The following is a 72,089-nucleotide window of genomic DNA, read 5'->3' as shown; positions in this document are numbered from 1 at the left end:
GCTTATACTCTTGATTAAAAGCCAATAAACCACACCAAATTTGTTTTCCCTGATCAAATGATGATGAGGTAAAAGGGACTTTAATTAAACATTAATAAAGCATTTGACTCAGGTCCTGAAAAAACCCTACTGTTACTACAATAGGCTCCAGTTCAACCATAGGGATTGGATTTGAAACAGGAATTAATTCAGGGAATTTCTATGGCCTGTGTTATACAAGAGGTCAGACTAGATGATCACAATGCTCCCTTCTGGCCATAAAATGCCTGAATCTATGAAAAATAAGAAAGTGGGGGAGGGAGAGAGAGAGAGAGAGGGGGGGGGGGCACGGATATAAAGATGAGGGATGCAGATGAAAGAGAGAAGAGATGGGGTTTAGTTCAGATGCAGCCTATAGCAGAAGAGACATAAGCTGTGTCCTCTCATGGAACTTTATTTTTGTTCTGGTTTTCCCCCTTATATCAAATTAAAGTAATTCCAACAGAAAGTATATGATTTAAAAGAAGAGAGAAAGAGAGAGCACACACTTCCATTCTATTTTTCAAAGAGTAGGTTCTTAAAGCCAGTGCCCTAGCCAAATTCTCACTCAGATAATTGCATTGTCTGTCTGCTGTTACAAATGTACTCTTCTAGTCCCAGATGGCGTGAATTGTTAAATGGCTGTTTACACCAAATGCAGCAGCAGTTCAGCAGTGGGTAAAGTGATCTGTCTATTTAGTTTGTCTATCATTTTGTAAAATGCTGTGGGCCCCTCTGGGATGAAAGGTTTCAGAGTAGCAGCTGTGTTCGTCTGTATTCGCAAAAAGAAAAGGAGCACTTCATCCGATGAAGTGAGCTCTAGCTCACGAAAGCTTATGCTCAAATAAACTGGTTAGTCTCTAAGGTGCCACAAGTACTCCTTTTCTTTTTCTGGGATGAAAGTCATTAAATAAATGTAAGGCTGTTATTATTAGGGTACCATTTCTTTCTCAATGTTCTCCCTAATTTTCCATGGATTCCTTTTGCTTCATTAAAATGTCCTATTCACCTTCTTAGCAATGTTCTGACTTCAATTTCTAACCCTGTTTATCTCTTCTTATCATCATTCTACTTATATTCATAGGTTATATCTTCCTGATCTTAAACTATTATTTTATCAAAACTAAATTCTGTCCTACGATGTTCTACAATAATTAATGAATTGTAGGTTAGAACAGATGCATTCTCATTCTGTAAGCCAAATGGTCCCACCACACCCATCTCCAGCAACCCACCTCGCCCCAGTGACCAGTCAGCTGGGCAATGTTTTAAATGTAATGAGCTGGGGTATGTGAAGGCCAACTGCCCCAAGAACCCCAACAGACTACAGTTCATTACATAAGAGTCACACCAAAGGTCCTCAGGCCCAGATGCCTCCCAGGTACCCTCAGAGTGAAAAGAAACTGTAAGTGTGGGCGGGAAGAAGGTTATCGCATGGAGGGACACTGGAGCACAAGAGTCAGCTATCCACCAATCCTTACTGGACCCCAACTTAATCAACCCAGAGATCCAAGTGACAATTCAACACTTCAAGTCAAACTCTTTTGACTTGCCTACAGTCAAGTTGCCTATCCAGTACAAGGGCTGGTCAGGAATGTGACTTTTTCAGTCTATGATGATTATCTCATTCCCATGCTGCTGGGGAAGACTTGGCCTACCATGTGAAACTAGCCAAGCGGGTGGGAATGGTCACCCGCAGCCAGGCTAAGCAAGCTGTCGCACTTAGCTCTGTTCCTGAGCCTTCAACAAGGGCCCAGTCTGTGTTACCAGAGACCCAGACTGAGGTGGTGGAACCGGACCCCATGCCAACATCTGCGACAGCATTAGTGGATCCAGTCACAGAGACCCAGCCAGTCCCAAAACCGGAACTGGTGGAGCAACCAGTACCAGAACCATTGCCAGCACTGAGTCCAGCACTTGCAACCTTGTCTACAGCTCCAACACCAGGGGCACCACCGAGCCTGCACTGGCAGCAGCAGCAGAAAACCCTACACAAGAGGCTCAGCCAGAGCCTGAAATACCACATAGTGCACCAGCAGAGGGCAGTTCACAGTCAACGGAAACAGCCCCATCACCTGCATCGCTTCCAGAGGGACCAAGCCCAGGTCCACAATCCAGTGAAGAACTGATGTCTCCAGCATCAAGGGAACAGTTCCAGGCTGAACAGGAAGCAGATGAAAGCCTCCAGAGAGCTTGGACGGCAGCATGGAGCAACCCACCACCTCCCAGCTCTTCTAATCGAGGAATTGTATTTGTTGTAGAAAGACGGCACCAGGAAGACTGGCATTTGGTAGTTCCAACTAAGTACTGGGTAAAGCTCTTGAGCTTAGCCCACGATCATCCTAGTGGCCATGCTGGGGTGAACAGGACCAAAGACCATTTGGGGATGTCCTTCCACTGGGAGGGAATGGGCAAGGATGTTTCTACCTATGTCCAGTCTTGTGAGGTGTGCCAAAGAGTGGGAAAACCCCAAGACTAGTTCAAACCCCTCTCCGACCACTCCCCATCATTGAGGTTCCATTTCAGCGAGTAGCTGTGGATATTCTGGGTCCTTTTCTGAAAAAGACACCCAGAGGAAAGCAGTACATACTGACTTTCACGGATTTTGCCACCTGATAGCCAGAAGCAGTAGCTCTAAGCAACACCAGAGCTAAAAGTATGTGTCAGGCATTAACAGACATTTTTGCCAGGGTAAGTTGGCCCTCCGACATCCTTACAGATTTGGGAACTAATTTCTTGGCAGGAACCATGAAAAGCCTTTGGGAAGCTCATGGGGTAAATCACTTGGTTGCCACCCCTTACCACCATCAAACAAATGGCCTAGTGGAGAAGTTTAATGGGACTTTGAGGGCCATGATACGTAAATTCGTAAATGAGCACTCCAATGATTGGAACCTAGTGTTGCAGCAGCTGCTCTTTGCCTACAGAGCTGTACTACATCCCAGTTTAGGGTTTTCACCATTTGAACTTGTGTACAGCCGTGAGGTTAAGGGGCCATTACAGTTGGTGAAGCACCAATGGGAGTGGTTTACACCTTCTCCAGAACTAACATTCTGGACTTTGTAAACAACCTACAAAACACCATCTGAACCTCTTTAGTCCTTGCTAGAGAAAACCTAAAAGATGCTCAGGAAGAGCAAAAGGCCCGATATGATAAACATGCCAGAGAGTGTTCCTTTAAAGTGGGGGACCAGGTCATGGTCTTAAAGGCGCTTCAGGCCCATAAAATGGAAGCGTCATGGGAAGGGCCATTTACGGTCCAGGAGCGCCTGGGAGCTGTTAACTATCTCATAGCATCCCCCACCTCATACCTAAAGCCTAAGGTGTACCATGTTAATTCTCTAAAGCCCTTTTATTCCAGAGAATTAAGGGTTTGTCAGTTTACAGTCCAGGGAGGAGATGACGCTGAGTGGCCTGAAGGTATCTACTATGAAGGAAAAAGTGACGGTGAAGTGGAAGAGGTGAACCTCTCAATTACCCTTGGACGTATGCAGCGACAGCAGATCAAGAAGCTGTGCACTAGCTTCGTGCAGATGTTCTCAGCCACCCTAGGACAGACTGAACGGGCATACCACTCCATTAACACAGGTAATGCTCACCCAATTAGAGCCCAACCATACCGAGTGTCTCCTCAAACCAAAACTGCTATAGGACGGGAGATCCAGGACATGCTACAGATGGGTGTAATCCACCCCTCTAACAGTGCATGGGCATCTCCAGTGGTTCTAGTTCCCAAACTAGATGGGGAAATATGCTTTTGCGTGGACTACTGTAAGTTAAATGCTGTAACTCGCCCAGACAACTATCCAATGCCACACACCGATGAGCTACTGGAGAAACTGGGATGTGCCCAATTCATCTTTACCTTAGACTTAACCAAGGGGTACTGGCAAGTACCGCTGGATGAATCTGCCAAAGAAAGGTCAGCCTTCATCACCCATGTAGGACTGTATGAATTTAATGTGCTCCCTTTCGGGCTGTGAAATGCACTCGCCACTTTCCAAAAACTTGTAGATAGTCTCCTAGCAGGATTGGGAGAATCTGCAGTCGCCTACCTTGACGATGTGGCCATCTTTTCTGATTCATGGGCAGAACACCTGGAGTATCTGCAAAAAGTCTTTGCGTGCATAAGGGAGGCAAGGCTAACTGTTAAGGCTAAGAAGTGTCAAATAGGCCTAAACAGAGTGACTTACGTTGGATACCAGGTGGGTCAAGGAACTATCAACCCCCTACAGGCCAAAGCGAATGCTATCCAAAAGTGGCCTGTCCCAAAGTCAAAGAAACAGGTCCAATCCTTCTTAGGCTTGACCGGATATTACAGGCGATTTATACCGCACTACAGCCAAATTGCCGCCCCACTGACAGACCTAACCAAAAAGAAACAGCCAAATGCAGTTCAGTGGACTGAAGAGTGTCAGAAGGCCTTTAACCAGCTTGAAGCAACGCTCATGTCTGACCCTGTGCTAAGGGCCCCAGACTTTGACAAACCTTTCCTAGTAACCACAGATGGGTTTGAGCGTGGTGTGGGAGCAGTTTTAATGCAGGAGGGACCAGATCAAGAATTCCATCCTGTCGTGTTTCTCAGCAAGAAACTGTCTGAGAGGGAAAGTCACTAGTCAATCAGCAAAAAGGAATGTTACGCCATTGTATATGCTCTGGAAAAGCTACACCCATACGTTTGCGGACGGCGTTTCCACCTGCAAACAGACCATGCTGTGCTGAAGTGGCTTCATACCATCAAGGACAATAACAAAAAATTCTTCGGTGGAGTTTAGCTCTCCAAGATTTTGATTTCATACAACACATTTCAGGAGCTTCTAACAAAGTGGCGGATGCACTCTCCCGTGAAAGTTTCCCAGAATCAACTGGTTCAAATTATCCTTGAAATGTGGAAAATATTGTTGGTTTTTATATAATCAGTAGTATATCTAGAGGTGCATGTGTCTTCTTAACCCTGTTTTCTCCTAGAGCTCCAGGAAGAAATCACAGCCAGTGTGGTACAGACTGTCCAGAACCCTCTGTGATTTGGGTGGTGGTGGTGGGGGTCATAACCATACAGCTAAGGGGAGCCTAGAATTCCTCCTTACCTGTAAGGGGTTAAGAAGCTCAAATAACCTGGTTGGCACCTGACTAAAAGGACCAATTAGGAAAGAAGATACTTTCAAATCTTGGGGTGGGGGGGAAGGCTTTGTTTTGGTATGTTCTCCTGGGAAGCAGAGAAGCATCAGGTCAGAAAACTCCTTCTCCTATAAACCATCCTAAAAGTCTCTCATATTACAAATTGAAAGTAAAAGCCAGGCAAGGCGTGTTAGATTATCTTTTGTTCTGCTTGTGAATTTTTTCTTTGCTGGAGGGAGGTTTATTCCTGTTTTTTAGAACTTTGAAACTAAGCCTAGAGGAAGTTCTGCTGTGTTTTTGAATCTTTTGTTACCCTGTAAAGTTATTTTCCATCCTGATTTTACAGAAGTGATTTTTACCTTTTTTTTTTTAATAAAATCATTCTTTTAAATAAAATCTGTACCCTAGAGTTCAGAGTGGGGAGGAAACCCTGACAGCCCCAAAGTTCTTTAATGGGCCTTCATAAAGCATGACCTAAATACTTCCATCATAATCTTCTTACAATATTTGATGCTTTAGGTAGGTTTGCTCTACTTATAATTTCCAATGTTGCAAGAAACTCTTTTTCAGTGGACTCTGAAAATCTGTAGGCATTTACTTTGGAACGAAGAGCTAGCCACTATTACAATCTTCCCTCTTCAATCTATATATTGTGACAGGGTCAGGCCAGATGGCTACAGGAGAGTGATCCTATTCCTAAAGGATCCCCCCACAGCCTAAGAGGGGGATCCACAGGACCTGGAGACCAAATAAATCAGGGGGACAACTAATGAAATAACAGGGACAGGAGTGTGGTCAAAGGGTCAAACGAAGGGAACCAGACGGGGAAACCAAGCAGAGAACCCTGGACAGCGCCCACTGCTCCTCAAAAGGTGTCAAGGGAGTCAGTGGACACCGCCCAGAGGAACTCTGCCCGGATACGTGAATGGACCGAGGATCGGAAATAGGCCCCACAGTCACAGGAGACTCCATCGCCCAACCTCCTCACTTTGGTTTTATAGATGGCTATTTTAGCTAGGGCCAGGAGGACGTTCACCAGGAGATCCCTTGACTTTGTGGGGCCACGGATAGGGAGTACATAGATAAGAAGGTGAGGGGAAAAGTGCAACCAAAATCATAACAGGAGAGTGATAGAAGCTAGATATATTAGCTCCAGATTAAGCAGGTCCCTTTTCCCTGAGTAAAATAATGTGCTGTTCCAGAACAATCAGGAAGTTGCTGGAACCAATTAAGGCAGGCTAATTAGGACACCTAGAGCCAATTAAGAAGCTACCAGAGTCAATTAGGACAGGCAGGCTAATCAGGGCACCTGGATTTAAAAAGGACCTCATGAGGTGTGTGTGAGGAGCTGGGAGCAAGAGGCACAAGAAGTGGAGAATGAGTAGGCATACTGCTGGGGGACTGCAAAGTACAAGCGTTACCAGACATCAGGAGGAAGGTCCTGTGGTGAGGATAAAGAAGGTGTTGGGAGGAGGCCACGGGGAAGTAGCCCAGGGAGTTGTAGCTGTCACGCAGCTGTTACAAGAGACACTGTAGATAGTTGCAGTCCACAGGGCCCTGGGCTGGAACCCGGAGTAGAGGGCGGGCCCGGGTTCCCCCCATCCCCCTCAACTCCCTATCTGAGACAAGAGAAGGTGACCTGGACTGTGGGTCCCACCAGAGGGGAAGGTCCCTGACCTATCCCCTGACTCACTAGGTGGGTCAGCAGAGACTGAGGGTATTGTTCTCCTCCCTTTCCCCATGCTGGCCAGTGATGAGGTTAGCTGAGTGAACGGCAGGTTTGAGCCACTAGCAAAAGTGACCAAACTGAGGGCTGCCATGAATCTCTGAGGCGAGCAAATCCGCCAATAAGCATAGGACACACCAAGGCAGAGGAGGAACTTTGTCACAATATCTAAATTGTTTTTAATGAATGCTTCATTCACCTACATCATACATGTCTGTATTTATTTAATGAGAGTTTATGTTCTAGGAAGCATAGGCTAGAATCCTTAGACAGGATGTCTGAACCTAGAAATTATTTGTTTGCACATTTGGGGCTTTTTCTAACCTTCCCTACTTGACACTCTGGGTATCCTAAGGGACGTGGCTGTGATGTGTGATCGCAATTAGGGATTAGATGCAGTATGGGTAGCTCCATCACCAGACTTGGAGCTTCCATTTCAGAGTGGCCCACCAGAAACACCTGGTTGTACAACATCCTTTCTTCTTTCCTTCCACCGGCCCTGATCAGGGTTGAAGACCATTCTCAAAGAGGAGTTATCAACGGTTCACTGTCAAACTGCGAGGATGTATCCAGGGGGTCCCGCCGGGGTCTGTCCTGGGTACAGTACTATTCAGTATTTTCATTAACAACTTGTATGAGAGGAGGGTATGCACATAACATTTGCAAATGACACCAAGCTGGGGGTGGGGTGTTGCAAACACTTCTAAGGACAGGATTAGAATTCAAAATGATCTTGATAGATTGGAGAATTGGTCTGAAATCAACAAGATGAAATTCAATAAAGAAAAGTGCAAAGTTCTATGCTTAGGAAGGAAAAGTCAAATGCACTAATACAAAGTGGGAAATAACTGGCGAGACAGTAGTACTGCTGAAAAGGATCTGGAGCTATAGGAAATCACAAACTGAATGAGTCTGCAGGGTGATGCTGTTGCAAAAAGGGTAAATATCATTCTAGGTTGTATTAACAGGACCGCTTAAATTGAGGTAAGTTACGTCACTCAGAGGTGTGAAAATATCACCCCCCGAGCGATGTAAATTACATCGACTTAAAGTGGTGTCCCCTGCTGACATAGCCCCTGCTTCTCATTGAGGGGGAGAGATTACGTCGAGGGGAGAGCGCTATCTCGTCGACGTAATGCGGCTTCACCTGATGCGATAAAACAGCACCATTGCATCGATGCAGCGGCACCGATTTAGCACAGTAATGTAGACAAGTGCTAAGAAAGATGTAACAAACTGGAGAAAATCCAGAGGAGAGCTACAAAATTGATAAGAGGTTTAGAAAAAATGTCCTGAAAGGCTGAAAGAATTGGACACGTTTAGGCTATGGAAGAAAAGGCTGAGGGGGGGGACATGATAACAGTCTTCAAATATGTTAAAGGTTGTTATAAAGAAGGTGTTCTCCATGCCCACAGAAGGTAGAACAAGAAGTAACCCACTTAGTGGTGACGAGGGAGATTTCAATTGAATATTAGGTAAAACTTTCTAACTATAAGGATAGTTAAGCACCGGAACATGTTACCTTGAGAGATTGTTGAATCCCTGTCCTTGTAGGTTTAAGAAACTCCTGTCAGGGATGGTCTCGGCATATTTAATCCTGCTTCAGTCTTGGGGGATGGACTAGATGACCTCTTGAAGTCCCTTCAGCCCTACAAAAGAATTTTAAACAGGAATATAAGAAGTACTGCTGTGCCCAAGCCTTAGACACCTGGTCCAAACCTCACCAAAGTCACCTTTCACTTCAACCAGCTTTGGATCAGGCCCAAACTGAATAAAGACTATCAATTAATCTCAGTATACTGTGTATGCAAAACATGCTTCAAGAAGTAGGAATATCTGTACCTTTCCAAAGCCCCATCGCTAGACATACATATTCAAAAATATTGCTTTCTATCTTCCATAATTACTAATAGTGCAGTTTGTCAAACACACTCATAAAAATGCATTTCTCATAATTGTTTAAGTAGAAATGCTTGATGAAAGAAGTACTGTCTAGTGGTTAGAGCAAAGATCAAAGTGTTAGCACTTCAGTTTTTCTACTTATTTGTCATATGACCTTGAATATTTCACTTAACCTCTCTCTGCCACAATTGATACAGTTGTAAAATGTGGATAAGAATACTTACTCACCTAACAAAGGGGAAGTGAGAATTAATCAATGCTTTAAATGATTTCAGAGCTTTGGAAATTTAAAGAAATTACTCATTTCTTAGAAGTTTCCCCAAACTTTATTTAGATATTAATATTTTCTCCAACCTTTACCTTTACTAAGAATGTCAATGCAGATTCATAATATAAAGTGTGGCACATAAATAACTGCTATTCACAACTTTAATAAGAAGCAAAAATGATTGTATCAAGACTAATTATTCCTCTGAAGTAATCTGTTCTGAAAATGAAAGAGGCAGACTTTTTTGATTTTCTGCAAACTCTTTCCAAAAACTAAAACTATGTTTAAACTAGATTTCATTTACAATAGTAAAAAGCCCTTTCTTACCAGATGAAAAATGTATGTGTTAATGAAAAAAGATATTGTTCCTTCTGTTGAATTATCTCTGCCAGTGGCACTGATGAAATTTAATGAAAGTAATTACATGTAAAGGCATATGAGAGCTGAGTAAAATTAAGCAAGACAGTGTGATGAGGAACAATAATATATAGATGCCTGTCAAGAGCCAGTGTTATGGACATTTCAGCAGCATCTTCTAAATGTCCTTAACACAGATTGCACAATAGATCCATGCACTTCATGAACAAAACACCAGAAATGTCCTGAACTGGTGGTGTATGTTCACTGGGTTTACATCATCTGGGTTTTCTTGTGAAGTTAAGGACTGAATGAACGTAGATTCCCATTTCCTTGATGAGCCAAAGCATCTGAGTTTCCCCTGATTTTATCCTGATACCCTGAAAAATCTTAAATCCCCTGCTCCCCATAAATGCCACCTAACTATCCCCTTCACTTCCTTCCCACACTTTCACCTCAATGCTATTAGCATGACATTTTGATAATAATTTTCTTTCAAGAGTGCTTCACACACTTTCATTAATTAGTTATGCCTCACAATGCCCCTCTGAGGGAGGTAAGCATTATTTATTCTATTTTACAGATGGTGAAAGTGAAGTACAGAGCGATTAAGGCCCGGCTACAAAAAACGACTTAAGCATCGCAAAGCCTAACTTTTAGGGTGCCTAGAAAATCACTGGAACAACAACGGGATCCACAAACCCTGACTTAGGCATTTAGGCTCCCTATACAATGAATGGGAAGATATGAACCTAAGAATGGGATCCACAAAAGCCAGTATGCTAGGCACAGAGCCACCTAAACTAGCCAACAGGGGATGCTGGTAAGAGGGATGGGTTCTGAATCCCACCCCCTCACATAGTTAGTTGCCTAAGTACAGGCAGCAGGTACTCTCAAAGTCAGTATACTCAGCCTCCAGGGGACAGCTTGCACTGTGTCACTCTACATCAGTTTCAGCATCACATGGATGGAGTCCAGGGTGAGTCGCAGGTTGTCTTACTCAGCTAGAATTGCTATGACTCTGAGGTTGGCAGAGTTCACCAAGTGAGATTCTTTGACCTGTGTTATGCAGAAGGTTAGATGGGATGATCATAATAATCTCTTCTTAAAAATCTATGAATCTTCAATGCCATCCCATAATCCCCCAGAACCTCCTCCAAAGGTGGCCTTTCCTAGCATCTACCAAGCCTTCATTGCCAAGCAATGGTCCTGGCTGGCAGCCACCAACCCATCTGTATTGCCCTTGCACAATCATGCAATCCCCAGCTGCATGTTCTTTCCACTTCAAGCAACTTCTTTGGGTCTAGATCCCACAGTTTAATAATGGCTGCTGAGAGAGCAACTCCCACACTGTGGTGTTTTGGGACCTATGGCAGATTATCTCATATAATCACTGGGCTGCTGCCCAGAAGACCTTTAATTTTTGGCAACTGGTTGCCAAGATTCATCTTTGATTGATGGATGAGCCTTTTTATAATGTAAATATTGGTAATACAATCGCTGCGCATAAACCAAGAGATACAGCAGTTTATGTACTTCACTTAATGTATATTAGTCTTCAAAAAGATTTTTGGAAGTAAAATTGGTGAAAGACAATCTCTATAATTCCCCCACCCCATTTTTTTAAACCCAGGAAGGGTACTTCCATTGAAAAGATATTAGCATACATATTTCTTGGAACCAAAGTGCCAGATTATATTCCAAATATTTCCAAATAGAGAAGACCTTGGTTCAATGTATTAATGGAGTACTATTAGGGGAGAAAATATTGCCATATTTATTCAAATTCTACAAATACATTAAGTACGTTTGCTTCCCTAGCATTGATACTTCTTAGATGTTAATCATGTAAGGATATCCAGGTGTGCCAACATTTCTTGTAGTCTGTGGCTACATCTGCACTACACTAATGGCGGTGTATAGTGGGCATGTATACACAGAAGGGAAAAGCAGGCTGCATCCACATCAGGGTGTGTAGCTACATGTCAGTGAAAGGCTCCAGCAGCAGGGAGCTGCTGAAGTCTCCTCACCTCTGCGTAAGACTCTAGCAATAAGGAGGCAGTGGGGAAAGGCTCAGCCTTTCCCTGCCACCGGAGCCTTTCCCCACTGCAATGGGGAAGGGCTCCAACAGCAGGGAGGCAGTGGGACACTACACTGCTAAAAATAGCAGTATAGGCAGGGAGGGAGGGCTTGGGCATGTAGAGAGCCATGTAGAGTATGTACATACCCACACCCTTCAGGCATGTCTTTACTTGCCTAAGCCATGCCTCAAGGCCTACATTGCTATTTATACCCTTGCTAAGGGAGGGGCTATGTCTTTATGTACACTATATGCCACTGAAAGAAGTGTGCAGTGTGGATGTGCCTTACATATACATGTCAAATCAACGAGTTATAATTAGAGAGGTACTAACATTTGAAAATATCCAACTTAGCACACAGTATCATAGTAAAGAACATGAAGACAATACTGCTTGGTTTGTGTTCTGGATTTTATCTCCAAGTGCTAGATTCTCTGTTTATACACTTGGGTTTTCCACCAGTGTAGCGCCATTTACTTCAATGGAGTTAATCCTGATTTACACCACTATGACAGGAAAATCACACCCTAGAAGAATATTACTTTCTGTATAAAACAAATGCTGGGCCTAATTCTGGAATTGCACTGGCAGAAACCCATTGTAACAGTGGAGAAAGCAGCCCATTATCTTCAATTCTCCTTATTTTTTTCTCTCCAGACATTCTTTAAACAATTAGCATCTAGATGCGAGTTATTTAAAGGCATACAGCCACACCCCCAGCTGTGAAGACAGTGGAGCAATACTAATTTACAACAGCTGTGGATCTTAGCCAAAAGCTGTATTGTCCCTTAGGCAAACATTATGGGCCAGAATTACTCACACAGGGTAGTATCTTACGCCACAAGTACCTCTGTGGACTTTAATGGGAGACTACCCATGGTGTAAAGAACTATTCAATTTCAGTAATAGTATCAGTCTGGCCCTAAAGGATGATCATAATGGTGGAAATGACCTATTAGACCAACAACTGTTCCCCTACAAAGAGAGGACATATCAGATATTATGATGATTGTGCACTTTATCTCAGCAAAAAGGCAGCAAAAGAGCGTACATTTCTAATTATTCACCAATTAGCTAGGAAGGTCCCAACAGACCAACAACTATCAGGTCAAATAAACTTGGTATCTCCTCCATTGCCCAAGCCTGACATTTCTATTCTTGCCTGATGGTACTAGTGCATCACAACACAAGCTTGCTGCGACCACTGCAGGGAAGCTCTTGAGGAGAAATTTATTATTATCGATTATTTTTAAATATTAAATAGCCCAGAACACCTGTTTCTATGGAAATTCCCCTATAACGGGACAGAAAACCATGCAAGGATCCTTGTGCGGTTTTCCTAGGATTTGCCATTGCATGAGTCAATCAAACTCATTCCATAGATATTGAGTGATCCTCAGCAAGCTAGGATCTCCATGCTAATTACAGGACCTCCAACCCAGTCCCTTCTCTGGATCCCTGCCAGTATAGCTGAGTGACTTCAGGCCAACTACAGCTTTCCTCAGTTCCTTGGCAATAAACATGGCCTACATGTCAGCAGGGGGCTGACAGCACAGTAAAAGTTACACAGCTTGAGGCAGTTAACTTTCCTGAAGTTGCAGAATCTCTGTAACAACTTTCCCAGGGGAAAATGAAATACAGTCATCTTCCTTTGCTGGCTTTCTTCCGCCTCATAGGAAGGTTCCCGGACATGCTGCTTAGCACTGTTGACAACTCTCACAATTTTACTGCTAATTTTGTGATAGATATATGGTGCTTTTCTTAAGGCCCCAGCTCCTGAATTTATTTGATTACATGAAAATCTCAGTTTTCATTTAAAAAAAAGTTTCTAGTAGGGCTGTCAATTAATCACAGTTAACTCACGTGATTAACTCAAAACAAATTAACTCAAAAAAAAATTAATTGTGATCAATCACAGTGTTAAACAATAACAGAATACCAATTTAAATTTATTATAAATATTTTGGATATTTTTCTACATTTTCAAATATATTGATTTCAATTACAACTCAGAATACAAGTGTATAGTGCTCACTTTATATTATTTTTTATTACAAATATTTGCACTGTAAAAACAAAACAAAGTATTTTTCAATTCACCTCATAGATTTTTTTTTGTTACATAACTGCACTCCAAAACAAAACAATGTAAAACTTTAGTGCCTACAAGTCCACTCAGTCCTACTTCTTGTTCAGCCAATTGCTAAGACAAACAAGTTTGTTTACATTTACTGGAGATAATGCTACCCACTTCTTATTTACAAAGTCACCTTATTTTTGAGTAAAGTTATGTAAAAAAAAAAAAGATTCTACATTTGTAAGTTGTACTTTCACGATAAAGAGATTGCACTACAGTACTTGTACTTCAGTTCACCTCATATAAGTACTGTAGTGCAATCTCTTTATCATGAAAGTACAACTTACAAATGTAGAATCTTTTTTTTTTACATAGAAAATGTAGAAAACATCCAAAAATATTTAAAATAAATGGTACTCATTGTTTAACAGTGCGATTAAAACTGTAATTAATCGCCTTTTTTTAATCTCGTGATTAATTGCGATTAATTTTTTAAGCATTTGATACCCCTACTTTCTAGTCCTTGTGATTGTGGAGAAAATCTTGAAAATGTGAGCCCTAAAGTCTACAGCACCAGAAGGCAACTAGGGCCCCCAAGTTGCCCCAAATTTATAATTTCAGACAATCTCATGATTTCTGAGGACCTGATTCATGATTTTTGAACAGTGGTGGCTAGCAATACTGTTACAACCTTCAATTGACACCCTCTATGTAAGCTCAAATGCTCTCACCAACAGAAGTTGGTCCAATAAAATATACTACCTCACTCACCTTGTCTCTCTCCTATCTTGGGACCAACATGGCTATAACAACATGGCATCTCTCTTCCATGTGGCAGTTTATTCCCATCAGCTCCCACAGAGTTACTGAACCAGCTTCCACTTGGCTAGAGTCCCCTACTTGGATGGTTCTATGGGGCATGATTTAGCCACTGATTTCTAAGACAGGTTTCAGAGTAGTAGCCGTGTTAGTCTGTATCCGCAAAAAGAAAAGGAGGACTTGTGGCACCTTAGAGACTAACAAATTTATTTGAGCATAAGCTTTCATGAGCTACACTTCACATCACTTCATCGAATGCATGCAGTGGAAAATACAGTGGGGAGATTTATATACACAGAGAACATGAAACAATGGGTGTTACCATACACACTGTAACGAGAGTGATCAGGTAAGGTGAGCTATTACCAGGAGAGCGGGGGTAAAAAAAAAACCTTTTGTAGTGATAATCAAGGTGGGCCATTTCCAGCAGTTGACAAGAACGTGTGAGGAACAGTGGGGGGGAATAAACATGGGGAAATAGTTTTACTTTGTGTAGTGACACATCCACTCCCAGTCTTTATTCAAGCCTAAGTTAATTGTATCCAGTTTGTAAATTAATTCCAATTCAGCAGTCTCTCATTGGAGTCTGTTGTTGAAGTTTTTTGTTGAAGAATTGCCACTTTTAGGTCTGTAATCGAGTGACCAAAGAGATTGAAGTGTTCTCCAACTGGTTTTTGAATGTTATAATTCTTGATTTGTGTCCATTTATTCTTTTACGTAGAGACTGTCCGGTTTGGCCAATGTACATGGCGGAGGGGCTTTGCTGGCATATATCACATTGGTAGATGTGCAGGTGAATGAGCCTCTGCTAGTATGGCTGATGTGATTAGGCCCTATGATGGTGTCCCCTGAATAGATATGTGCTGTATCTATTCAGGGGACACCATCATAGGGCCTAATCACATCTATTCTGGGGACACCATCATAGGGCCTAATCACATCAGCCACACTATCAGAGGCTGTGTTAACTTAAAAAGAAAAGAGTGAGAGACTTATGACAAACAATGGTTTTACAACCTCAGTAAAGAATAGATTCTTTTAGCTTTCTTACATTCCGTTCTAAATCACAGCACTACTGAAGGCAGGACTAAATATGATCTATTCTAGACCATCCCTGACGGGGTTTGTCTAACCTGCTCTTAAAAATCTCCAATGACAGAGATTCCACAACTTCCCTAGGCAATTTATTCCAGTGCTTAACCACCCTGACAGTTAGGAAGTTTTTCCTAATGTACACTTAAACTGCCCTTGCTGCAATTTAAGCCCATTACATAAGAACATAAGAATGGCCATACTGGATCAGACCAGAGGTCCATCTAGCCCAGTATCCTGTCTTCTGAGAGTGGCCAATGCCAGGTGCTTCAGAGGGAATGAACAGAACAGTTAACCATCAAGTGATCTATCCTCTGTCACGCATTCCCAGCTTCTGGCAAACAGAGGCTACAGAAACCATCCCTGCCCATCCTGGCTAATAGCCATTGATTGTCCTATCCTCCATGAATTTATCTAGTTATTTTTTTGAACCCTTCACAACATCCCCTGGCAAAGAGCTCCGCTGTCTGTTGTGTGAAGAAATATTTCCTTTTGTTTGTTTTAAATCTGCTGCCTATTAATTTCATGTGGTGACCCCTAGTTCTTGTGTTATGAGAAGGAGTAACTAACACTTTCTTATTTACTTTCTCCACAACAGTCATGATTTTATAGACCTCTATCATATCCCCCCTTAGTCATCTCTTTTCCAAGCTGAAAAGTCCCAGTCTTTCCTCATTCAGAAGCTGTTTCATACCCCTAATAATTTTTGTTGCCCTTTTCTGAACCTTTTCCAATGCCGATATTTCTTTAACTCCCACCACTGTATTACTGACACACTTTCTAGATAAATTAGATTGCATGACAAAGTTCCTAGCTGACTTCATTGAGTCTTCTTCTCTTCTCCCTTTCCAGGATACAGGAGGATCTGCTTGTGTATTTATTTATCTCAACCACTTTCTGTGTAGTTTTCATAAAATCATAGTTATGTAGGGCTGGAAGGGATCTTGAGAAGTCATCAAGTCCAGCCCCCTGCACTGACAAAGGGCCAAGTAAACCTACACCATCCCTAACAGATGTTTGTCCAACCTGTCCTTAAAATTCTCCAGTGATGGGGATTCCATGACTCCTTTGGAAGCCTAGTCCAGTACTTAACTATCCTTATCGTCAGAAAGCTTTTTCCTAATATCTAACCTAATACCTACCCTAAATTAAGCCCATTACTTCTTGTCTCACCTTCAGTGGACATGGAGAACAATTGATCACAGTCCTCTTTTTAACAGCCTATAACATATTTGCAGACTAACAGGTTCCCCCTCAGTCTTTTTTTTCCCAAGACTAAACATACAAAAAAATTTAACTTTTCCTCATAGGTCATCTTTCTTAAAGCATGGTGCCCTGAGTGGGACACAGTATTCCAGCTGAGGCTTCTCCAGTGCCAAGAAGAGTGGGACAATTCTTGCATATGACACTCCTGTTAATACACCCCAGAATGATATTAGTCTTGGTCACAACTCCATCACATTGTTGACTCATATTTAATTAGTGATCCACTATAACCCCCAGATCCTTTTCAGCAGTTCTACTATCTAGCCAGTAATTCCCCATTTTGTAGTTGTGCATTTGATTTCCTTCCTAACTTAAGTACTTTGCACTTATCTTTACTGAATTTCATCTTCTTGAATTCAGACCAATTCTCTAATTTGTTACAGTCATTTTGAGTTCTAATCATCCTCTAAAAAGTGCTTGCAATCCCAACAAGAATTGTATAGTGATCTACACAAATTTGTATGTAGATCAGCATAACAAACACATAAACCAATATCTTGCCCTTTGAATTGAACCCAAATTCAGAACTGAATATAAACCAAAGAATTCAACAGAAGAACATAAGTAGTGCCAACCAAAGGGTTTCTTGCTGGCACAATGGCTAGTTTTTCACCTGAATGACCTTCCTTCTTTTCCTGGACACCTGCTGAGCAATATGTAATTTAAATAAGAAAGTATCCGGGAGATGCTTTAAAATTTCAAATGAGTATTACAACACTTATGAATAATTTTCTACAAAGAGATCAGATGAATGGCACAAAGAATAAATGGAAAGGCTGACATTTTAATAGAAGACATTCTCTTCCGGATCACAGCTGTGGCTTTGGAATTATAGCTCCTATAGGCGCCAACTCCATGGGTGCTCTGGGGCTTAAGCACCCACTGAAAAAAACAGAGGGTGCTCAGCACCCACGAGTCACAGTCATAGGCAATGTGAGACTCTTGCGTTTGGGGAGGCTGAGCAGGAGCGCCGGAAGCTCCCTAGAAATGGGGGGGCCACTGGCTCCCAGACCAGCACCCCACCCTGCACTGTAGCCCCGCCCCTACATGGTCTCCTCCCCCTGAGGCCCTGCCAGCACTCCACTCCCGCTTCACCCCAAGGCCCAACTTCTGCTCCACCTCTTCCTCCGAGGCCCCACCCCTACTGAGCCTCTTCCTGTCCCGCTCCACCTCTTCCCCCGATGCCCCCTCCCCTGAGGTCCCTCCCGCCACTGCTCTCCCCCCTCTACCCCACGTCCTCTTCCCCACCCACTAAGATATGACAGACACATTCAATAACCCCACTCCTCTCCACCCTTCCCCTGAGCCCCTCCCCACCTGCCACTCGCTCCTCTCTGCCCCCTCCCCCAAGGCCCCTTCCCCACCCACTACAATACCAATGATAGACACACATTCAATACCAAGAATATGAAAGAAGCTTATATATATGCTGAAAATAGCCTCCCACACACAGAGCACACCTCTTCAAAAGCACCCTCCGGCAAAAACAAAAGTCAGCACCTGTGATAGCTTGAAATAGAAACTGAAATGGTATTGAATTGACTGTTTCCAATAGCCCAGAGGCCTGGGATTTATAGTCAGACTTAGTCTATCCCTAAGCAATTTCTTTTTCTTTATATTTTCTTTGCGTACACAACGCTCTTGAGAACCTGCAATACAGACGGGAGGAAGCCTAATCAACAGCATTCGTCACATAAAGGGTGCTTTCTGTCTTTAAGCAGGAAGTCTCTCTTCCTTGTCAAAGGGGCATTTCATATCGCTTTCTGACAGCAGATTAATAGAACAGGTCTCATCCAGGCTATTTCCTTCAGCTGAAGATTTGTACTGATCACACCTGTTTCTTTCATTAGATTTTCCCCCACTATAAATACAAGTCTTCACTGTGCTTTTAAAACCCAGAGCCACAAAGGTAGATAGGCACCTAAACCACAAACTTAACTGCCTATGTTTCGGGTATAGGTACCTAAGTTCCAGTTTTGGCTCCACCGCAATCCACAAACCTCCCACTGACCCTTATAGGCTTCTAAATTTACTTGATGCTTAAGTTTTCAAGATAGTTGCTCCCTAGGTGCCTATGATTCTGCCTCTGAGCATGCATAACGCTGTTGCCCCACCTAAGCCCCAGGGCAATTCATAAATCGGGGCAAGACAGGCACACAAGTGCCTAAGTTGCACGCAGGGCCCAATTTGATAGGCATGCTCAGAGGCTGCCTGCTAGATCAGGTCCCACTCACAATCCAGCAGGAGAAGGTGACCACCTTATAATTTTTATCCCAGTGGTTAGAGCATTTACCTGGTAGGTGGGAGACCTAGGTTCAATTTGAGCCTCTGCCAGAGAGGAGTGAAAGTTCTGAACAGGGGGTCTCCGACCTCTCAGGAGAGTGCTCTAACCACTAAGCTATGGGATCGTCTGATCCTTCAGGCTCTCCTGTTGAAGCTGTTCCACTGTGGATAAATAAGAAGAGAGTGGTTGGAGCAGGGAGACTAGACCCACAGTCTCCCACCTCTCGGTGGCTGCCCTAACCACTGAGTAACAGTGCAGCATCAATTCCACTGCAGATAAATAATTAATAGACTCCTTGGGCCATTTTGTGTGGAGTAAGGCAGGTGTCTCACCCACTGCCACTAGAAAACCCTTTGGTGCCTAAGGTACCTAACTCCAGGTGGCTGGTTCCCATTCGTTTGCAAGCAGAAATAGAGGTTCAGGCTTAGCACATGCCCCTCTCACTGGTATTTCCCATTGGCTAGTTTAGGCTGTTTGTCGTTACACTGTGCCTATGGCCTTTTTGCCATTAAGCATTTTGTGTGCTGGTGCTCACCCTAAAGGCAATTTAAATTGATTTTTCACAAAAGAATTTTTTTATTGTATTAAAATTCCATTCAATCACTCACTCAACTCTCCCAGAACATATTGTAGCACCAGAGTGTGTCAAGCTGAAGTTATTTTTCAGTATACTTAATGAAGTTGCAGCAAACGCTCTGTATTTCTTTATGAATTCCCATTTTCCAGCCACTGCATGATTATTGATTCTGCAAAACCCTGTGCATTCGTTTATGCGTTTGGATTAAGAAAAAGGCTTTTCACATCATTTGAAGGTAACCAAAAAATGTTCTCAAAGGCAAATGCCACATTTATTAAGATAAATTACTTTGCGCCCTCAGGGACATAAAACTAATACTGTAACATTTCATTGCAAAAGGTTACAACACAAGGCTGTCATCCCATCATCATTTAAGATTATTCCTGATACTTCATCATACCTTGGGCTAATTCACCCAACAAGAATTAATTTTCTAGTCAGCAAAATAAACTGAAACATGAAATGTGCTATGCTGAGATCGATCAGAGAGTTTAACGATTCCTTATCTCTTAACGTATCCAGAAAAGAAGATGAAAATATCTGAGTCGTGTGGTAAGAATGAAACCAGAGTATCTCCCATGGCAAGTATGCCATTGGACAGTTGGAGGAATACACTAAAAGGGCCAAACCAAAAGAATCCATATGTTGAACACTACTGAAGAGAGAAAACTTATGGGACTGAACCCTGGTCTGCACTACAAATTTATGTCAGTATAATTACGTCACTCAGGAATATGTCTCCTGAGTGACACAATTGTACCGACCTAACTCCTGATGTCGACAGGGCTTCTCCCATCAAAGGATTCAAATTCACCCTGGGCTATCACTTAAGTTACCAAAACCAAGCCACATTCTAATTTCTTCTGCAAAGATTTGCCTTGCAAGATGTTGGAAATTCTCAAACCTGTCAGTGCTCCGAGAGTGGATTACTGATCTTTCAAATTGCAACACAAGCAAAAAAAAAAAAAATAGTACGTATGAATGGCACTAAAACCATTGGGAAATGTGGGATTCTTGGAGTGACCAAATATTGTATTCCGTGTTTAGCTGCGTATAAAACGAACATTCTTGGGATACAAATCTCCTTCTCGTGCTGTATGTGTAGGAAGAGACACAGTAACACAATAAAGCACAACCTTTGTCACTTCCCACCCTTTTTTTATTCTTGATTCTCCAATTTTCCTTTTAATTCTTGCATCAGCCCTCAAACCAGTTCAAATGGAAATTTCAGTTTGAGGTTCAATATATTGATGAACCCCAGCCCATACTCACTAGCTTAGGGTGAATGTGTTTGTACACCTGGCAAACCTACCTGCCCCCAAACCAGTCCCACTTATTCCCACAATACACTCCGAGGGCTTCCAAGAAGACATCTAAAAGGGAGACGGGGGACACTCAGAGTATTTGGGGGGATTATAATGGTGAACTTATTAAGTGAATTTAGCCTGTTCTTCTGTTGGCAAGTTGTCCAATTACCTGATTATGATTTTCTTGAATGTATTTCTTATTCAAAATTTATTACATAATTTCTAAGACTGACTCATGATATGAACACTGATTGCAGACATTTTCTAGAAGATTCAAGTTGCCAGTGTGAATCCACATATTCACAAATTCAAAATCTGCTTTAGGGCACCTATGGCCAGGTCCTCAGTTGGTGCAAATCAGTGCAGCTTTGCTAAAGTCTATGGAGCTCTGCTCGCTCAGTCTCTAATATTCACTTAAAATTCACTACATCTGTGAACATTCTGGCCAGTCAAATCACTCGCTAGAATCTTTGCAGAAAGACAATGCAGCAAAAGTGAATCCATGTTTTAGTTGAATAAATATGGAAAAATGATGGAGATGTTTGCTCAACAATAAGTATAACAAGGCTTCTAGTGGACAGAGGGGGCGGAGTGGGCGGGTTGGGAATACCCAGAGGTGCTGGAACAATTTTCATAGTGGGGTGCCGAGAACCATTGAACCAAACTGTAAACCCTGTATGTAATGGAAACAACTTCAAGCCAGGGGATGCAGCAGCACCCTTAGCACCCTTAGTTCCAGCACCTCTGGGAATACCCTTGGAGGCTTGAGTTTGTCCCAAACTCAAGCTGGAACTGGTTCATTTCCAACCCTTTCAAACCAAATTGCAGCATTAAATGAGTGTGTAATCCCTGTAGGGTTCATGAAAGACTACGAAATATTGTTCTTAGCATCATAAAGATAAAGCCATTCCATTTCATACCATGCATAGTATGGTATCATGGGGACTTCTTTAATGACACTGGCTGTCCTTTGTAAAGCTCTTTAAGATCTATGGATGGAAAAAGCTATGTAAGTGCTTAATACATTTTACGAGGTGCCATGGGCTCATCCCTCAGTCTCCCACTCATGTGTGCTTTCCTTCATTAAGGTCAAGTATTTTTTTCCTGTTGAGATGACACTTCCATAAACAGTATTTTACATGACAACCAGCTCCACATGACTCAGATGAAGCTTGATTTGCATGGGTAGAGAGTTATACTGAAATCTAACGTGAATGTGTTTTCAAAGTTTGAAACATTCCTCACTGACAGCAGGTAACCAATATGTTCATCATGCCAGTTCTAACTTTGTACAAATCATTTCTCAAACCAAGCCACTACAATTCAAGTCAAATTCCATTCTAAGGGTATGTCTATATTTATGGCTAGATTGGCACTACTGTGACCAATGCAGCAGTGTCGATTTAGTGGGTCTGGTGAAGACCCACTAAGTTGAGGGCCAAGTGCTCTCCTGTCAACTCTGGTACTCCAGCTCCTCGAGAAGCATAAGGTAAGTCCGTGGGAGAGCATCTCCCATTGACACAGTGCAGTGTAGACACTGCTGTAAGTCGACCTAAGTTATGTTGACGTCAGTTACTTAACTAATTTATGTAACTGAAGTAGCGTAACTTAGGTAGACTTACAGCTGTAGTGTAGACCAGCTCTCATTTATACCAGTACAGCACCAGTGAAGTCAAGTAGGTTGCACATATGTGACCAAAAGCAGGATTGTTCTCTCTCTGCCTTTCCCTATCAGTTACAGAATCTCACTGGACTCCCAGTTTATTTATAATGCCAGGGCAAGCTGAGCAGAGAAAGTCCCTCGTTTACCCAATTCAAACAAACGTAAAAGATCTGAGCACAAATGAGGGGATTCTAGTCAGTCCCAGAAGGATCAAAAAAATACAGACTGATCTTCTGTCCTAAATGCATACCCTACTTATCTTAGCTGAACAATAAAGCTGTCTTCTGATAATCAAGGAAAAATATTACCCAGAATAAGACAGAAGAATGTGGGCTTTATTCAATAATAGTTACTTTTCTAGCTCTCAAGCTGTCAATTCTCAAGTGCTTGGTATAAATTAACTTGTTAATGATTTTAGTTTTTAAAGTAACGTGACATCCTTCCTAGGGATTTTGCAGTAATGATAATGAGCTGAGCCAAACCTGAGGACAAGACCTGACAAAGAGCTAAACTGCATATGCTGAAAAAGTTCCTTTTCTAGTCTTTAGTTCATATCTTGCTTTCCATAAATTTCTAATACATGACTATGTAAAGGTAACTAGGTTATGTACTGAAATGGGCACCTAAGTTCACAAATAGACCACATAATATTTTTCAAAATACATGCCACTTACCCCATGTGTTGAGAAGATGCATGAGAATGACTTGACCACTGCAGGTCAATCTCCCTGTGCCCCCTGATCAGCAGAATAAACAAACTGGGGGTCTGGACCCCTCAGGGGTCGTGAGGTTATTATGGTGGGGGGGGTGTCACGAGCTGTCAGCCTCCACTCCAAACCCCGCTTTGCCTCCAGCATTTATAATGGTGTTAAATATATAAAAAAGTGTTTTTAATTTGTAAGGGGGGGTCACACTCAGATGCTTGCTATGTGAAAGGGGTCACCAATACAAAAGTTTGAGAACCACTGCACTGTACATATTCAGGGTAGCTAGTGGCTCCTGCCACTCATACTGCCATACTGGAAATTACACCTTCCAGCTCAGTGTAGACATATCCTCAATCTCTTGGTTTCCATGCCATAGCCTTTCCGGTTCTCTCGGATAACAACCAAACCAGCTCATGCACAGAACTAAAGAACCAAATTATGCTGCTGGATATTGAACTCAAGACCTTTAATCATTTGAACATCTCCTTTCTGAGCTCCCTCCATTTTGTTAACACATTTCTTGTAACTCAAGAACTGAACACAGTATTCCAGGTGGAACCTCCAGAGTCCTACAGAGAAGGATTGCCATCTCCTTACTCTGTGACATGTGTCAGTAGCTCAAAACCCACATTTGATTTCACGCCAAGCTCTTTGGGGGCGGGGACTATTGCTTCGTTAAATGTGTACATCACACATAGCACAAATGGGGCCTGATCATCGAGTGGGGCTTCAAGGTGCAATCCAATCACAATAAAAAAAATTAGCTGTATTTCTAACCACTCTACAATCAGTACTTTTGTATCATTTGTCTGTCCTTGCTGGTGTTCTCAGCACTTCTTAGTTTTATTTGTGAAAGTAATTCTTCCATATCATTCAGTAAAATGGTAACCAAGACCATATCTAATCCCAGTCCCTCAAGCCTCCTTTTAGGGCATGTCTACACTGCTACCAGGATCCTGCTTCCCAACTTGAGTAGCCAGATATGTGCTAGCTGTGCTCAAGCTAGCATGGTATAAATAGCCGCGTAGCTGGGGGTAGCATGGACAGCAGCTCACGATAGCCACCCAAGAATGTGCCCAGCAGGTCCAGGTGGGTTATACTCCAGTGGCTAGCCCGAGCTGCTGCCCATGCTAATTCTGGCTACACTGCTATTTTTAGCATGTGAGCTCTAGCAGAGTTATTGTTTGTCTGTCTACCCACACTGGGAAGAAGGCTCCCAGCTGCCAGGGAGACATAACCTTAGATATTTCCCTCCAAATCAACACATTGCCCATTGTTTGCCATCTTTCAGCCAGTCTGGGATCCATGTTGTGGTGCTCATATCCAAGCCACCTAGGATGCCTCTCAGAGGCAAGGTCCACACTAGGAGCACTTATACTGGTATAACTGTGCAGGCAAATAGCAAAGTGCTAGTAGTCTGGAGGCAACTTTTGCTGGTATAGCTTATTCCAGCAGCCCAGCTTCCCACCGAAACAAGCTATACTGGCAAAAGTGCTACAGTAGGAGCATTTGCTAACACAACTGTGTTCAGAGATCACACCTCATCGCACCCTATTGATATAGCTATGCCAGCAAAAGTCTGTAGTAAAGCCCTAGCCAGAGACACGTGCCATAGCGATACTCCTCGAGCTCTAGAATTCTAGACACCTGCAGGGTAAATTCTACTGGATAACACTGCATTATGGTAACAAGACTATTTTCAGACTGGACAAATAGGGGCTTAATAAGGGCCAAGACTGTACCTGCAGCAAGTTCTAGCTTTATATACCCTTAAGGCCACTTTCTGTAATTACAGAGGGAAATGCCTCAAGAGATTGCTGACATGTAGACACAAAATTCTGGGTGGAACCTGTTACAGAGCACTCTCTGCACAGACATGAGACACTACTTTGTGGCTTAAAGTTAGGAGAGTGTGCCTTCCTGCACACACCCGTATGGCACAGACTTCACAAAGACTTAATTTCTGGAGTATCCCAATTCCAAAATAAATACAACATGGTCAAAATTTTCTACTCCTGCTAATCCAGCCAGTGATCTAATCAGTGTAGCTAAGTGTAAACAGGTCTAGAAGACTTGTGTGCAGATCTGGTTGCCCAATCTCAAAAAAGTTATATTAGAATTGGAAGAGGTACAGAGAAGGGCAACAAAAATTATTACAGGTATGGAACAGTTTCTGTATGAGAAGAGATTAAACAGACAGGGACTTTTCAGCTTTGAAAAGAGATGGTCTAAGAGGGGATATGATAGAGGTCTATAAAATCTTGACTGGTGTTGAGAAAGTAAATAAGGAAGTGCTATTTACTCCTTCACATAACACAAGAACCAGGGTCACCAAATGAAATTAAATGGGCAGTAGGTTTAAAACAAACAAAAGGAAGTACTTCTTCACCCAACACACAGTCAAACTGTGGAACTCATTGCCAGAGGATGTTTTGAAGGCCAAAATTATAACAGGGTTCAAAAAAGAACTAGATAAGTTGATGGAGGATAGGCCCATCAATGGCTATTAGCCAGACGGTCAGGGATGCAACCCCATGCTCTGAGTGTCCCTAGTCTCTATTGGCCAGAAACTGGGAGTGGACAACAGGGGATGTATCATTTGACGATACCTTGTTCTGTTCATTCCCTCTGAAGCACCTGGCATTGGCCACTGTCAGAAGACAGGATACTGGGCTAGACAAACCATTGATCTGACCCAGTATGGTCATTCTTATGAGCAATTGGAGCCTGATTCTTCACTGCTTTGCCTTTATTTTATATCTGTGCCAAAAGCATCTAGAATGATACCAAATAGAGTGGAAATATTTTACATTAACTACCACAGGTGTAAATAACTGCACAAGATGCAAGGAAGCAGAAAGTCAGAGGTTCAGATCCTGAGCTACAGCCTGAGGCCTGGTGGGAAACAGGGGACATTACTTCAAGACAGCACAAAAGGGAGGTCTTGGGATTCTGAGAAAGGGGTGAAGGGCCCCCTCTCAGGATCCATGGAAGAAAGAGAAGGTCAAAAGGAATTCTTTTGTAATTAAAGTTACTCTATTATTGTGTTCCCCTGTGTCCGCAGATGTTTATATTTGCAGTTTGGCAGAAAGGTTGCCAGTGAAAGTATACTTTCTTGAGTACAATTTTTACAGTGTAGAATGAAACAGCATTTTAATCAACTCTTGTCACTTTCCAGCCATCTTGTTTCATTAAGCTTTTTTCCTCTGATCACCTAATCTTTCTTCCGACTCCTAAAATAGCATTATTTTTGATGGAGAATTAACCCCATTTGACAGAAGCCATTTGTCTTTCATTATAATTTCACGGCTTGAGTATTTCAAGAATTCTAAAAAGAGAGAGGCTCTTACGGTCAGAGGCATTGGACATTCAACACACTCTCTCAATTTTAAAGTTAAAATACTTGCACAGCACGTTAATGTTTCTTGAAGAAAATTCAGATCAATTCCCTTTTATCTCTCTCCTATTGAATCTAGTGCTTTATGATGTTCTACTGTATATGATCTCTTTTCTAGTTCAGAGAAATTAACTTATTTGACGCAAAGATTTGTTTTGCTGAGCTAATACCCTTTTTAGGATTCATTCCATTCATGTTCAACTGTGGAAATTCTGTCATCTGTTTTGATTATCACATCATTATCTCTCTTACTGATACCACTTTGAAAGCGACGGATAGTTTAATTTGCAAAATGTCACCAGATTTCTTTTGTGAAATTTTCAGCTCTGTTAAATCCTTTACCTGGTTGATCTACAGCGAATACACCAGCCAATATTCTGGATACAGCGTATTTAGGGATTCTTATCAGAGTGTAAAAACATCATTTCTACTCAAGATCCTAGTTTCTGTTGGACACTCAAAGAATATAAGTATTCAAAATATATAGAGTAGGATATCCCACTATTATCTGGCATGTGAATTGTGTTATTTTGTAATGGTGGCACCATTGCTCCAGATGCTCTCTGATGGGGTCATGCTATTCTGCACTGCCCCCTACATAGGGCTGTGTGTAAGGCACATAGTCTAACCCTTAATGAGGGCCTTTCTGACACAATACAGAGATTGGCTGAATAGCACATACTGTACTAAACTGGATGAACCACCTCATCTACCTACCAATGACTGCTCCAAACCTGTCAGAGCTGCCACACCATTTCAGGAAGCACAGCATTGAAAGTGGTACATCTGGGAATAACTTCGCCACTGTAGCTAAACTTTCTGAACACAAGAAAAGTAAACAGTCAAAACTCTTAACCTAAACAAGTCATCTTTCCAAAACTGTGCATTTTCTCTAAACACCCTTCTTTCTCTTTCACCCCTCCCCACGTACTCCAATCGCAAACTAGGGCAGAGGTCCTTGAAGAGCAATTGAATTTAATTGGAGTTATAATTACCACTGCCTTTTCCTTTATGGCCAGTGAGTCACCTTCCATTGTGCATGTGGGAAATGTATGTTCCAGATTATAGGGAAGGAGCAGATAAATAAAGCAATGTTCAGCACTCTAAATGACAAAATAGACTATTAGCTGAGAAAGCTTTTCTTCAGAAATGGGAATGGATGTTATACTATTTTTACAGTAGCATTAATGAAAGCACTGGCAGAAAAAAAGTGTGTGTACAATGCTTAAAAGAAACAGGAGTCGGCTTTTACACTAAAAAGGCCAGATCCAATTCCCCAGGAAGTTAAAGAAAGCTCTTCAAGGACCAAATGTCAGGTTTCAAGACAAGAAACAACCACAAATCCATATCTCTGCACAAGAGTCTCTTTAACTGTCTCAGGGCAGCCCAGTGGAAATCTGTAACCAAATCACCCTTGCGTATTAGGCCAGCAATTTTTTTTTTTAGTGTTTTTAATGCAATTTAACATCTAGAAACAAGGAGGACAAGCCAGCATCATGTGAGCAGCCAATTCCCTACAGACCCCAGGTTATAGTGTAAGAACCTCTACACTATAGTATATGACACTGTATCATCATCTCCATAGTTTTGCACTATTATATTTTGGCATAGTATCCCTAGTTTTGTATTGATACTGCTCTGACATCACAATGTTGTCATCAGAGACATATTTTATAGCACCGTTTCTCTTTTTTAAAAAACTTAAGCAATATTTGCAAAACATGGCATATATCAAAATCATATGGTTTTTGGTTTGCTCTATAAACCAAAAACAAAATTGCCTGAAAACAAGCACCCTGTTTAATGGCTTGCCAAACAGGTAGCTTCTGCTCTACTAACCCCTGTTTTATAAGACAATGGCACTGAACTGAAAGTCGATAAGTGAAATAATTTTGGAGGATCTATTTGCCAGCTCACCGAAATGTTTTCTCACTGAGTAAAGTGAAAGTAAATGGTATTTAGTCTTACTGTATACTCTGCAACAGCTCCTGAGTAATACAGGCAGGACTTAAGTCAGTACTGGCTTTATCCAGTGGGAGGAGACAGAATCCTAGGGAGGTGTGGTCTCATTCACCCACAGGCCTGGTCTACACTACAAAGTTAGATCGACATAAGCCACCTTGTTGTGCATGTGTTTACACTTAAATTTGTTTCCCACCAATGTAAGCACCCCAATACAGCAGCACGGTAATACCACTTCTCCAAGCGGCATTGAGCCATGGTCGATGGCCCGAGGTTGATGCAGCACAAGTGTAGACACTGCGTTACCTATGTCAACCTTAACAGTCTTCCAGCAGCTGTCCCACAATGCCCAACACTGACTGCTCTGGTCACAATTGTCAACTCCACTGCCCAGGGGTCACAGAGACTAGAAGCACCCTACTCCTTTTAAAATTCCGTGAGTTTTTGAAATGCCTTTTCCTGATTGTCCAGCTTGGCAAGCATATCTAGCAGCTCTCTGTTGTTGTGTGCAACTGTCCAGTGGACCATGCCGAATACACACTCCAGATGCCCAGTAGCTTGGAGTAGACAAGAGATATTGAATCTCCTGGGCCTGTGGAAAGAAAAGGCTGTACAGGTACAGATACAGACCAGCCATAGAAATGTGGAGATCTCTGAGCAGTTTGAACAGGGGGATGCAGGAGAAGGAATATGATAGGGATCAGCAGCAGTGCTGAGTGAAAGAGAAGGAACTGCAGTAGGCATATCAGAAGGCCAGGGAAGCCAACAGTAGATCTAGTGCCAAGCTACAGACCTGCTGCTTTTACAAAGAGCTACATGCCATATTTGGCAAGACCCCACCACCACCCCTCAGACCACCATATATACCTCCAAGGAGCCTGAGACACAGATTCCTGCCATGAACAGTGAGGAGGAGGAAGAGGAGAAGGTTGGGGAACATGTGACGGGGGAGTCCAGCTATACCACAAGCCAGGACCTGTTTGAGACTCCATCGCAGTCCAGTCAGACCTGGGTGAACACAATGCAGGATAAAGAACTGGGGTAAATGTATTTCCCATTACAATGATGTACTGATGGCGCCCCCAACTTAACTGGGCACACGTATCGACTTTTCATTAATGTACTAGTACTAGAAGGGGTAGCAGTACAACAAACAGGTAGAGTTGTTACCTCTGTTCCTTTAATATAATACTTACATTTAAAAGTTTATTTGCTTTTAACTTGTACAAATTTTGTTGGCAGTGTTTTCATTACTCATTAAAGTTCTATACTTGGGAAATAATTCAACTTTATTAGTTCACAACATATGCTGCAGAGTGCCTAGTGACACTGAAAGCATCCACTTACTTGTTATTGTACAGTGTGACAGAGCTAATAGGATCAGTGGCAAACAGTGTAGTAACTATAAATGTGCAGCAAGTACCACAAAATTAATTGGTGCATTGAAAGTGTTATATTCATAGATGTACACCAACTCCAAGGTGATTTCCCACTGAGCGGTAGAAATCCGGTGTTGCAAGTCTCCACAGTGTAATCTCCACTTGCTTCTCCAGTGTCAGTGTAGCTCTCATTTTGGTCTCCCGGTGCTATGAGGCTGGGGTGTACTCAGCACACAGATCCAGAAATGTGGCCTGGCACATAACGAAAATGTTGCAGCCTCCGCTCATTAACCCAAGCCTGCACCATGATGTGATCCCAGCAGTCAGTGCTCGTTTCTTGAGCCCAGAAAAATCGCTCCACCATGTGCAGCTGTTCATGAATGCCAACTGCCACTTCGAACAGGTTCTCACTATTTGTCCATGAAATTGTGATGTTCCCTGCTGATTCAGTTCTTCTTGCAGCTCTGCAAATACAGAAGGAGCATGTGTTCTGGGCTTGCAACATTCATGATAATAATGCACAGCAGTGCAGGCTCCATGCTTCTGTCAGAGATGGCAGAAAGCAAAGACAGCTGCACAGGTTTGTGGCATTTCTTTTTAAAAGGTGTGAAAATTATAGGATGGAGATAGTTACCGAGTGGGAGCTTGGACCCTTGTGTGACTCATTTCTGCCCCACCATATGTTGCTAAAACTTCCCAAAAGACAGAGCGCTGGACAGTGGCAAGTTGCACACTGGGATACCTACCCATCATGCACTACGATGTGCATTGACACTAGCATTCTATGATGTTATGTGATTGAAAAATGACTATGTGTATCATTGATATCGCCACTGATAGAAAATTGAAACAAATCTTATGCAAAGTGTGCCTCTAAGGTGTCAATGGAAAAGTTAAGATTTGCTAAGTAAGATTATCCTGTTTATATAAATGTATCATCAGTTTTGTATCTGAAGTTATGAATATTGAGTATCTACCTCAGAATATTGAGTATCACAATTCTGTTTGTTCCTGGGGTAACACTCACAAGGTCGTTTACATTCAGCCTAGCCAGCACATTGTGACTGGAGTATTCAAGTTGATGGCCCATCAAAGACACTTAACTCTCATAATCCTCCATAGAAGAAACTCATTCCACCTAAATTACTCTTCCTGCGGACACCTTAGCCTCCAAGTGGCCAATGGCTGCCCCTGAGAGTTAACAAGCCAAGATATGTGATATGCTCATGTAACCCTGGACTCCATCTTGTGCCAGTACTTTTCCAAAAACTGGGCTGTGGGTTTTGTTTGGGACAGTAAAATTCCAGGATCTCTCTCCTGCAGTACATGATTTGTCTTCTAAACCATGGAGCCTCTCTCTCCAGGCCAGCTTGCTTTGAGCTTAGTCAATCCCACAGCTAAACTGCCTTCCCCCTGTGAGTCCTGCAGAGCCTCAGCGGTGGTGATGATGGAGGCGGTGGCTCCTCCCAGGAGCAATGAGTAGCTGCAGCCGTGATGCAGGCTCAGATCTGGGTGGGCCTAGGGACTAATTGGCCCACCCGTGGCTATGGCTGTGTCAGAGACATTCAAAAAAATACAGCATTTTATAACGACTTCATAAATATCACCTAGAATTCATAAGCTGTGTACCCAGATACCCCTGTATGGTACATAACACACAATTTTAGCCAAATCTGTATTAGTATCAGGGACACTTCTGAGAATAACAATTTAATGGAGATTTTGAAAGAAACTGATTTATTCCTGTGCGTACCATCTTTTAGAACTAACTTATTGATAGTGTCTATGACTGCCTTACACGAAACAGTGGTCAAACTTTGCCTCCCACACTCTGCTCAGCTGACGAAGTGGGTTTGTTTGATATTAAACCTAGGGAGGCCCGCATCAAACCGTCACCAGTGTTTCGTTAGAATAGTATGAAGTGTGGCAGTGGGGGAGGGGAAATGTGGATAATAATTAGATGGCAAATTATCTGAGTAAGATAAATTGCTGTTTTCATGTTGTCCTGAGATGCACTTGCTGGAGGAGAAAAATGTGCTCAGTAAGTTTTTGAAGAATGAATAGTTTGTCTCTCTCTGAAGGAGGGACATTCTATCCTGGACCTTAATCTCAGTGGAGTTTTTATTCAACCTCTTTTGAACGTTGCTGCTGGCAATTTATTAATAACTATTTATGAAGGAAAAATGACCTACATGATTTTACTGTGTTCAGCTTAAGTAAGAGCTTGTGATGAGATAAACCCTTCAAAACGAGTAACTCTGATTTTATTTAATCCCCCCTATAAAATCTCACAAATCCTTGACATAAAGTTGAAGGGCCTAATCCTGTTTCCATTGAAGTCAATGTCAAAAACTTCCAGTGACTTCCCCAGGAATAGAATCAGGTTCTGAATTTAGGCAAAAAGCATTGTACCTCCACCCATGCGAAAAGTTGCTCTTTTGTATAGCTCAAAAACCATCATCCAAAGCATATGTTTTGCCTTTGTGTATCAAATAACAGTGTAATTCAGACACAGTTGAACATTGCCAACTATGATCTAAATTATAGCTCCAAAAAGGAACCTTTTAATACACCCCATTGTACAATCAGTTCTACAATGGCAATGGTTTCAAAGTAATGAATGAATGTTGTTGTTATGCAATTTATCACACTTCCTGGATTTTTTTTTAAATTAAAACTACTTTTTAACAAGAGGAGGATTACAACTGAGTTTTGTAAGAGTGGCACAAAAAAGATGAATCCTTGTAAAGACACCCTGAAGCACTCCAGGGGGGAAGGCATCTACAATCCTGTCCTAAAGAATGAGGAGTACTTGTGACACCTTAGAGACTAACAAATTTATTTGAGCATAAGCTTTCGTGAGCTACAGCTCACTTCATCGGATGCATGCAGTGGAAAATACAGTGGGGAGATTTATATACACAGAGAACATGAAACAATGACTGTTACCATACACACTGTAATGAGAGTGATCACTTAAGGTGAGCTATTACCAGCAGGAGAGCGGGGTGGGGGGGAGTGGCACCTTTTGTAGTGATAATCAAGGTGGGCCATTTCCAGCAGTTGACAAGAACGTGTGAGGAACAGTGCGGGGGGGGGGGGGGGGGAATAAACAAGGGGAAATAGTTTTACTTTGTGTAATGACCCATCCACTCCCAGCCTCTATTCAAGCCTAAGTTAATTGTATCCAGTTTGCAAATTAATTCCAATTCAGCAGTCTCTCGTTGGAGTCTGGTTTTGAAGTTTTTTTGTTGAAGAATTACCACTTTTAGGTCTGTAATCGAGTGACCAAAGAGATTGAAGTGTTCTCCGACTGGTTTTTGAATGTTATAATTCTTGAAGTCTGATTTGTGTTCATTTATTCTTTTACGTAGAGACTGTCCAGTTTGACCAATGTACATGGCAGAGGGGCATTGCTGGCACATGATGGCATATATCACATTGGTAGATGTGCAGGTGAACGAGCCTCTCCTAGCGTGGCTGATGTGATTAGGCCCTAAGATGGTGTCCCCTGAATAGATATGTGGACACAGTTGGCAACAGGCTTTGTTGCAAGGATAAGTTCCTGCGACAGTGGATCTGTTGTGTGGTTTGTGGTTGCTGGTGAGTATTTGCTTCAGGGTGGGGGGCTGTCTGTAAGCAAGGACTGGCCTGTCTCCCAAGATCTGTGAGAGTGATGGGTCATCCTTCAGGATAGGTTATAGATCCTTGATGATGCGTTGGAGAGGTTTAGTCCTACTAACCCAATTCTTTGTCACAGTCACTATAGTCACCTTTTCTCAAATGCATACACAGGGCAACACAGAGGGAGCTGCTCCTGAATGCTTATTTAAATCGTTGGTGCTCTCCTTCCTGCTTCCCAGCCCAACCAGATTCTATTTCCTTCCCCCTGCGTCTCAAACTCTCTCTCTCTCTCTCTCCCTCTCTTTTCTTGGCCCTACAGAGACAATTTACCTTTGATGATAATGATTTGGAATGGTGGGTTCTCAGTCTAACACTGCTCAATAGTCAAATGAACAGCGAGTTATTCTGGAGTGCTCCTGATCCAGGGTGATTTGAGAACAGCAGTCAATGCACCAAACATTGAGAGACCTTTCAAAATCCTGAGATGAATTAAAGCAACCATGAGAGGCCTGGTCAGGGCTGAGATGAGAGGGATTCTCATCCACAATTCTGTATAACTGAAAAAAGTGATTAGGTTCTTCTTTAGTTCAAGATTAGGGTAGAGGTTTATGTCAATTCTTGGTTTATCCAAACCAGGGAATCCATCCCTAATCAAAAGATTTTCTCTGTAGTATTCCATCAAACACATTTAATGCTTCTAAATGCATCACTGTCAGTGTCAAGGCAGAGATTTCTGGGCTTGCACTTTGTCTTTCATAAGGCTCAGACATTCACCCTCAGAAGAATTGAAACTTTGATACTTTATCTGAAAATGTCAAACAAGAGAAAAGGGGGAAGAAGGAAGAGACATAAGAACATAAGAATGGCCATAGTGGGTCAGACCAAAGGTCCATCCAGCCCAGTATCCTGTCTACCGACAGTGGCCAGTGCCAGGTGCCCCAGAGGGAGTGAACCTAACAGGTAATGATCAAGTGATCTCTCTCCTGCCATCCCTCTCCACCCTCTGACAAACAGAGGCTAGGGACACCATTCCTTACCCATCCTGGCTAATAGCCATTAATGAACTTAACCTCCATTAATTTATCCAGTTCTCTTTTAAACCCTGTTATAGTCCTAGCCTTCACAACCTCCTCAGGCAAGGAGTTCCACAGGTTGACTGTGCACTGAGTGAAGAAGAACTTCCTTTTATTGGTTTTAAACCTGCGGCCCATTAATTTCATTTGGTGGCCTCTAATTCTTATATTATGGGAAGAAGTAAATAACTTTTCTTTATTCACTTTCTCCACACTGTTACCCGAAATTGGGCCAGCTAGTAAGCTTAGGGAGGATTAATGACCCACCAGAGTTTGGCAGAAAGCAACACGTTTATTACACTGATATCTAAGCTCCAAAGAAGAAAAAAGGGGGGGGGGGGACCGGGTCACACTAACATCCGCATACTCACGCTCCCAGGACAGGCATAGCACTGGAGATGTCAGGATCCTTCAGGGTAAGTGTCCCACAGCGCAGCAATGGATGGTGTGATGAAGGTAAGTCTTCCCAAGGCACGATGGAATGCAACTCAGCAAACCCCTGGCCGGCGGTCCAGGCGAAGGGCCTTTTGGGGTGGTACAAGCTTGTGAGTTCACTCCTGAGCACATGGCCACTTCCCCTTTTAAGGGCCTGCTCCTCATGGCCTGTGACTAGAGATGACTTGGCTGCATCTGGTTGGTCACACTCCACCTTAGGCAGTGTCCATGCATTGGGTGTGTGATCACTGCCTAATTAGAGTCCCAGACACCTTGTCTACCTTGGAGCTCTTCTGAAGCAGCCCATTCATCCCACAAGCATTCCAGGAGGGAGGGGGAGGGGGAAAGCCACTTCACAGGTATTCAAAGAGGGAGAGGAGACAAAAGGGGCGGGGGGAGTGTAACAGACCTTTTGAGCATAGAGGTTATACATAGCACAGTCATACAGAGCAAACAGATCACTGCTGCTCCTACAGCACACCACTCATGATTTCATATACCTCTATCATATCCCTCTTTAGTCTCCTCTTTTCCAAGCTGAAAAGTCCGAGTCTCTTTAATCTCTCCTCATATGGGAGCTGTTCCAAACCCCTAGTCATTTTACTTGCCCTTTTCTGAACCTTTTCTAATGCCAGTATATCTTTTTTGAGATGAGGGGACCACATCTGTACGCAGTATTCAAGATGTGGGTTTACCATGGATTTATATAAGGGCAATAAAATATTCTCCATCTTATTCTCTATCCCTTTTTTGATGATTCCTAATATCCTGTTTGCTTTTTTGGCTGCACACCGCATGGACATCTTCAGAGAACTATCTACGATGATTCCAAGATCTTTCTCCTGATTAGTTGTAGCTAAATTAGTCCCCATCATATTGTATGTATAGTTGGGGTTATTTTTTCCAATGTGCATTTCTTTACATTTATCCACATTAAATTTCATTTGCCATTTTGTTGTCCAATCACTTAGTTTTGTGAGATCTTTTTGACGTTCTTCACAGTCTGCTTTGGTCTTAACTATCTTGAGCAATTTAGTATCGTCTGCAAACTTTGCCACCTCACTGTTTACCCCTTTCTCCAGATCATTTATGAATAAGTTGATTAGGATTGGTCCTAGGACAGACCTTTGGGGAACACCACTAGTTACCCCTCTCCATTCTGAAAATTTACCATTTATTCCTACCCTTTGTTCCCTGTCTTTTAACCAGTTCTCAATAAGATCTTCCCTCTTATCCCATGACATCTTAATTTACGTAAGAGCCTTTGGTGAGGGACCTTGTCAAAGGCCTTCTGGAACTCTAAGTACACTATGTCCACTGGATCCTTACTGCAGGACAGGCCCAACAAAGAAAATAACAGAACGCCACTAGCCATTACCTTCAGCCCCCAACTAAAACCTCTCCAATGCATCATTAAAGATCTACAACCTATCCTGAAGGACGACCCACCACTCTCACAGATCTTGGGAGACAGGCCAGTCCTTGCTTCCAGACAGCCCCCCAACCTGAAGCAAATACTCACCAGCAACCACACAACAGAACCACTAACCCAGGAACCTATCCTTGCAACAAAGCCTGTTGCCAACTGTGTCCACATATCTATTCAGGGGACACCATCTTAGGGCCTAATCACATCAGCCACACTAGCAGAGGCTCGTTCACCTGCACATCTACCAATGTGATATATGCCATCATGTGCCAGCAATGCCCCTCTGCCATGTACATTGGTCAAACTGGACAGTCTCTACATAAAAGAATAAATGGACACAAATCAGACTTCAAGAATTATAACATTCAAAAACCAGTCGGAGAACACTTCAATCTCTTTGGTCACTCGATTACAGACCTAAAAGTTGCAGTTCTTCAACAAAAACACTTCAAAAACAGACTCCAACGAGAGACTGCTGAATTGGAATTAATTTGCAAACTGGACACAATTAACTTAGGCTTCAATAGAGGCTGGGAGTGGATGGGTCATTACACAAAGTAAAACTATTTCCCCATGTTTATTCCCTCCCCCGCCCCGTTCCTCAGACATTCTTGTCAACTGCTGGAAATGGCCCACCTTGATTATCATTACAAAAGGTTTCCCCCCGCCCCCCTGCTGATAATAGCTCACCTTACCTGATCACTCTCGTTAGTGTGTATGGTAACACCCATTGTTTCATGTTCTCTGTGTATATAAATCTCCCCACTGTATTTTCCACTGCATGCATCCGATGAAGTGAGCTGTAGCTCACAAAAGCTTATCCTCAAATAAATTTGTTGGTCTCTAAGGTGCCACAAGTCCTCCTTTTCTTTTTGCGGATACAGACTAACACGGCTGCTACTCTGAAACCTCTAATAGATTAGTAAGACATGATCTCCCTTTACAGAAACCATGCTGACTTTTGCGCAACAATTTATGTTCTCCTATGTGTTTGACCATTTTATTCTTTATTATTGTTTCAACTAATTTGCCCAGTACTGACGTTAGACTTACTGGTCTGTAATTGCCAGGATCACCACTAGAGCCCTTCTTAAATATTGGTGTTACATTAGCTATCTTCCAGTCATTGGGTACAGTAGCTGATTTAAAGGACAGGTTACAAACCATAGTTAATCGTTCCGCAATTTCACATTTGAGTTCTTTCAGAACTCTTGGGTAAATGCCATCTGGTCCTGGTGACTTGTTACTGATAAGTTTCTCAGTTAATTCCAAAACCTCCTCTAGTGACACTTCAATCTGTGACAATTCCTCAGATTTGTCACCTACAAAAGATGGCTCAGGTTTGGAAATCTCCTTAACATCCTCAGCCGTGAAGACTGAAGCAAAGAATTCATTTAGTTTCTCCACGATTACTTTATCGTCTTTAAGTGCTCCTTTTGTATCTCGATCGTCCAGGGGCCCCACTGGTTGTTTACCAGGCTTCCTGCTTCTGATGTACTTAAACATTTTGTTATTACCTTTTGAGTTTTTGGCTAGCTGTTCTTCAAACTCCTTTTTGGCTTTTCTTATTACATTTTTACACTTAATTTGGCAGTGTTTATGCTCCTTTCTATTTATCTCACTAGGATTTGACTTCCAGTTTTTAAAATATGCCTTTTTATCCCTCACTGCTTCTTTTACATGGTTGTTAAGCCAGGGTGGCTCTTTTTTAGTTCTTTTACTGTGTTTTTTTAATTTGGGGTATACATTTAAATTGAGCCTCTATTATGGTGTCTTTGAAAAGTGTCCATGCAGCTTGCAGGGAATTCACTCTAGTCACTGTACCTTTTAGTTTCTGTTTAACTAACCTCCTCATTTTTGCATAGTTCCCCTTTCTGATATTAAATGCCACGGTGTTGGGCTGTTGAGGTGTTCTTTCCACCACAGGAATGTTAAATGTTATTATATTGTGGTCACTATTTCCAAGCGGTCCTGTTATAGTTACCTCTTGGACCAGATCCTGTGCTCCACTCAGGACTAGATCGAGAGTTGCCTCTCCCCTTGTGGGTTCCTGTCCTAGCTGCTCCAAGAAGCAGTCATTTAAAGTATCACGAAATTTTGTCTCTGCATTTCATCCTGAGGTGACATGTACCCAGTCAATATGGGGATAATTGAAATCCCCCACTATTATTGAGTTCTTTAATTTTGATAGCCTTTCTAATCTCCCTTAGCATTTCATTGTCACTATCACTGCCCTGGTCAGGTGGTCGATAATAGATCCCTACTGTTCTATTCTTATTAGAGCACGGAATTACTATCCATAGAGAGTCCATGGAACGTGTGGATTCATTTAAGATTTTTATTTCATTTAATTCTACATTTTCTTTCACATATAGTGCCACCCCCCGCCCCGCACGACCTGTTCTGTTCTTCCAATATATTTTGTACCCCAGAATGATTGTGTCCCATTGATTGTCCTAACTCCACCAGGTTTCTGTGATGCCTATTCTATCAATGTCCTCCTTTTACACGAGGCTCACTAGTTCACACATCTTATTATTTAGACTTCTAGCATTTGTGTATACAAGCACTTTAAAAATTTGTCACTGTTTATTTGTCTGCCCTTTTCTGATGTGTCAGATTCTTTATGTGAATGTTTCTTGTCTGAACTGGCCCATACTTCATCCTCTTCCATCCTCTCCTCTTGACTAAAACCTAGAGAATCTCTATCAATAGACTCTCCTCTAAGAGAGGTCTCTGTCTGATCCACGTGCGCCTCTGCAGCCATCGGATTTCCCCCATCTCCTAGTTTAAAAACTGCTCTGCAACCTTTTTAATGTTAAGTGCCAGCAGCCTGGATCCACTTTGGTTTAGGTGGAGCCCATCCTTCCTGTATAGGCTCCCCCTATGCCAAAAGTTTCCCCAGTTCCTAATAAATCTAAACCCCTCCTCTCTACACCATCGTCTCATCCACGCAATGAGACTCTGAAGGTCTGCCTGCCTACCTGGCCCTGCACGTGGAACTGGAAGCATTTCTGAGAATGCCACCATAGATGTCCTGGATTTCAGTCTCTTTCCTAGCAGCCTAAATTTGGCCTCCAGGACGTCTCTCCTACCCTTCCCTATGTCATTGGTACCTACATGTACCACGACCACCGGCTCCTCCCCAGCACTACGCATAAGTCTATCTAGATGCCTCGAGAGATCCGCAACCTTCGCACCAGGCAGGCAAGTCACCATACGGTTCTCCCGGTCATCACAAACCCAGCTATCTATGTTTCTAATGATCGAATCTCCCATTACTAACACCTGCCTTTTCCTAATGACTGGAGTTCCCTCCCCCAGAGAGGTAACCTCAGTGCGAGAGGATACCCCATCATCATCTGGAAGGAGGGTCCCAACTATGGGAAGGTTTCGTAGATATTAAGGTCAGAAGGGACCATTAAGATCATCTAGTCTGACCTCCTGCACAATGCAGCCACAGAATCTCACCTACCCACTCCTGCGATAAACCTCTCACCTATGTCTGAGCTATTGAAATACTCAAGTCATGGTTTAAAGACTTCAAGGTGCAGAGAATCCTCCAGCAAGTGACCCGTGCCCCATGCTACAGAGCAAAACGAAAAACCCCCAGGGCCTCTTCCAATCTGCCCTGGAGGAAAATTCCTTCCCGACCCCAAATATGGCGATCAGCTGAACCCTGAGCATATGGGCAAGATTCACTAGCCAGATACCCAGGAAAGAATTCTCTGTAGTAACTCAGATCCCACCTCATCTAACATCCCATCACAGGCCATTGGGCCAATTTACCATGAATAGTTAAAGATCAATTAATTGCCAAAATCATGTTATCCCATCATACCATCTCCTCCATAAACTTATCAAGTTTAATCTTGAAGCCAGATAGGTCTTTTGCCCCCACTGCTTCCCTTGGAAGGCTATTCCAGAACTTCACTCCTCTGATGGTTAGCAACCTTCGTCTAATTTCAAGTCTAAACCTCCCTATGGCCAGTTTATATCCATTTGCTCTTGTGTCCACATTGGTACTGAGCTTAAATAATTCCTCTCCCTCTCCGGTATTTATCCGTCTTATATATTTATAGAGAGCAATCATCTCTCCCCTCAACCTTCTTTTGGTTAGGCTAAACAAGCCAAGCTCCTTGAGTCTCCTTCTGCTCCCATTGACTGCTCTCCTTCTCTGGGCCTTTCATCCTCCTTAACAGCACAGGGTCTGTCTGACTGGAGGTGGGACAAATCTACAGTGTCCCGGAAAGCCTCATCAACATACCTCTGTCTCCCTTAGCTCCTCCAGTTCTGCCACCCTGGCCTCCAAAGCCCGTACATGGTCTCTGATGGCCAGGAGCTCCTTGCACCGAATGCACCCACAGGGCAGGTAATCATACATGCTACAATGAGAGCAATAAACAGGATAGCCCCCACTCTGCTGCTGGACTTCCGTCTGCATTTTCTCCTACAGCTACCTAGGTTAATGATAGGGTTTTTGTTTAAATCAAGAAGTTTTGATTATAGTTTAGTTTAAAGGTTTTAAAGTATGGCAAGTTTCAGAGTAGCAGCCGTGTTAGTCTGTATTTGCAAAAAGAAAAGGAGTACTATGCTCAAATAAATTTGTTAGTCTCTAAGGTGCCACAAGTATTCCTTTTCTTTTTAAAGGATGGCAAGTGTACCTCGCCCCCTTTTCAAACTCCCTCTCGAAACTCCCTGTTAGCAGTCCCTGTTCGCAAAGCTCCCTGGTCGCTTGCTCACTGCTTTATAAAGCCCTGGCCTTCTTGATAGCCCCGCCCCCTGACTCAGGCTCAGCCAATGAATAGAAGCTTCTAGATTTCAAACCTTGTTTAGAAGCGCTCAGCTTCCAACTGCCAGCCACAGCACACGGTCCTTCAAACAAACAAACAAACAAACAATCTCCACACACACCAAGTAAGCCCCAAACACAAACACACACACACACTACAGACAGCCACTTACCCCAAGGGTCCCATACTTGCTCCTCCTCCACCTGGAGAACTCCCTCTCGAAACTGCCTGTTAGCGGTCCCTGTTCGACAAGAACACCCTTGATCATTTTATGAATCCTTTAAGCTCTTCTAAAGCCAAGATGATATAACCTATGAAAAAATATTTCTCAGTGATGGATGCAATATGCAAATCCACATTGTGTGTTATGCAACATATTAATACTAGCGATGCGAGAACTGGTTTGGAACTGACCAAAAATCTCAGCTCAAATATTTCATCAACCAAAGGTTTTTGAAAGTGTTTCCATTGATTTGGACAAATAACTTCTATACCTGATCTAAAGTCTGCTCCAACTAGACAAACTAGTGCTGCTGATAGACCACCAGAGGGATCACCGTTTCTGTAAGTCTGACAGTATCTGCACACCTCACAGTTCTTACCACATGCCTAATTGATGACCTGGGGCAAAACCTCCCTGGCCTCACTTGAAGTCAGGGAATTTTGCCATTGACTTCAGTGGGGCCAGTTTCATCCCATGTATCTCTCTGTATTTATGCATGCAGCCACAAGTCATTACAACCTGATAATGTACAATAGACTCAACCTTTACTCAGAGCAGGGCAGGTAGAGGCCAGCACTGATAGAAGATTGGGTACTTACACATCATAAACTTTGAACAGGACTGCCAGCAGGAGACTCGATTGGTCTGACAGTGCTGATGCCAGGTCTGGACAGCCGGGTGCAGTCTTTACTGCCTGTATTTCCAGCTTGCACACCCTATTCATGGGACTGAGTCAGTGCTTTTTCTTGTTACTCACATGAATTGGAAGAAAACTGTAAAAAACTCTTGTGCACAATTAGATCAGCAAATGTGAGCTCTATTGTAACAGTAGGACTCAAGAGTTTGAAATTTCCAAAGAACCTGCTTCATAACTGCCTTATGTTCTGATGAAGTTTACATTTCATTTTTAATTTGCATGGTACAAATTAAACTGAACATTCCCTGTTTTATAAACGGGACCTCAAAGTTCTGAGGTTTTTCCCCTTCGGGAACAGGAGAAAACAAACCAAGCCAGCATGTTTATCTTTCTCAGCCCCAAACATGTTACTGAGTAAATTTACAGTGTGTTTGCTTTTTGGCTCATTGATCTTAGCCTTCAAACAATGAACATTCTCTCTGTAAAATGAATAAATGGATAAAATGGAGGCTCAGCTAAAAAATATTCTCCTTAGAGGTGTTTGCCAACCGACTCTCAGTTTCCCTTTCATATTTTAACTAATTGCCATCCATTAGGTTTTGTCCCTTCTTTCTGAAGAGATGCATAATATGTTGCCCTAGAAATGTTTTTTATGGCCAGCTTCTTCACTGACATCAATGGACCAATGCTGGGTTTATACCGGCTGAGGATCTGGCCCATAACTTTTATCTCCAGGATTTTACCAGACTAATTTGGTACCAAGCATTCTGAGGAGTGAAAGGACAGAACAAGGAGTAATGATCTCAAGTTGCAGTGGGGGAGGTTTAGGTTGGATATTAGGAAACACTGTTTGACTAGAAGGGTGGTGAAGCACTGGAATGAGTTACCTAGAGAGGTGGTGGAATTTCCTTCCTTAGAGGTTTTCAAGGTCAGGCTTGACAAAGCCCTGGTTGGGATGATTTCATTGGGGATTGGTCCTGCTTTGAGCAGGGGGTTGGACTAGATGACCTCCTGAGGTCCCTTCCAACCCTGATATTCTATGATATATTCTATGACAAAGGACACTTTACCTCTAGTGGGGAAAGAAAGAGTAATTATCTCTTCACTTCTTCTATATGCCTCTTTGTACTCCCATTTAATAGGCCTTGATGCATTTGAAGCCAAAATGGTTCATTTTGTTATACTGATGGATAAATAAAAGGATTTTGCTGATTCCATTAAAGTGTGTTTTATTGCAAAGCTGGATATCTTTATTCTTTTTCTATAAGTCTATGTCCTATTGTTTAGCTGTTATCACAACAATGATGTAATTGTTTTATTTTCTGAACAATTAATAGTAAGGTTCTTATAAAGTATTTTTCATCAGTAGATTTCAAGCATTTTATAAATCAGGTAAGCATCATTATCCACATTTTACACATGGTGAAACTGAGGCACAGAGAAATGATGTGACTTGCCTAAACTCATCCAGCAAACCAGTAGTAGTGTCAGGAATAAAACTCGGGTCTCCCAAGCCCCAGTCCACTGCACTATCCACTAGTCCACACCATTCTGAAGAGAAACCAGAGTATGCGTATATTAATTGTACATTTAACTATGCATTTATTGTAGGAAGGAAAAGAGGGGGATAATTCCAAAATCAGAGAAAAACTGGAGAGAGAGAGAGAGAGACTTATGAAACTAATTCATAAAAACTATGCAATATAGTCATTCTGAATTGTTGAATAACAGGATGATGTGGAGTAAATTCCATGCCCCACTGAAGCCAATGGAAGGGCAGAAAAGGTGGGGGAGTTGCACTGTATGTAAGAGAGCAGTATGACTGCTCAGAACTCAAGTATGAAACTGCAGAAAAACCTGAGAGTCTCTGGATTAAGTTTAGAAGTGTGAGCAACAAGGGTGATGTCGTGGTGGGAGTCTACTATAGACCACCGGACCAGGGGGATGAGGTGGACGAGGCTTTCTTCCGGCAACTCGTAGAAGTTACTAGATCACACGCCCTGGTTCTCATGGGAGACTTCAATCACTCTGATATCTGTTGGGAGAGCAATACAGCGGTGCACAAACAATCCAGGAAGTTTTTGGAAAATGTAGGGGACAATTTCCTGGTACAAGTACTGGAGGAACCAACTAGGGGCAGAGTTCTTCTTGACCTGCTGCTCACAAACCGGGAAGAATTAGTAGGGGAAGCAAAAGTGGATGGGAACCTGGGAGGCAGTGACCATGAGATGGTCGAGTTCAGGATCCTGACACAAGAGAAAGGAAAGCAGCAGAATTCGGACCCTGGACTTCAGAAAAGCAGACTGACTCCCTCAGGGAGCTGATGGGCAAGATCCCCTGGGAGAACAACATGACGGGGAAAGGAGTCCAGGAGAGCTGGCTGTATTTTAAAGAATCCTTATTGAGGTTACAGGGACAAACCATCCCGATGTGTAGAAAGAATAGTAAATATGGCAGGCGACCAGCTTGGCTTAACAGTGAAATCCTTGCTGATCTTAAATACAAAAAAGAAGCTTACAAAAAGTGGAAGATTGGACAAATGACCAGGGATGAGTATAAAAATATTGCTCGGGCATGCAAGAGTGAAATCATACCTGGAGTGCAGCTAGCAAGAGACGTTAAGAGTAACAAGAAGGGTTTCTTCAGGTATGTTAGCAACAAGAAGAAAGTCAAGGAAAGTGTGGGCCCCTTACTGAATGAGGGAGGCAACCTAGTGACAGAGGATGTGGAAAAAGCTAATGTACTCAATGTTCTTTTGCCTCTGTCTTCACGAACAAGGTCAGCTCCCAGACTACTGCACTGGGCAGCACAGCATGGGGAGGAGGTGACCAGACCTCTGTGGAGAAAGAAGTGGTTCATTACTATTTAGAAAAGCTGGACGAGCACAAGTCCATGGGGCTGGATGCGTTGCATCCGAGAGTGCTAAAGGAGTTGGCGGATGTGATTGCAGAGCCATTGGCCATTATCTTTGAAAACTCATGGTGATCAGGGGAGGTCCTGGACGACTGGAAAAAGGCTAATGTAGTGCTCATCTTTAAAAAAGGGAAGAAGGAGGATCCTGGGAACTACAGGCCAGTCAGCCTCACCTCAGTCCCTGGAAAAATCATGGAGCAGGTCCTCAAGGAATCAATTCTGAAGCACTTAGAGGAGAGGAAAGTGATCAGGAACAGTCAGCATGGATTCACCAAGGGCAAGTCATGCCTGACTAATCTAATTGCCTTCTATGACGAGATAACTGGCTCTGTGGATGAAGGGAAAGCAGTGGATGTGTTGTTCCTTGACTTTAGCAAAGTTTTTGACACGGTCTCCCACAGTATTCTTGCCAGCAAGTTAAAGAAGTATGGGCTGGATGAATGGACTATAAGGTGGATAGTAAGCTGGCTAGATTGTCGGGCTCAATGGGTAGTGATCAATGGCTCCATGTCTAGTTGGCAGCTGGTATCAAGTGGAGTGCCCCAAGGATCGGTCCTTGGGCCGGTTTTCTTCAGTATCTTCATAAATGATCTGGAGGATGGTGTGGATTGCACCCTCAGCAAGTTTGCAGATGACACTAAACTGGGAGGAGTGGTAGATACGCCGGAAGGTAGGGATAGGATACAGAGGACCCTAGACAAATTAGAGGATTTGCCAAAAGAAATCTGATGAGGTTCAACAAGGACAAGTGCAGAATCCTGCACTTAGGATGGAAGAATCCAATGCACCGCTACAGACTAGGGACCAAATGGCTCGGCAGCAGTTCTGCAGAAAAGGCCCTAGGGGTTACAGTGGACGAGAAGCTGGATATGAGTCAACTGTGTGCCCTTGTTGCCAAGAAGGCCAATGGCATTTTGGGATGTATATGTAGGGGCATTGCCAGCAGATCGAGGGATATGATCGTTCCCCTCTGTTCAACATTGGTGTGGCCTCATCTGGAGTACTGTGTCCAGTTTTGGGCCCCACACTGCAAGAAGGATGTAGAAAAATTGGAAAGAGTCCAGCGGAGGGCAACAAAAATGATTAGGGGATTGGAACACATGACTTATGAGGAGAGGCTGAGGGAAATGGGGATGTTTAGTCTATGGAAGAGAAGAATGAGGGGGGATTTGATAGCTGCTTTCAACTACCTGAGAGGGAGTTCCAAAGAGGATGGATCTAGACTGTTCTCAGTGGTAGCAGATGACAGAACAAGGAGTAATGGTCTCAAGTTGCAGTGGGGGAGGTTTAGGTTGGATATTAGGAAAAACTTTTTCACTAGGAGGGTGGTGAAACACTGGAATGCGTTACCTAGGGAGGTGGTGGAATCTCCTTCCTTAGAAGTTTTTAAGGTCAGGCTTGACAAAGCCCTGGCTGGGATGATTTAGTTGTGGATTGGTCCTGCTTTGAACAGGGAGTTGGACTAGATGACCTCCTGAGGTCCCTTCCAACCCTGATATTCTATGATTCTGTGATAAGTTGTGCCATTGACTCAGTTGGCCCAGGATTTCACTCTTGATTCATATTTCTCTAGAAAAATGGAGCTGAGTTTTCAGTACAGACTGCTTGTTCTGCATGGGGCTGTTGGGCACAGCTGGTTTTTTTAAAAAAAGTATTTTTTGTGAAATATTTTAAAAAGAAGCCAATAACATTATTTTTGGTGAGGGGGAGGGAGGTTCTTTTTGAAATGAAGTGAATTTGATTTGAAATGAAACATTTTGTTTCAAATTCTTGCCCTCCAAACCTCCACCCACCCCTGCGGGGGCTCCTCTCTGCACCTGGCCAGGATTAAGGGTGTGGGTGCATATATGTAATGGTAATGGTGGGTCACACAAAAAATGCTGTTCATAGAATCATAGAATATCAGGGTTGGAAGGGACCTCAGCAGGTCATCTAGTCCAACCCCCTGCTCAAAGCAGGGCCAATCCCCAATTTTTGCCCCAGATCCCTAAATGGCCCCCTCAAGGATTGAACTCACAACCCTGGGTTTAGCAGGCCAATGCTCAAACTACTGAGCTATCCCTCCCCCCCAAACCTGTTGGTTGGTTGCCTTCCTAAAAGTCTGAGAGCCGCTGTCCTAGAGGAAAGAGCAGAGTTTGTCTGCATTGCTTCATACTTGATTGGACTTTGAATGCCTTGGGAGGGGTCGAACTGAGAGTGCCCTCGCTGGAGAGGTAAATCTCTGCAATTGCAATTCATCAGTTACAGAGCAGGCAGAGCAGCTGGGGAACGGAAGCCAAGAGGCTGCTGCACTGCACAACGGTAAGGCTGCACCATAAGAGTGCCCCCCAATTCCCCACCTTCTCCCCTGCTCTCACAGTTCAGCTCTAGAGAAACTGTGCTACAAGAACACCCCCAGGTCAGCCAGGGCTACTCTGGAGACCTCCTTAACGCAGGATCCTCACTGTGGAAGGAGATCCAGGGCATATCCCCAGGCTACAGAGTCTTTTATTTGTAAGCCCTGTGGATTAGGTGAGGGTGAATGTGTGGACCCTTGAGACATCTACCCCACCAGCCACCCCGGGCCACCCACGCCCTGCCTCAGCCCACTCAATCCATGCTCCGCCATGCAGGGTAGGAGCTGCTGTTGCAGAGGCACCTGACATTCCCCCTTTCCTTGTAAGGGTGGGGAGCTTCAAAAGGGAAGGTCCCCTTCTTGTGTCTCTTTGGGGCACAAACTGCCCCACAATCATTAACACCAGTGGCTTTTGTTTGGTTCTATTGGGCAAATTAATAGAGACTGATGCCATAAGGCTTCGACTAAAGGCAAAATAAGCACAGAAATCTTCCTTAGAAAGGAGCAGGTATCAGATTCCTCTAATAATCTACAGGAAAAGCTGCCTTGTGCCACAGATAAGGCTAAAGTCACAGAATGTCAGGAAAAAGATTTAAGGGCAGACCAGTGATGTCTTGAGCTACCTGACAGTAAGTCACCCTATTAACATACAGAAGAACCAGCGAGGTCCTGCTTTACTGCTCACCAAGGGCCTGTTTCTGCTTCCACTGAAATCAGTGCCAAAAATCCCACTGATTTGAGTGGGCAAAATTTTATTCTCAGTTACACTGATGTAAATCCAGAGTAATCTACACTTGAGAGTTACTCCATATTTATCAATACTGTGCCCCAGTCCAACAAAATTAAACATGTGCTTAAGCACTTGAAGCATGCAGGTATTCCCCTTGTCTGGGCTGTTCATGCGCTTAAGTGATGCGTGTGCTTAAGTGTTTCACTAGATCAGGGCCTAAAGGAGAACCCTTTTTGATGCTATGGGACAGGTTTGGGCTCTAAGCTTTTTACCACAAAGAAAGGGTCCCTTTACTTTCTGAAATCCCACATCAAATGAAGTTATGTCACTGTAGTTGGTACTATCTAGTTGGCAGCCGGTATCAAGTGGAGTACCCCAAGGGTCAGTCCTGGGGCCGGTTTTGTTCAATATCTTCATAAATGATCTGGAGGATGGTGTGGATTGCACTCTCAGCAAATTTGCGGATGATACTAAACTGGGAGGAGTGGTAGATACGCTGGAGGGGAGGGATAGGATACAGAAAGGCCTAGACAAATTGGAGGATTGGGCCAAAAGAAATCTGATGAGGTTCAATAAGGATAAGTGCAGGGTCCTGCACTTAGGACGGAAGAACCCAATGCACAGCTACAGACTAGGGACCGAATGGCTAGGCAGCAGTTCTGCGGAAAAGGACCTAGGGGTGACAGTGGACGAGAAGCTGGATATGAGTCAGCAGTGTGCCCTTGTTGCCAAGAAGGCCAATGGCATTTTGGGATGTATAAGTAGGGGCATAGCGAGCAGATCGAGGGACGTGATCGTTCCCCTCTATTCGACATTGGTGAGGCCTCATCTGGAGTACTGTGTCCAGTTTTGGGCCCCACACTTCAAGAAGGATGTGGATAAATTGGAGAGAGTCCAGCGAAGGGCAACAAAAATGATTAGGGGACTGGAACACATGAGTTATGAGGAGAGGCTGAGGGAGCTGGGATTGTTTAGCCTGCAGAAGAGAAGAATGAGGGGGGATTTGATAGCTGCTTTCAACTACCTAAAAGGGGGTTCCAAAGAGGATGGCTCTAGACTGTTCTCAATTGTAGCAGATGACAGAACGAGGAGTAATGGTCTCAAGTTGCAGTGGGGGAGGTTTAGATTGGATATTAGGAAAAACTTTTTCACTAAGAGGGTGGTGAAACACTGGAATGCGTTACCTAGGGAGGTGGTAGAATCTCCTTCCTTAGAGGTTTTTAAGGTCAGGCTTGACAAAGCCCTGGCTGGGATGATTTAACTGGGAATTGGTCCTGCTTTGAGCAGGGGGTTGGACTAGATGACCTTCTGGGGTCCCTTCCAACCCTGATATTCTATGATTCTATGATTCTATGATACTGTGAAGAGTCATCGATCTCCTGACTAGTTAATTATCTATGTGTAAGTGTTTATACATGAGCCCTGTTTAAATAAACAATTGAGGGGCAAACAAAAAACCCAAAGGGGAGAACTATCACCATGCAAATAAGGACAGCCATATTGGGTCAAACCAAGGCTCCCTCTAGCCCTGTATCCAGTCTTCTGACAGGAGCCAGTGCCAGATGCTTCAGAGAGAATGTACAGAACAAGCCAATTATTGCACGATCCATACCCTGTCATCCAGTCCCAGCTTCTGGCCATCAGAGATTTAGGAACACCCAGAGCATGGGATTGTGTCCCTGATCATTTTGGCTAATAGACGTTGATGGACCTATCCTCCATGAATTTATCTGCTTCTTTTTTTTAAATTCAGTTTTGGGCTTTACAACGTCCCATGGCAACAAGTTCTACAGATTGACTATGTGTTACATGAAGTAGTACTTCCTTATATTTATTTTAAGCCTGCTGCCTATTCATTTCATTTGAGTGACCCCTGGTTGTTGTGTTATGTGAAGGGATATAACGGTTTCTTATTCAATTTCTCCACACCATTCATGATTTTATAGACTTCTGTCATGTTCCCCCTCTTAAGGCTAGTCTACAGTGGCAATGCTAAAGCCATGGCAGCGCTTTAACGTAGCCTGTGTAGTCGCAGCAGAGCACAGGGAGAGAGCTCTCCCAGCGCTCTAAAAAAACCACCTCCACAAGGGGCGTAGTGACTAGCACCGGGAGCCCGGCTCCCAGCGCCGGTGCACTGTCTACACTGGTGCGTTACAGCACTGAAACTTGCTGCACTCCGGGGGAGTGTTTTTTCACACCCCTGCGTGAGAAAGTTGCAGCGGTGTAAAGTGCCAGTGTAGACAAGCCCTTTGACTTTGGTGATGCTATTACATTTTTAGGAGGTGTGATTTGAAGTGCTACACAGAGTGGTTATGCATATCTGCCAAAGTTTTACAGAGATTCAAAGGATTCCTTTGTACGACTACATATTAAGAGACAAGAAACAGAGAGAAAAACACTCTTTGGGTAAAATCCTGGCCCCACTGAAGCCAATGGATGCTTTGCCCCAGAGTTGGGCTTTCACCCCTTATGTCTCTAAGAATGCTGAGTTTCATTACATTTTGGGTCAGCAATAGGAAAACAATTTTGCAGAAAATTCTAAAAAACTTTCTGTTTTGCAGGCTTCAAGAAGGGTTCATTTTCTATGTTATGTGCAATTTTCTGTGACCCTTTTACTGAAAAGGGTATCAATCATTTCTGAAATGATTGTGATTACTAATGCCCTGATTTTTCAGTGAGAATACAAAGCTTCCAGTAAGTGAGAAATTTCAGTAATTTCAAAAATTATAAAAAAGGTGGGGTGGCAGAAATCACAGGAAATGTTGTGCAAAACACACCATTTTGATTATCCCCAGCAAATCTTTGTAAAAAGATCAATGCGGGGGTTGGGGGGGAGGGGAGAGACTATTATTTGAAAAATGAAAAGAAAAAAGAACACGCTACTGGCTCTGATACTTTATTAATAAAGTATCTGCATACTCACTCAGAAAATGTCTTTATGTCCAAAATGGCAATAAGGGTAGTCAATCCTTTAATTAAAGGCTTTCAAACATATAAACAAAGAAGATGCAAATGAAAGGAGAGGGTTACACTGACACAAGGATGATTTACTCAGACCTGTCAGCAACGGGGAAGGAACAGACAAATTGTAAGTCAATTATAACTGTCAGATGTATCCTACCTAAGTGAGGCTTTGCATGGCCTTAGAATTCATGATGTTTCTTATTTCATTAAATTTTCTCTCCATTTTCTAGTTGGAATAATACTGACCTTATTTAACATCATTATGGAATTAGACTGTTATTTTAGGAAACATGCTCTGGGCTGTTCTCAGTGATGAGGAAAATGAAGATCTGATCTCAGAGTTGCCCCTCTTGGGGCACTCAGTCAAAGGCCTGGGACAAAAGACCGTTGCCAATACATGCTGCCAAAGTAATGATTTTAAGCTCCCATAACTTTGCTAGACACTAAAAATCATGGACTGAATAGAGACACTGGATTTATGGCTCATGACAAAAATCTATAAACCCATTAACCCCCTTCCCCCAGCATTTTTCTCTTCCCTCCTCCCCATGACTGGTGAGGTGTTAATGGGCCACATCACCTTGAATGGTCTCTTTGAAATATGTGCTAACTACTTTATGCTGAACAATCTGTTCCACCATGTATTTATCTGTGACACTCTGGGTATGTCTACACTGCAATGTAAGCCCAGGATTCAACTCAGGCTCAAGCCTAGCCCCACTTCTGGTTTATGCACAAATCATGCTAACCCAGGGCACGAACCAAGGTGCCATGACCCGTTGGGGCGGAGGGTCCCACCCAGGGTTCAACACCTATTGCTTTGCAGTGTAGACACAGCCCCGCTGGACTCATGCTCTGGGTATCCACCAAAAGTATTACACAATCCCATGGGCCAACTTTCTTTGCCCTCTGAACAGTCAAGTTTGGTGGACAGTCACGTTTTCTCACACTGCACCATGAAAAAAGGGCTAGAGCAGGGGTCGGCAACATATGGCACGCGTGCCAAAGACGGCACACAAGCTGGTTTTTAATGGCATGCTGCTGCCTGCTGAGTCCCAGCCGCCACCCCACTGGACCCCAGCAGGAAGCAGCGTGCCATTAAAAATCATGCCCACCCCGGCCCGCTCTTCTCCTGCCCCCACTCCCTCCCCAGTGGGGGCTGCTGCTGCAGGGCAAGCAAGCTCCCCGCCCCGCCTCTTTCCCCAGCGTGCTGGGTTCCTGCCCCTTCTCCTCTCCCTCCCTGCCACCCATCAGCTGATGGCCCTTGCGAGGAGGGGGAAAAGCGGAGCCGCAGTACACTCGCTGCTCCAGGGACGAGGTGGAGTCGGAGAAGAAGTGGGGACGCGGCCTTGGGGAAGGGGGGTGGAATCAGGGCATATCCCCTCCAGTCCCCTGCTGTGAGCCGCTCTGGGCAGGGGGCTGGGAGCACCCCCATGACCCTAGCCCACACCCCCAGCCCTCTACCCTGACCCCTGCACCCCCCTCACACACCCCCAGCCCTCTACCCTGACCCCCTCCACCCCCCAGACTCCTGCCCTGACCCCTGCACCCCCCCACGACCCCAGCCCCCCTACACCGCATGCCCTGACTCCTGCACCCCCCTCACATGCCTCTAGCCCCCTGCCCTGACTCCTGCACCCTCCTCACACACCCCCAGCTCCCCCACACCCCATGCCCAGACTCTTGCACCCTCCACATTCCCACCCCCACCCTGAGCACCAAACGGGAGCTCCTGCAAGCCCCCCCACACACACACACACATTCCCACCTGCACCCCTCACACCAAAATGGGAGCTGCCCAGGTAAGCACTCCACAGCCAAACCTCCTGCCCCAACCTTGAGCCCCCTCCCCCATTCTAGCTCCTGGCCAGACCCTACACCCCATCCGCCAGCCTGCGCCTTCACCCCCAGCCCTGTGCTCAGTGCACTCCCACCCTCAGCTCAGTGCAGAGAGAGAGGAAGAGAATGGGCTAGAACCAGGGAGAAGGTAGGTACCCACTCTACGTGGGCAGGGCTGGGATCCCAGACCGGCAGCAGACTGAGTCGCAGCGGGCTGAGCTGCTCAGTCCACTGATGGTCTGGGGTCCCGGCTGCAGGCCCCGCTCAGCCCGCTGCCGGCCTAGGTGAACAATAGGTGAGTGGGCTGGCGGCGTAAGATCAGCATTTTAATTTAATTTTAAATGAAGCTTCTTAAACATTTTGAAAACCTCGTTTACTGTACGTACGGCAATAGTTTAGTTATATAATATATAGACTTATAGAGAGAGACAGAGAGACCTTCTAAATAACATTAAAATGTGTTACTGGCACGTGAAACCTTAAATTAGAGTGAATAAATGAAGACTCGGCACCCCGCTTCTGAAAAGTTGCCGACCCGTGGGCTAGAGCAACCACAGTTTGGGAAGGCACTAGGAAGTCTGGGATATGGGTGGTTGGACCCAGGCCCAACTAAGGCATTATAGACTCTAGAGCCCAAGGTTGAGAACCAGGGTTCAACCATTCTTAACCTGGAGTTACAAATGAGTATAGATGCACAAGCGCTAGGTTAATAAACCTAGGGTCTTCTAGCTCAAGTTCTACTAACCCTGTGTTTACCCTACAGTTTAGACATACCCTCTGAGTACATTTCCCAGACCTGAAGAAGAGCTCTATGTAGCCTGCAAGCTTGTCTCTCTCACCAACAGAAATTGGTCCCCTAAGAGATATTACCTTGCCCACCTTGTCTTTCTAATATCCTGGGATCAACATGACTGCAACACTGCACTACACATCCACAGACAACTCCTGAAAGTTGTGCCTCCTCCCAGGTGGGGAACCCCCCGACTCAGGAAGTAACCCTGAAAAGATCAGATGGGGGGATGGGTACTTCCTGTCCATGAAACAGCAAACGTCTTTTTGGAGTCAGCAGGAGGGGAGCTGCTTCTGTTCCTTCTTCCAATAGTAAATACATGTTCTGTTGTTACTGAGCTTGTGTGTGTGTTGTCAGTCTAGGGGCTCTGCCTGCTTGAGCTAACCCACCAAGAAGGAGAACGCAAGGACACACAGGACTGGTGGCAGCAGGTGGGATCAACATACAACAGGAGAAGGAAGGAAAACAGCAGATGACAGCAATGGAGAGGGTGACATGCAGCACGGAGCCTCAGGGATGGGAAGATGCAGGCCAAAACGCATGGTTTTTATGCTGAACCATTTACAGAGGCTAAGGCTGAGTGGAGCTCCTGGATAGGACACTTTGGATGAGCTGCAAGGGTGAACCAGTGATCTGAGGGAGAGAAGATCTTTTTGTGTGCCGCTGTTGAAAGGCAGGTCCCAGCATATTTGCACATGCCTGCCCCCCACCCCCGAGGACAGGCAAATTACAAAGCCCTGAAAATGGCATTGGCACTGCAGTTTGATCCTCTCTTACATGAAGACTTTTCAGACCAGAAACGCCATACTAGAGAAATGCTCGGACTATGGGAATCATCTCAAGAGGCTAGCAGCAAAAGCCGACTGGGATGAGGCGCAACAGTACACGATGATCCAGTTTGAGATGACTTCATTGCAAATGGGGCCAAGAGGATGTCTGGATGCAACTGAGGAGTGCAAAACTGCAGATGCTCAATGAAGCCATTGCACTAGTAAGTGATCTGGAACAGATCTATGAGTTGGAAAGGCATGAGGGAACAGCACCGAGGATTTGGGACCATGGAGAGCAAAGGAATCAACAATACAATTAAAGTTTGCAGCACGAGTTGGAAATAGTGACCAGGGAAGTTGGACAGCTTCAGACAGAAAGGCAGCGAGTAATTCCATAGCAACAAAATGGTACTGAGATTGAGGCACGCAGGTTTTCAGTCAAGAGGAATGAGCCAACTCCTTGATCAGGGGCCCTGCAGTGAATTAATAAATGCCACAGAGGATTGGGCCTGCTGGAAATGTGGAAAATTGGACATTTTAATGGGATTGTTCATTGATTAAAACAGATATTGGACAGACTAATGCAGGGAGTACAGTCACAAGCTGTCTGCCAGTAAATTCTAGGCCACCGCAGTATTTGTTGCTACTGTGGGGAGTGGCACCTGCCTCGAAGTCGTGGGGGAGTCTCATGTGAGATTCTAATTGATTCTGGGGCACAAGTTTCTGTGTTACCTGACCTTTAAAGCACCACTGCTCTAAGTGCTCTAAAATTGGTACCGTTAATCAGATTGCCTTGACATCTGGCGTGCCTCGTGGGGGCATGGGGTACAGTCAGTGATCCAGATTTGGGGCCATTTGACCAATGGGGTTCCTGAGATACACTCCCAACAATTTTTTTTTAAAGCTGACACAAACTGGCCACAAACTGTTTTTTTGCTCACAGATAGAGCTCAAACCAGGGCTCAGATCAAAGCACCAGGGTTTCAGATGCTCTAAGGTTTCCCCAACAGAGTGTGTGTCACCCACCAGCCCTTTGAGGGAAATCAAATTAAAAAGTTATTTGAAAAAAAGAGTTTGCTTCTCCAGTTAGGCATGCTAAGACTCATGTACCTAATAAATTACACTGACCATGGGCACAGACAGAAGTTAATTATCTGGAAAACTGTTTGTACACCACAAGACTGAGCATCAAGGGTATGTTATGGTTAAGGTTAAAATTCTGTCACAGGTATTTTTAGTAAAAAAGTCAGGGACAGGTTGCGGGCAATAAATAAAAATTCAGAGCATAGCCGGACTTGCAGCTGCTCTAGCCCTGCTGTTGCTCCTGCAGCAGGGGCCGACTGCTGCTGCTCCAGCCCCGGGGGGCTGACCCAACCTCAGCCACAGCTCCGGTGGGCTGGGAACCACTGCTCCGGCAGGCCTGGGGCTAGCCCCCAGTCAGCTCTTCGGCAGCTCCAGGGCTGACCGCCAGCCAGCTGTTCTGGGGGCCATTACTCCGGGGGCTGGCCACTGTTTCAGTGGCCTTGAGTCTGACTGCGGCTGCTGTTCTGGCGGCTGCTACTCCATGACCCCGGGCTGGTCGCCATACAGTTGTTCTAGTGGCCCTGGGGCTGGCCGCGGCAGCTGCTCCTGCAGCCGCTGCTCTAGCCCTGCTGCAGAAGTAGTCCTGGAGGTCCCAGAAAGCAACAGAATCTGTGACAGAATCGTATCCTTAGTTATGGTCCTTAACACTGAGCACCACCCCAGGCACTGAGAGTTCAAATCCAACCTGGGGTGGAAATCGGACGTTTAAAAAGCCAGTGTTATTGCTCCAATCTGCCTCCATCAGAAATGATTTTTTATTCTGGGGAAATGTAATCTAAGTACAGCAGAATATCCAGAAGGTGCCAAAACATTTTTTTAAAAAGAAAATAAACTACACAAGCAATTGCTTCCTGGGAGGGGTGGGATTGGAACTGGGAAGGGGGACATGAGGGTGAGTGACAGGGCGAGAATAGAGGCAGGGGCACCTGTGAACCCCACATTCCCCTCCTATATGTGTGTGCTCCAGTCTGGGGGCCCCCAACCCATCTAGAGGGATGTGAACCCAGCTTCATGTGAGACAGGTTCTGAAGGGGCCTTCCTTATGTGAGGGTCTGAGCCCCTCTCCATGTCCCCTCATGTGAGCTAGGATCTGGGGGACCCTGTCATCCTAGAAATGTATAAGCCCCACTCTTGCCCCTCAGTGTATGTGCCAGGATCTGGTGAGGCCCTGCCCATCCAACGGGGTCTGAGCCCCACTCTCTGCCCCCTGTATTTGTACCAGCATCTGGGGGAGAAGGGTGTCTTCCCCCCTTGTGTGAGCCAGGATCTGAGTGGCATGCCTTTCTGGAGGTGTTTGAGCCCCTCTCCTTAACCCCACCCCCTCATGTGAGCCCGGATCAGGGGAAGCCCTTCCCTCTGGGTGGGGAGCTTAGAACAGGCACGCTTGACATGCGGCAAGAACATGGTGCTGAGACCGGGGTGAGGACAGAGCTGAGAATGCACATCCGAAACTCTCCCACACTGGGGAAGGGAAAACCTTCTGGGCCAAATGGAGCAGTTCGCAGAACTATTGTTTCAGGGCTGTATTCATCACTATGTATTCTCTTTTGTCTGAGACCATCATGTTGAGATTAATGGACCACTTCACACCTTTCTGAGCCTGCTATGCTGCTGCTGGATATGTAGACTATATACATCTGAAATAATAGATGTAAAGCTGGTTAGATTGTCGGGCTCAACGGATAGTGATCAATGGCTCCATGTCTAGTTGGCAGCTGGTATCAAGTGGGGTGCCCCAAGGGTCGGTCCTCGGGCCGGTTTTCTTCAGTATCTTCATAAATGATCTGGAGGATGGTGTTGATTGCACCCTCAGCAAGTTTGCAGATGACACTAAACTGGGAGGAGTGGTAGATACACCAGAGCATAGGGATAGGATACAGAGGGCCCTAGACAAATTAGAGGATTTGCCGAAAGAAATCTGATGAGGTTCAACAAGGACAAGTGCAGAGTCCTGCACTTAGGATGAAGAATCCAATGCACCGCTACAGACTAGGGACCGAATGGCTCGGCAGCAGTTCTGCAGAAAAGGCCCTAGGGGTTACAGTGGATGAGAAGCTGGATATGAGTCAACAGTGTGCCCTTGTTGCCAAGAAGGCCAATGGCATTTTGGGATGTATATGTAGGGGCACTGCCAGCAGATCGAGAGATATGATCGTTCCCCTCTGTTCAACATTGGTGAGGCCTCATCTGGAGTACTGTGTCCAGTTTTGGGCCCCACACTGCAAGAAGGATGTGGAAAAATTGGAAAGAGTCCAGCGGAGGGCAACAAAAATGATTAAGGGACTGGAACACATGACTTATGAGGAGAGGCTGAGGGAACTGGGATTGTTTAGTCTACGGAAGAGAAGAATGAGGGGGGATTTGATAGCTGCTTTCAACTACCTGAAAGGGGGTTCCAAAGAGGATGGATCTAGACTGTTCTCAGTGGTAGCAGATGACAGAACAAGGAGTAATGGTCTCAAGTTGCAGTGGGGGAGGTTTAGGCGGATATTAGGAAAAACTTTTTCACTAGGAGGGTGGTGAAACACTGGAATGCGTTACCTAGGGAGGTGGTGGAATCTCCTTCCTTAGAAGTTTTTAAGGTCAGGCTTGACAAAGCCCTGGCTGGGATGATTTAGCTGGGGATTGGTCCTGCTTTGAGCAGGGGGTTGCACTCGATGACCTCCTGAGGTCCCTTCCAACCCTGATATTCTATGATTCTATGAAACAAGGGTCCTTGATTTCAAAAGAGCTAACTGTAAAAATTAAGGGAACTAGTCAGGGAAATGGACTAGACTGAAGAACTCAAGGATCTGGATGTGGAGAAAGCTTGCAGAAACTATCTGAAGCCTGCATCCCAAGCAAGGGGGGCGGGGGCGGAAATCATAGTGAAGAGTTGCAGATCCAGCATCTCAAACAGGTTATTAACAGAAAGCAGGAAGTCTACAAGGAATGGAAGATGGGATGAATCAGCAAGGAAAACTACCTCTTGGAAGTCAGAAAGCGTAGGGATAAAGTGAGAACTGCCAAAAGCCAAACACAGTTGGACCTTGCAAAGGGAATTAAAACCAATAATGAAAGGTTCTATAGCCACATAAATAAGAAAACAAGGAGAGAAGTGGCACTGCTAAGTGCTGAGGATGGAGTGTAGATTAAAGAAAACTAGGCATGGCCCAATGCCTAAACAAATACTTTGCCCCAGTTTTTAATGAGACTAATGCCTAGGGATAGTGGCAGGGTGGCTAACAGGAATGAGGAAATTGAGGTAGAAATTACCATGTCCAAGTTGGAAGTGAAACTCAAATAGTTTAATGGGACTAAATCGGGGGGGGGGGGGAGGAAAGGGGTGGATAATCTCCATCTGAGAATATTAAAGGAACTGACACATGAAATTGCAAGCCCAATAGCAAGGATTTTTAATGAATCTGTAAACTTGAGGGTCGTACCCTATGACTGGAGAATTACTAATATTGTTTCTATTTTTAAGTAAGGGGAAAAAGTGATCCAGGAAACTACAGCCCTGTTAGTTTAACCTCAATTGTATGCCAGGTCTTGGAACAAATTTTGAAAGAGAAAATAGTTAAGGACATAGAGGCTAAACAGTAATTGGGATAAATACAACATGGTTTTACAACAAGTAGATCATGTCAGATCAACCTGATCTCCTTCTTTGAGAAGGAAACTGATCAAAGGAAATGCAGTAGATCTAATCTACCTGGATGTCAGTAAGGCATTTGATACAGTTCCACATGAGAAATTATTAGTTAAATTGGAGAAAATAGGGATTAATATGAAAATTGAAAGGTGGATAAGGAACGGGTTAAAAGGAAGACTACAACGGGTCATACTGAAAGGGGAACTCTCAGGCTAGAGGGAGGTTACTAGTGGAAGTCCTAAGGGACCAGTCTTGGGATCAATCTTATTTAACATTTTTATTACTGACCTTGGCACAAAAAATGGGAGTGTGCTAACAAAAATTGTGGATGACACAAAGTTGGGAGGTAGTGCCAATGCAGAGGAGGACTGTATCATATAAGAAGATCTGGATGACCTTGAAAACTGGAGTAATAGAAATGGGATGAAATTTAATAGTGAAAAGTGCAAGGTCATGCATTTATGGACTAACAACAAGAATGTTTGCTATATGCTGGGGACTTATCAGTTGGAAGTGACAAAGGAGAAGAAAGACCTGGCCACATTGTCATCCTGTGATCAACCAATGTGCCGCCAACATGATGCAGCCATGAAAAAGGCTAATGCAGACCTAGGATGCATCAGGTAAGGTATTTCCAGTAGAGATAGGGAACTATTAGTACTATTACACAAGGCACTGGTGAGACCTCCTCTAGAATAGTGTGTACAGTTCTGGTCTTCCATGTATAAGGAAAATGAATTCAAACTGAAACAGGTACAGAGAAGGGCTAGTAGGATGATCTAAGGAAGGAAAACCTAACTTATTAGAGGAGACTCATTAGAGGAGCTTGGCTTGTTTAGCCCAACCAAACGAAGGCTGAAGGGAGATATGATTACTCTCTATAAATACATCAGAAAGATAAATACCAGGGAGGGAGAGAAGTTATTTAAGTTAAGCAGCAATGAGGACACAAGAACAAATAGACATAAACTGGCCATCAACAAGTTTAGGCTTGAAATTAGATGAAGGTTTCTAACCGTCAGAGGAGTGAAGTTCTGGAACAGCCTTCCAAAGCGAGCAGTGGGGGCAAAAAACCTAACTAGCTTCAAGACTGAGCTTGATACATATATGGTGGAGATGGAATGATGAGACTGCCTACAGTGCCATATAACCGATCTGCAACTGCTAGCAGCAAATATCTCCAATGGCTGTTGATGGGACACTAGATGGGGAGGGCTCTGAGTTACTACAGAGAATTCTTTCCCAGGTGTCTGGCTGGTGGGTCTTGCCCACATGCTCAGGGCCTAACTGATCATCATATTTGGGGTCAGGAAGGAATTTTTCCCCCCGGTCAGATTGGCAGAGACTCTGGGGGATTTTCGCCTTCCTCTGCTGCATGGTGCACAGGTCACTTGCAGGTTTAAAGTGGTATAAATAGTGGGTTCTCTGTAACTTGAAGTCTTTAAATCGTGATTTGAGGACTTCAGTAACTCAGCCAGAGGTTAGGAGTCTATTACAGGAGTGGGTGGGTGAGGTTCTGTGGCCTGTAATGTGCAGGAGGTCAGACTAGATTATCATGATGGTCCCTTCTGAGTCTATGAGTTGAACTGCCTCCCCCGTTTCCATTCTCCCTCCGATTTCATACAGTATTATAATGGAGTGTCAGCTCTGCCTGTTAAAAGGACAACTCTTCAGCTATGTCAGAGTAGCTTTGCCAGCATAATCCTATAGTGCAGAAACACAGGGCCGGTGCAACCACTAGGCGAACTAGGCGGTTGCCTAGGGCGCCAAGTGGTTGGGGGTGGCCAAAAGCACGCTTAGGGAGGCGGTGGAGTGGAGGTGAGCTGGGGCAGGGAGGTGCGGGGAGGGCCACCTGCAGCAAGTAATGGGGGGGGGAAACAGCACGCAGAGGAACCGCTCCCCGCCCCAGCTCACCTCTGCTCTGCCTCCTCCCCTGAGCATGCTGCCCTGCTCTACTTCTCTCCCTTCCAGGCTTGCGCGCCAAACCGCTGTTTGGCGCCGCAAGCCTGGGAGGCGGGAGAAGTGGAGCAGCGGCGGCATGCTCAGGGGAGGAGGCGGAGCAGAGGTGAGCCGGGCCGAGGGGAGCTGCCACACGGCGGGGAGTTGCCGCACCTGGCTCCCCGGGCCAAGGGGAGGGAGGGAAGGAGGGGGCAGTGGGGAGCTGCCGCACATGGCTCCCTGGGCTGAGGGGGGGGCGGCAGTGGCTGGGAGCTGTCACGGGGGGGGCGCCTCAGGGCGGGGAGCTGCCGCAGGGTTCCGGGGGGGGGGGGGGGCAGGGCAGGCGCAAGGTGGAAGTTTCACCTAGGGTGTGAAACGTCCTTGCACCGACCCTGTAGACACAGCCTACAGAAGGGTTTTTTCCATTAGTATAGGAACACCACCTCCCCAAACAAAGGGCTTGTCTACACATACAGTGCTGTAGCACTTAGTGAAGACACTAGTTCCACCTCCCCAAGAAGCACTAGGTATGTCGATGAGAGAAGTTCTCCCATTAGCATAGTGCTGTTTACATTGGGGGTTAGGTCCGTATAACTGCATTGCTCAAGGGTGTGGGTTTGGGGGGTGGAATTGAAGGTAAAACAAATGTAAACATCTGAAATCCAGAAAATGAATAAATAAGACTCATTAGTCCTGAGTGGGGTGGCATGGGAGCTTGGCCAGAGTGTGTCGGGGAGGGTCCAGTTTGGAGGAGGCATAGACTGGGCGGACCTGGGGTCTGACTAGAAAAACCTGGCTGAAGCAGGAGCAGGAGTCCCAGCTGCAGCGCATGTGAGGGGCCCAGCTCAGTGTGCAGCTCAGGCTACATGGCCAAAGTCGCATGCGGCCCTCCAGTAAGCTGCTGCCTGTGATGCGCAATCAGCAGAATAGGGCAGAAGACAGTAAGAAGCAACTTCGTAGATGTAAATGGCTCCTACAGTGCCAACTAATGGTTTAATGGGATGGGAAAGGGAGTGGGAGCTGGAAATGTTGGGGGGGGGCACATGCTGCAGGGAATTGTGGGGCAGGGGGTGGCACATGAAGTCACCATAACAACCATGTAATAAAACTGTCAAGGTTTTGAGACAGACCATGGATCAGTTTTCTCTCACCAGCCCTGTTAGCAACTATCCATTGTAAACATTTCAAAGCAGGACCATTAACCCCATTCCACTATAACAAAATGCGCAGGATGGGGAAGGAGCACTGAGGATTCATATAGCAACCGTATGGCCTAGTGGAAAGACAGCTGGATTGGAATGATTCCTAGCTCTGCCACTGACTTGCTTGGTGACCTTGGAAAAGTCACCTCAACCCTCTGCATCCCTTATGTTAAAAGGAGATAATGTTGTAAAGTTCTTTGAGATCTACTGATGAGCAGCACTATATAAAAGCTAGGTCTTTTGATCATTACCTAGCCACCGTAACATATTAACTGCAAACCTAGGTGAGAACTACAATTTCTAGATGACCACTATCTCCTACCAAACATACATTTCTCTTCCTGTTCAAAAAAAAAAAAAAGTTAAATGGCAAAAAAAAAAATCTTTACCACACAGTTCATATTGCCTGGAGAGAGCTTGTGCCCTTCAAGAACATGGAGTTCAGCAAAACTCAAACTTCAGAAAACCAGAAAATACAGAATTAAGGTAAATGCCCACACAACCTTAACACTGCCCTCTTTGAGCAATGCCCCAATATGCACATAACACACTCAAACACTGAGCCCACTCCCCGACCACACCTGTCAAATTTAACAACGTCTTCATACTCTTTTGCAACCCATTTCACAGCCACTTGCACATAGGATACCATCTGAACCTATACTTTCCCCTAACCTAACTGCTACTGACACAACCTACACAATTTTGTATTAAAATGATGCCAGCTGGAACCTCAGCCTGGCCCCTCTTTCTTTTGATAGCACATATGAGGTACTCAGACGCAGATCTCCACATATCACAATCACAGGTCTCCAAACTAATCCCCAAATCTGCTCAAATCACAATCACAGTTCTTCCAAGGTGCCCCAGTTTATTCCTCCACCATTCAATGCAGCTACACCTAACAGAGGGAAGGCAGCTGGGGTGCATTCAGATAATTCCAGTGGATGAGTTAAGGTTTTTTGGTCATTTACCTTAACTCTGTATTTTCTAAAAAAAGAAAAGGAGTACTTGTGGCACCTTAGAGACTAACAGATTTATTAAAGCATAAGCTTTTGTGGGCTACAGCTCACTTCATCGGATGCATAGAATGGCACATATAGTAAGATTATAGATAGATACATACAAACACAGATAAGTTGGAAGTTACCATACAAACTGTGAGAGGCTAATTAGTTAAGATGAGCTATTATCGGCAGGAGAAAGAAAAAAAAAACTTTTGTAGTGATAAAAAACAAACAAAAAAAGCAGAAACATTTTTAAAAAGCACAAATATTTAAACAAAACTGACATTTTGAGCTGTAACAGCATAGTCTATTTCTATTCCCAGCTGAACACAGACCCTGGCACATAAATATAAATAAACAAGTCTCCCAAAATGTTTATTAGCCAGCCAAAGAAGAAAGCAGAATACATTTAAGATCTGACAATCTATCCGTGCACGCCTGCTGAGAGCAGGGATTCATCTGCCCAAGAAAGGGCAGGGACTAAGCTGGTCTACAGTTATCTCAGTTCCTCACATTTATCTGATTGTAGAACGAATGAGCTCTGAAGTGCCGCGCCACAATACAGAAAATACCACTGCAGAGTAGCCCTCCTTATTTCTCTGAGCTTATCTAAACACTTCTAATCATAATCAAAGACTTTTTGTCCCTGTTTTTCTGAATTTTGTTATATTGAAGACCTTACACTTTGCCGCCCCCCCCCCCCAAAAAAAGAATAAAAAGCAAATCCATATCTGTTTTCATAAGGTCTGACAGCTGCTGCCAGCGGGGAAAAGAAGGCACGGATAGAATTAAATATTGCTTTTCTCCACGATGGTAGGGATTATCTACAAAGGAGGCATTAGATTTGATTTGTGATCAAGCAAACTGAGCTCACACTGCAGAATCAAAGGGAAGGAAAAGGCTCATTGTTATCTAGTCCATCCCGCTGTCAGTGCGGGTATGTTCCCTATCATTTCAAGCATGTTTTGGTAGCCATTTGTTCAGATTTTGGGATACAATTTTTATCATCTGCAATCTTCACAATTATATACCACTGAGTACCATATGTACTGAAATATCCTAGGTGACTTTCAAAAACTGTGAGGGAGAAACAGTGAGTGATACAGTCACATCAAAGCTTAGTAACTCTGAATCCTCTAATCTTCCAGGCTTATGGAGTCTGCAGATTTACATAAAGGAATTATTGGTAATTCTGAAGTGTGTTTACTTCTGTAAATGCCAGAGTTTAGCATGACTGATTGATCATAACATACAAACAAGATATACATCGGTGTGTGTAATGTGTAAAGTAAAATGCGGCAGTAGTATAGTTATGGAGAGAAACAGACAGAATTCTAGAAAAATAACAAACCATGGAAAATGAAAACTTTTCCTCAACTATATGCATCTCTAGTGCCACTTACCACATCTGTTTGATGATTTTTTCTCCAAAAAATAAAGTGAAAAAAATCATTAAGTTGATATTACATCAGCAAAGTTTTAAAGATATGAACCAACAGTGCAAACCTTAGAAATATTTACCCCCATTTCCTCAAGATCCTAGACTCCAACGGGGTTAATTTCATTCCTCAAACAAAAGGAGGAACTGAAGAAGCATGAAGATTCTGAAACTTGGGAAAATGTCTGGAGAAATACAGAATATGTTTGGGAAATCTCAGTAATGGTATTGATCTATTTTAGGTGCTGTGATTGAGAAACTTGTGACCTTAGATCCCTTAGGCACTTTTGAAAATCTCCCCTATATCATCTATTAATTTACAGGATTTAGATACATATTTTCCACTAATCTTAACCCACTAAAATGAATGGAAGATGTTTCTAAAACTTTGAAAGTATCAACCCGTATTTATAAGGTGCTTCTTATCTCTGTATCAATTTGGCCAGACATTAGCCATGACATTTATATAGCCAGGACCTGCAGCTACATTTACTGACTGTTTGGCCCTGTTGGTGCAGCCTTTATGCCTAGGCAGATGCCCGATGCTTTTCTCACTGTTCTCTGGATAATGTTCAGTCAAAAGCAAGCACCACCTGCAGCGAGGAGCAAGGCCAGTTTACTCTAATGGCCCTAAATAAAGTAATCCTGTTGGACCCTACCTAAATGGAAGGAAGAGCTTGATCAGATGGGCTCAGCTGTAGTGATTTGCTGCACTGAGGAATCAGATTAGTTCTCACGCAAAGCTTCAGTTCCCAAAAAGGAGGGAGCAGCATGAATCTGCATAGTTTTCATGGCATGTCTTAAATCCTGTTCTTAAAAAAGGTACATTTTATTAAAAACAAAAGGAAAGAAAATACATCTGAAACTTGGGCTATTGCTAGATTTAAAAAGAGCAAATATAATAATTAAGCATCAAGAATAACCTTCTTGAGGTCCAGCTTAATGGTTACAAGCAAAACAAAAGCATTTGGGGGTTAGCACAGAGGAGTCCACAAGCCATAAAAAAATAAAAGAGATAAACCTAATTTCATTTTCCTAGACATTTCCTGATCTACTTACATATCTAGGGTTTCAAATGAGTAGTTTCTAGGTATGATTTCATGATTTTTCATACTTGGCTCAAAGCTTCTTACAGCATAGTCCAACCCTGTCTCTTCTCTCCGGGAGAACAGCACAGACAGACAAAAGGGGAGTCTTGTTTCAATTTTAAAAAGTTCTAACCTTCCCATTGGCTTTTTTAGCCAGGTGCCCACTCACTTCCTTTTATCTATGCATGCAGTCAGACTTTTTAACCCTTTACAGGTAAAGAAGTCAAAAACAGCTACCAAGAGGGATTTTATAGCTAACCGGCTGGCTGGGTGTCCATAAAAGGGAGTTACCTCCTGTGACGAAGTGGGACTGTTCTTAATGTTTCCTCTGAATAATGTGGGGGTGCCTCAGTTTCCCCATGGCAGTTCTTAAGTATCTAGGGGGTGGGGTAAGGGTGTATGATCATTGCAGAGCCCTAGAGGGCAGGTGTGTGCAGGAGTCTGGACACAGAGAATGGCCGACACCCTGTTTCCTGGCAACTGATGGCCTGGGCCCTTCCCCCCCTGCAAGGTGAGAGCTGAAGGGTTGGAGAACAAAGGAATCAGGTGACCACCTGGCCCGGGAAAGGAACAAAGCCCAGAGGAGGAGGGGCTGGAGGGGGTTTTCAGTTTGGGGCTGGCTGGGACATGGAGTGAAGTGCAGACGTGGTTGTCTGGCTCACTGCCCCCCAAAATGGACCCAGCTGAGGGGTCCCGTTCTCTGCACCTGCAAGCTCTGTTTTAGACCATGTTCCTGTCGTCTAATAAACCTTCTGTTTTACTGGCTGGCTGAGAGTCACGTCTGACTGCGAAGTTGGGGTGCAGGACCCTCTGGCTTCCCCAGGAGCCCCGCCTGAGCGGACTCGCTGTGGGAAGCGCACGGAGGGGCAGAGGATGCTGAATGCTCCGAGGTCAGACCCAGGAAGGTGGAAGCTGTGTGAGCTGCGTGTCCTGAAGACAGGCTGCTCACAGAAAGGCGACTGCCCCAGAGTCCTGACTGGCTTCATGGGGAGCAGTTCCAGAGCATCGCCCAGGGACTCCGTGACAACTGGTGGCAGCGGTGGGATGTACTGCACCCCGTGGATGGCGCTTCCTGCAGTAAGTGACTGGGGAGCAGTAACACGAAGGGGGATTGCCGAGGACCAGGCCTGCTGAAGGCTCAGAAAGGAGCGGTTTCGGGGGGCGGTTAACCCCTGGGAGTGTGTGACCAGCGAGAAGGACTGTGCAGTAATGGGGCCCCCCTGGGGACTGCAGTGAGCAGTCTCAGGGGCGGAGGAGTCTGCAGCTCGACCCTGGCAAAGAGGTGGTGACCTCGAGAAGGGCTGGCACACTAGGGGTTCTCCCTGGAAACCGTGGGGAGCTGAGAACACACGGGCCTGTGAGTCCACAACAACTTGGGAGGAGCGGAGTGATGGCCTGTCACCGTCTCCTTAAGAAGGACATTGTAACCCTGTGCAAAAAGAGAGGGTTGAGCGTTGGAAAGTTCACCAAAGCAGAGTTAATCGTGCAGCTGGAGGAGGATGACCGCTCTAAGGAACAGATTCCTGACCCCAACAGGGGCTATAGCAGGATCTGGGAGCAGCTGGAGCGGGAGCCAGGCATCGCCAAGACTCCTGTCCCCGACCAGATGGGGGTCTTCACGATCGGGTTCCCCATCGGGGGATCGAGACGGACGGGATTGGAGCTGAGTCTGAGAGAGCAAGAGGACCGGGGGAGACAGCGAGAGCCCGAGAAAGAGCTGCAGAAGCAGCAGCAGCATGAACTGGCGGTGGGGGAGCGGAGAGGCCTAGGGGACCTCCCAGGGGTGAGTGGGGATAGATCCCGGGGGGCCAGTTCCGCAGGGAACCTCGAGACTAAATTGCTGCCCCTGGTTAAGGAGGGGGGGGTGTGGATGCCCACCTCACTGCCTTTGAGCAGGCTGGCGATTTGAACCAGGGGGACCCTGCGGAAAAGCCCCGGTGTCTAGCTCCCTTGCTGGGTCCCAAGGCCATAGACTCTGTCAGCCAGATGGTTGGGGATGTGGACAGGCTCCCACTCCTGACCCCAACCTATATGTCTGTGTGGAGTTTCCTGGGGCCAGGCCCCTCGGACCTCCAGTGGGAGCAGAAGGTGATGGTCAATGGGGAGATATTCTTGGGGTGGCCAAAGGGCATGGGCTGCATAAACCTTCCCACATGCGGCCTGCGAGTGCTATCGACCACCCCTGACCTAAGGGAGGGTGTGAAAATGGAAGGGCCTGGTGTAACTCCTACCAAGGAATGGGAGAGATGCTGGGGCATCCATGGGAACGTTGGTGGCTTCGAACTTCCCCAGGTCACCGGCTAAAGTGACCCCGCTCAGTTCGATCTCGAAGGGGGGAGAGATGTGACGAAGTGGGACTGTTCTTAATGTTTCCTCTGAATAATGTGGGGGTGCCTCAGTTTCCCCATGGCAGTTCTTAAGTATCTAGGGGGTGGGGTAAGGGTGTATGATCATTGCAGAGCCCTAGAGGGCAGGTGTGTGCAGGAGTCTGGACACAGAGAATGGCCGACACCCTGTTTCCTGGCAACTGATGGCCTGGGCCCTTCCCCCCCTGCAAGGTGAGAGCTGAAGGGTTGGAGAACAAAGGAATCAGGTGACCACCTGGCCCGGGAAAGGAACAAAGCCCAGAGGAGGAGGGGCTGGAGGGGGTTTTCAGTTTGGGGCTGGCTGGGACATGGAGTGAAGTGCAGACGTGGTTGTCTGGCTCACTGCCCCCCAAAATGGACCCAGCTGAGGGGTCCCGTTCTCTGCACCTGCAAGCTCTGTTTTAGACCATGTTCCTGTCGTCTAATAAACCTTCTGTTTTACTGGCTGGCTGAGAGTCACGTCTGACTGCGAAGTTGGGGTGCAGGACCCTCTGGCTTCCCCAGGAGCCCCGCCTGAGCGGACTCGCTGTGGGAAGCGCACGGAGGGGCAGAGGATGCTGAATGCTCCGAGGTCAGACCCAGGAAGGTGGAAGCTGTGTGAGCTGCGTGTCCTGAAGACAGGCTGCTCACAGAAAGGCGACTGCCCCAGAGTCCTGACTGGCTTCATGGGGAGCAGTTCCAGAGCATCGCCCAGGGACTCCGTGACACCTCCCCCCTTCATTTATCACAGCATTGTACAAATAACTGGGCATATTATTGGCTTTTTTGCCTTCCATGAAAGATTCCAGTATAAGACATTTTTAATTTTGCTTCTAATGTTACTGTGCAATATATTGTTCACAGTACCTCCCTGTTGTCTTGTAGCTTCAGAGGAGAAAATGGCCCCAAAATATTTGTAATACATCAGATGCTAGAAGGCTATAAATGATCTTCTTACTTCCCTCTCTTCAGTACATATACTGTACAGTAGATGCTCAGCTTGCCTCGTCGCCATCCATACTATATAAAAGAACAGTATTACGAAGGGACAAATTCTCCTTTCCAATACATTAAATTCCCACTTAAGCCAGTGGGGGTTACTTGTCTATCTTAGGGCAGATCTTTTTTCTTCCACTCTATTTCTGTTCTGCACCCATCCCCAAGGTATCTGATCACCTCTGCGCTCAGAGGGTGCTTTGAAACTTCAGCGCACTACACAAATGTCAACAACTCAATCAATTTTGAGATCTGAAAGAAAACTCGTCAGTCCAACAATCAAAAAAAAAAAAAAGATAAATCTCTTCTATTTTAAGTTTTCAAATAGAACTGCCGAGTAGACAATTGTCAGAGACAATCCTGAGTGAAAGCTGCAATTCAGTGTAAATAATCAATTCTTAGGTGAGCGGTTTGTATAAATAGAGCCACTGAGAGGGAAAAGGACATGATATTTCTAGCGTCAAAGGAATCCAGATATTTCAGAGAAGTGTTTGGAAATCTTTGAGGCAATTAGTTTCATCCAAAATATTTCCCTTTACAATTTAACTGAAACTACAAAGAACTGAATGTACCTGACACAAAAAGCAAACAAACAGTTTTTGATGAAGGCTTTTATTAATCCAATGCCTTGTTAGTCACAGGTATTTCTTCACAAAGAGCCATGACAGACCTTGTGCATTCACACCCCCTCTGTACACCAGGCTCTTTAAGGAGAGATTGTGCTTCCCTGTGCTCCCCAAGGAGAAATGTGGATCTGCCCTGCCCTCTAGTCAGGCCAGTGACTAAAGGACATGGTTTGGCTTCACATTATTATAAGCAATGGAACAAGATAAGTTAGTGGCCACGCAGGATCGTCAACAGCATTGACTCTTTACATATCCACACAATGTTTAAGCCACGTCTGCCCTCTATTCTGCAAATACTATTTCCTGTGGGTCTAATGGGAAGCTGCGGTGCTTCTTGTCCTTTGAGTTTGCCACACAACTTTGCCATCTTCTGTCCTTTTTACTAGAGAAGAGCATTGTCACCCTGGATTCCTAAAAACAGCAGGAAAACCCTTCCTCTTCTGGTAACAACAACAACAAGAGAGACAGAGAGAGAGAGAGAGAGAGAGAGACCTGCCACATTAGGATATGGGTGTTAATTTGTGAACTAATATTAAGAATCCTAGGGATTCCCTGTTGGAAAGAAAATACCCAAAAAGTGCTGCATCTAAGCTGTTTGTGCAAAACACACAGACCAAGTCCTGCAAGCCTTTACTCATGTGAGTAGCCCAAATAGCTTCGGTAGGACAATTTTTGCATGACTAAGCTTTTGTAGTCTCTTGCCTATGTTAAAAGCAAGAATTTTGGGGAAAATCCTCAATAGCTGAGGAGACAAGAGAAGATTGTCAAGCAGCTGCATTTTGCATTAATAAAACATTGTCTAGGATTACTTTTTACACAAATGTCTGCAGCATCTTGAAATTCATGAAAATAGTTCTTAGACTAGAAGGCTTTTCTAGCAGATGGATTCATACAGACACCCTATTTAGATAGTGTTGTGTGCTCCGTTAGGTACGGTAAGTGCATTCGGGTTTTGAGAATTTATAAATACTATGAAATCAGGAGAAGTTATCTGACATGGTCTTACGGTCCAGTTTCCTTTCCTCTTCAGAGTTCAGAGATAGAAAAGTGTATAGCTGAAATGAATGCAGAAACTACTGTAATGAGTTCTGTTCTTTGCAAAAGGCTAGCTGATATTTAAACTAAAAACCATTTGTCTTTACTACAAATGAGAGACAATATAGAAACGTTTCTAGGAAGAAGTACCAATCAAGTCTTTTAGGCTAACACCCTTTATATGACGATGGTATCGTCATTCTCTTCACATCAGTCCTTTCCATTCTTTCATCTCAGACAGAGTTGTCCTTCTGATAGTTTGATGTGTGCAATCCCATAGTATCAGGAAGACGTCCCAGGAGAAGGGCGTCATGGAGAAGGGATGGAAGCCAGCTGGAGATCTGCTGGAAAGGGTAGATGTCAACTTGCGACATATGGCAGATGGCACTCAAGCAGAAAGCGTCCTCTCATTACCAGCTAAAGAAACAGCATCTTAACAAAATAACTACCTGGCTTTGCAGTTGCTCGAACATGACATGGTGACAGCGCTGCTGGCACAGATGGATGATCTCTTCTTGGCTATGCAGAGAGGCCAAACATTCATGCTAACACTATTAGGCCTCTCAGTGTCTTTCAGCACCATTAATCATAAGGTTCTGTTGAGATACCTGGCAGGGGTAGATGGAATTGCATGAATATGACTCTGCTTTTCCCTCTCCAAGTGATCCGAAAGGGAGGTATTGAATAATTGTGCAACCTCTAACATAATCTACAGAATCTCACCGTGCTCATTCCTGCCACAACTCATATCCACTCTTATATGTGGCTGCTAAGAAAGATCATAAAATTCTGTAGGTTCTAATACCACCAATAAATTGATGACGTTGATGGCAGTTCTGTCTCAATCTTTAAGTGAGGACAGTGTGGTCTCCTGTATGGTTCAGTGGCTGGGTGAAATAGGGACATGGCTAAACAGGGACAGCTGGTTCAGGCTCAAACCAGGTAGAGGAAGAGGACAACACTTTGAGGGCATCTCTCCTAGACTGAAGAATTGACATGCAACCCAGGGAGTCTTTCTAGACTCCTTGTAGCTCCTGAACTCCCGGGAAGCAGCAGTAGCCAAAAATGACTTATACTATCTATGAATAACCAGGGGATTGTACCCTTTAGTGTCAGTCAAGGTCCTAGCTCTGCTGATTCCT

This window comes from Caretta caretta, chromosome 1 (genome assembly GCF_965140235.1).
Source record: "Caretta caretta isolate rCarCar2 chromosome 1, rCarCar1.hap1, whole genome shotgun sequence".
Taxonomy (NCBI): Eukaryota; Metazoa; Chordata; order Testudines; family Cheloniidae; genus Caretta; species Caretta caretta.
Note: the sequence above shows the minus strand (reverse complement) of the source record.